The 72089-nt window shown below is 38.0% G+C and overlaps 1 protein-coding gene and 1 long non-coding RNA gene across 2 annotated transcripts; both read right to left on the reverse strand.

Annotated features, from left to right (window-relative positions):
• Positions 1-19733: 19733 nt before the first annotated feature.
• On the reverse strand, positions 19734-20075 carry LOC140887207 (uncharacterized). The gene is made up of 3 exons (XR_012151764.1): positions 20046-20075; positions 19861-19968; positions 19734-19765 (listed from the first exon to the last, which is right to left on the reverse strand). It is a non-coding gene; the product is annotated as an uncharacterized lncRNA (long non-coding RNA).
• Positions 20076-34738: 14663 nt separating this feature from the next.
• On the reverse strand, positions 34739-36660 carry LOC140889422 (uncharacterized). Its single transcript, XM_073297135.1, has 2 exons — positions 36521-36660; positions 34739-35273 (listed from the first exon to the last, which is right to left on the reverse strand). The coding sequence occupies exons 1-2, from the start codon at positions 36658-36660 to the stop codon at positions 34739-34741; spliced, it is 675 nt and encodes a 224-aa protein (XP_073153236.1).
• Positions 36661-72089: the final 35429 nt, after the last annotated feature.

The following is a 72089-nucleotide window of genomic DNA, read 5'->3' on the forward strand; positions in this document are numbered from 1 at the left end:
ATGTGTCGATCCAATGTACAGCTTTCCGACGGACGGGCCCCCCCAATAATATGAGCCGGACCGTATCCGCGGGTAGCATCTCATACATTGACCGTTGATGGAAGGTAGGAATATTTAAACGATATTTAAATTACCTTTTAATCTTGATATGAATTTTAAATCATATTTAAAATGAGGAATTTTAATTTTGAAAATTTTTGTCTCATCATGCAAATTTTTGTAGGTTTGCGGGATTCATACAATTTAGTCTAAACATGTATACAACAATAATATCATATATTATTTTAGGATGATCGATTCCATTACGAATCGACCCGTGGTTGCCAATCTCGAGTCTAAGTCCAATCCTAGGTAATATGCAAGTATGCAATGCAATCCTATTACATTGAGCTTCCAATTTATATTTTTTCGGTCTTTATTGTCTGCTGGGCCCACCTTTGTCTTCAAATCTCTATCTCCCACTAAGTCTAATGAATTTACAATAAATTACGATGACAAGCAGGAGATACATATTTAAGGGGTGGGAACGGGCCATAAACCAGGCCCACTTTTATTACATATGACAATTCATATTGGGCCATAAACCAGGCCCATTAATAAACCCAACAACAATAAAAACAAATGTAAATATCCTAACATACACCTACAAAATTGGTCATGACAATCGATCATCATTATCCAATATTTAATTCAAAATTAAATTCATTGGATAACATGCAATGGCAATAAATTTAAACAGATAAAATCATATTTCACATATAAAATCTTATTTTATATATAAAATCATATTTTATCTAGTTTATCCATAAAATCATATTTTACATATAAAATCCAATTTTATACATAAAATCATATTTTATTATCAATTGTACCAAAATTATTAATTTTATAAAATTTAATTTAATGGATAAAATTTATAAATTTTTCAAAAATTCAAATTTATCCAAAATTCAAATTTTAAAATTTCGGACTCAAACAATTTGATCCGATGCCTCGTGGACCAATCAAAAATAATTTTCAATCGGACCAAAAACTAAAATTTCAAAAAATCAAAAAATCAAAATTTTCAAATTTTCCAGACTTCCCGGGACAATCCCGGGCGGCCCCCGGCCTCCACGTGGGACAGGGCTGCCACGTGGAGGTGGGCAGTCTCTCGCTTCCCGTGGGCAGCGAAATTGCTGCCCGTGGGGAGAGACGGCGCTGCCCCTAGGCAGCGATCACATCGTTGCCCTGGGCAGCGCCGTGCGCTGCCCATCGCTGCCCCGGGCAGCGGCGCACCGATTGCCCTGAAATTTTATTTTAAAATTTTCATTTTATTTTTCTGAAAAATCGAGGCTGGTACAATCGAATAAATTTTAATCGTAAAATCCGAGAACGACCTGGCTCTGATATCACTATTGGAACGCGGTGTTCTCCGGATCGAAAAATAAAGTGATACCCGGCGCAACGGAAGTTTTAAAATTTTATATGGAATGATTCCATATGGGTATCAAATTCATACGATTAAAATTGATAATATAAAATTTAAACAATGTAAATTTTACCTTGGAATCTCGAAGCGAGATTATGGACACCAACAGAATAATCTGCTCTTGTTATATATCCCAGGAACTGATGACCGAACAATTCTTCAATCAGGTCCACGAACAGAAAACTAAAACCTCTGATTGATTGCACTAGAAATCAATCAGATGTTTATCGAAGAGAATAAACAGATATGATCTGTTAATTCGGAATGTAATTTGTCGGAAAAATCACAGACCGAATTTTCTCAAAAATGGACAAAGGATTTTCGAATATTCCTCTTCAAATAATATGTAGTGTTCGAATTTTTGCTAGAGAGAAAACTCAAGATTTTCGAACCCTACTACGCATATATATATATTTTTTAGACTATGTTAAGTTATAATTATGTTAGGACTCTAACTCCTTAGAGCCCATAATCCATAACTTAAGTCCAACAAGCCAAGCCTGTTATTTTAGAAATTAATATAAAATTCATCATGACTTCGATTGTTAAACCGATTTCACCAATGTGCACAGAAACCATTTCTGCACCTTTTAAAGTCAAGATAATTTTTTTGAATCCGAATTCAGTGATTTTCAAAAATGCCCATCCCTATGTCATTATAGGAAATTCCACTCCCTTTAGTTAAGAAGTCCAACTTCTCTTTCGTTAAATTTAACTCTTTAAATTTAATTATCTCAACGGGATTTAGTAATCCATTATTTGTGTGACCCTCAATGGTTCAGGGATACAGCTAGCCGTGGGCTCACAACTCCTTGTGACTCGGAACAACAATTTCCGACTTGCCCATCGAATCATGGTAAGAGCGTCTAGCAACATCGCCCCATGATTCCCTAGGTATCACTGATAGTTCCTGCAAGAACCAGTAGATTTTGGTTAGCGTACAGTACGGTCCCTTTAACCAAATATCCCAATCGAATCAACAACCATTGGTACATCGAGAGTCGTTCAAGATTCGATAACTATGCAAAGCATCTTGAAGATCAAATAGTGACATCGCATGAGATACTAAGAAACCATTTCTTATAGCACATCATGTACTCTGGCCAGAGATTTGTCACACTAATATCTCCTCAGATCGCATAGGATATCCACGCTCGCAAGCATGTGGTGAATCCTTGACAACAAAGTATCGACTCATATATGTGTCGTAACTACACCCAATCCCGATACCTGATGACCCCAAGAGAGTCGGTAAACGAGTCAAAGTACAGTACTAGCATATAGAGTTTCAATGATGTTTCAAGTAATAAGGACTAATGGTGTACAATCAAAACCGCGGACTTTATCCACCCGATAAGTGATAACCACTTGGAAAGTCCGGATAGGGTAGTTCGATCATTCATCATATGAATATCCATTTGCATGCTTTGAACATCTCTATGTTCCATACCAATGAAACGTGGTACTCGGCATCGCAAATGCTATTCTCAATCTCGAGCGATCCTTATCCTTATTTGCGGACGGCTCAATTGACTAGGAACAGTTTAGAATATACAGTGATTATAAGATGTGTTTCATGATAGTCATCTCAATGTACTACCACATTTTACATGTACTATAGTATATTCAAGGTCTTCATCTAAACAACAATAGTATATCACAATATAACAATATGAAGAAAGATAAAGTAAATGCCATGATATAAGTGTAAATTATATTAAACAAAGATTGTTTTACATAGAGTCATAAAAGCCCTTAGCCACAAGTTGGCTAATCGGGAACCCACTCTTTCAAAATCGACCGGATATAGAGGAAGTACCACTAGGGATCTTTTGCAACCGAGTGGAAAACCATTCAAGAAGTCTCGGCGCAGTTCCTCTAGCTCCAGCGGATCAAAATAGTTTGGTTCAGAACAGAGCTCTGGATCTTCAGGGATGTTTTGCAACAATTGTGGAGGTAGACAGAGCATTGTCTGGGAATTTATGGTAGTTGCAATATCTACCATCAGACAAGTAACTACGCGAGGAGATGTACTCAGCGTGATATCGTTGGATCTCAATCGGGAAGTTCTTTTAGAACGATGGTTCAGCAGGGACGACAAGCTTCTGTGGTTCATTCCTTCCAACCGTACCGCAGAAAAATCATCCAGGAGGTTATCCGAGTGTGAATCAACCTCCGATGCAACAGACGTTAGTCTTTTCTCTTAACAAGGATCCGCAGACTAGGACTGTACCTAAGGATAACTTAGCAGGTAGCCGTTCGAATTTTGGTTTTTTGATTTTATGACTGATAGAATTGGGTGAGTCCCCTTATTTTCTTATTCAGGAATTTTGTTTTATGTATTCCCTTTTTGTTGATCTTTTGGGTTACTGTAGTCGCAACCCTTGATTTGAATGGGAATAAGATTGAACTAGGGAGTTGGTACTTAGGTTATCGGATTTTGATTTTATTATCCGTTGAGCTGTTTAACCAAGTACAGGGAAACTGAGGAAAGTTTTTGAAAAGTTTCCAGATTCAGATCTGATTCGTTAGATGAGTGGAAAACCTCCGGTAAGAATTCTTGATTCGAAGATTCTATTGATATCGTTCTGTTGTATGACCGTTGGTTACAGAATCGTGTGGAATAATTCTAGATATTGCAGATGATGTCCTGGATTTTAACCCGATCGAGTTGATACACTAGTTATTGTAGAGATTGCAGATGATAATATTGCAGGATGAGCTTCCATCTTTAATTTTGATTCATCATATTGAATTCAGCTTGGAATTGAGATCAGAATATCATCTTCCTAAGACCGGACTCAGAACAAGAGTCGTACTGATCCTTCAGATTCTTGGAGGGTTGATTGCAGATTTTCAAGCCAAGCAGTGATATACTACTTTATCCACATCTGAATTCTGATTGGATCGAGTTTTCCTTCCTCGATCATGTTATCTGGAGGTGGAAATTTTTATGATCGCCTCAAGATCGGAGCTGATATGAATTGATCTAGATCGACGTCCTTATCTGATATTTGAAGATTTATGAGTTCTATCCCTGATTTGTCGAGGAATTCTTATCGGTTGTGAAGCCGATTACTCAGCAGAATATGTTCTTCTGTCTGGACTTAATCTTATGAGACTAGTTCTTATTGATTTGAATAAAAGATTGATCAGCTCTTCGGTATTCTTTATTCCTTCTGTACTGATGATCTTGCAGTACATTGAAATTCTTCTTATTGAGATTTGAGGTATTTTATTGTTCAGAAGAGTCACTTGTTTGCTTGAGCATCGAGACAGCTGAAGACCCACGAGACTCAACGTCTTATTCTGGATATTGAGCTCATAGTGATCTTACTGATTAGAAGATCTGGTATCTTTTTTCTTATGAGGAGATTTCCGTAACCTTTCCTGATCTTGGAAGTTGTAGTACTGGTTTTTCCATACAGACTGAATTTGAGAAAGAAAGATGATTAGATATACTGAGGAATTTTTGATTGCAAATCCTTTCTATTCGGAGAAAATGATGCAGCAACTGATGCTCTGAGCCGAGAGATCTGTTCTTATTTTATCTACTATATATCGGTATTCTCCTTGATTGAGGATTGCTGCACTTCCGATTTAGAATTTGAAGAAGATGGGAGGTCTATCAAAATTTTGCTTCCGTGCCGAATCAGAATTGTTTGAGAAGATCAAGAACATATAGAGATTTGATTCGATTTGTTCAGATTTCGATGAAGAAAGGTCAGAACTGAACCAGTCCGAGATTCAGGTTGGTGTTGATGCTTTATTTGAGATTAAGCACTTGTTGTGCTAGATGTTCTGATGGAGACAACGTATCTTGAGATTGGCACATTGCAGTCTATTCCGTGTTCTTTCAGATGACCCAAAGATGTTGGATGAGTTGAGGAATCAGATGGGATAGAAACAGATGAAGAACGATGTTCGAGGTATGTTTTCCAATGTTCTGAACTGTCTGCAGTTGATAGCACAGGGAGAACGACCCGATGGTCTGTAGTGTCGTTTATTCTTGTTCTGAAGATATAGAGGTCATGTTTTGATGGATTCGTCATGAAACTTCAATGATCAGTCTCAGTTGACTTACTATCTTGTTATGATTGGCCAATTTATTGAATCTGATACTGTATTCCGTACAGAATGATTCTCAGACATGAGCAGATGATAGATATTTTGTAAGAATTTTTTTCAGATTGTTTGTTTGCCGAATTTAGGTCATTTCGGACAGAGATATTTGATATACCCTTTATTTTGGTATATTATTCGTAGAGGATTTTGTTATGCGCTTACATCTGAGTACAATTGATGTCCTCAGAACGACGAACAATCAGAACAAAAGATATGGATTTAGAGGCTTTGCCGAGCTGTAGTGCTGGGCCGGTCCAATATCTGAATAGCCTGATTGGGCTAGGTAAGGGTGAGCGGTCCATTCCATATCTTAAGCTCAAATTTACCAGACTTGGTAAATCATGGTACCGATCCTGAAGGTCCATGGTTCAAATGAGAGGAAGATATGAAACTCCCTGATCTCGGGAGGAGAATATCTGGAGTATGGTGCTTGATTCTTGCACTAGATGACGAGTGTCGCTAACTCCTATGAAGTTCTTGTACAACAATAGCTATCAGATGATTATCTTGATGTGATAAGTTGTACGAGAAGAATTGAAAATCTCTTTTGAATTGAGATGATTTTTCTGAGTCGCCTGATTTGGGACCAGATTTGATTCGAGGATGGATGGACAGATGAAGTTTTTTTTGTCAAAAATGAAGACGAATTGGATTAGACAGTCGAAGTATACGAATTTCCAGATGCAGACTTCCGTATTTTGATCGGAAAGATCGAATATTTCTGAAGATTTTGACTTTCAGAGGATTTGTTCTTGATGAGAAGAGAGAGAAATTGTCTATGAGATTGATTTAATCTCACTAGAGTCTGGAGATGTTAGGCGATCTTGTCTACAGAATTGTTTTGGTTCCATATCTTTCTGGTTTTTCGAGGTGTTTTTTTCGTCTTTTGTTGCAGATTATCACCAGATCCTTCTTGCTGAATTACCAGACCAGATTCTCTTATGTTCTCTAGCTGATGAGACCGGATTTGTTGAGATTAAAAATTGCTTGAGATGACTGATTTGGAGTTTGAACCTGAATTAGAAGCAGTTCTGAAACAAATCAATTCAGTTTGTATTAATGCGGTGAAGCCGTTACGGTTTTGAAGAAGAGAATTGGGAGACAGAGTCCGTTTTGAGACAACGTGTTCTGGACTCATTTCTGAGAGGTGAATTCTTTCTGCAGTATTGGATATTATCCCTTATCTTTTGAGATTGAACCGTATTCTATTTCGAGGACGAAATCAGTTCTTGGAGGGAGAGAATTGTAACGCCCCAAAATTAGTCTAATCAAGATTTTAGGAGATTTAGATTGATAATCAGAGATTAAGAAACTCGAGGATTTAATTGATATTCGTTAATGGACCGAATTTCTATTTTTGGAAAATTCAGGGACCAACAATTTCCGACTTGCCCATCGAATCATGGTAAGAGCGCCTAGCAACATCGCCCCATAATTCCCTAGGTATCACTGATAGTGCCTGCAAGAACCAATAGATTTTGGTTAGCGTACAGTACGGTCCCTTCATCCATATATCCCGATCGAATCAACAACCATTGGTAAATCGAGAGTCGTTTGAGATTCGATAACTATGCAATACATCTTGAAGATCAAATAGTGACATCGCATGTGCTACTAAGAAACCATTTCTTAAAACACATCATGTACTCTGGCCAGAGATTCGTCACACTAATATCTCCTCAGATTGCATAGGATATCCACACTCGCAAGTATGTGGTGAATCCTTGACAACAAATCATCGACTCCTATATGTGTCATAACTGTACCCAATCCCGACACCTGATGACCCCAATAGAGTCGGTAAACGAGTCAAAGCACAGTACTAGCATATAGAGTCTCAATGATGTTTCAAGTAGTAAGGACTAATGGTGTACAACCAAAACCGCGGACTTTATCCACTCGATAAGTGATAACCACTTGGAAAGTCCGGATAGGGTAGTTCGATCATTCATCGTATGAATATCCATTTGCATGCTTTGAACATCTCTATGTTCCATACCAATGAAACGTGGTACTCGGCATCGCAAATGCTAGTCTCAATCTCGAGCGATCCTTATTCTTATTAACGGACGGCTCAATAGACTAGGAACCATTTAGAATATACAGTGACTATAAGATGTGTTTCATGATAGACATCCCCATGTACTACCACATCTTACATACACTATAGTATATTCAAGGTCTTTATCAAAACAACAATAGTATATCACAATATAACAATATGAAGAAAGATAAAGTCATTGCCATTATAAAAGTATAAATTATATTAAACAAAAGATTGTTTATACAAAGAGTCATCAAAGCCCTTAGCCACAAGTTGGCTCACCGGGCACCCACTCTTTCACATTGGTTGTGGATTCACTCCAATTGTCGAGAATACTCATTATAGTGCTCCAAAGTCTAGAGGAGCGAGATATGACACATTTACCTCGACCGGGAAATTCGGTGAGATCGCGGTGAACATATCTCGGCCTCGAGATCCCAATTATAGAAGAAAACCCATTGTTTATCTGATTAAATAATCTTGAACCCCCAGAAGACATGCATTGCATTGTATTGCATTTTGAATTTGGGTTGTTGATATTTCAGGTTGTTGATACACTACTTGAACTGCATGTCTTGTTGATATATATATATATATATATGTTGGAAAACTGGCGAGTTCCCAGACCAATTACGATTGATACCCGGTGCAGCGGAAGTTTAAAAATTTTTCATGGAACGTTTCCATGGTATGGGTATCAACCGTTCATCGATTGAATTACGTGTGTGTAAAATTTAAATAACAATTAAATAAATTTTACCTCAAATCTCGCAACGAGATTAATGGACACCAACAGAACAATTCTGCTCTTGTTGTCTCTCCCTGGAACCGATGAACGCCTTCAATCAGGTCCACGAACAGAGCACTGTTGGAAAACTGGCGAGTTCCCAGACCAATTACGATTGATACCCGGTGCAGCGGAAGTTTAAAAATTTTTCATGGAACGTTTCCATGGTATGGGTATCAACCGTTCATCGATTGAATTACGTGTGTGTAAAATTTAAATAACAATTAAATAAATTTTACCTCAAATCTCGCAACGAGATTAATGGACACCAACAGAACAATTCTGCTCTTGTTGTCTCTCCCTGGAACCGACCCTCTGATAGATTGCACTAGAAAATCTATCAGAAGTTTTCTGCGAAGAGATTACACGAATCTGATTCGTTATTCCTGACCGCGATTCAAAATCACAGACCGGAATTTTCTCGGGCAGAGTGAAGGGGGGGCGGCCGAAATATGTTTGAGAGAGAGGGTAGGGTTTTCGAAAATTGCTCTCAAAATTATGACCTGTTGTGTGTAATTTCTGTACTGAAATAACTTATTTATAATGCAGGCCACTAACACCTTAGGGCCCATTAGTCATAAGCTGGGGCCCGACAAGCAAAGCCCGCTCGTTCAGAAATTAATATAAAATTCATCGTGACTCCGATTTATGAAACGATTTCACCAATGTGCACAGAAACCATTTCTGCACGTTTTAAAGTCAAAATAAATTTTCCTGAATCCGAATTCAGTGGTTTCCAAAAATGTCCATCCCTATGTCATTTTAGGAAATCCTACTCCCTTACTCTTATTTAAGAAGTCCAACTCCTTAGTTCATTAAATTTAACTCTTTAAATTTAACTATCTCAACGGGGATTAAACTCCATTACACTGTGTGACCCTCAATGGTTCAGGGATACAGCTAGCCGTGGGCTCACAACTCCTTGTGACTCGGAACAACACTTTCCGACTTGCCCAACGAATCATGGTAAAGCGCCTAGCAACATCGCCCCATGATTCCCTAGGTATCACTGATAGTGCCTACAAGAACCAGTAGATTTTGGTTAACGTACAGTACGGTCCCTTCATCCATATATCCCGATCGAATCAACAACCATTGGTATATCGAGAGTCGCTCAAGATTCGATAACTATGCAATACATCTTGAAGATCAAATTAGTGACATCGCATGTGCTACTAAGAAACCATTTCTTAAATCACATCAAGTACTCTGGCCAGAGATTTGTCACACTAATATCTCCTCAGATCGCATAGGATATCCACACTCGCAAGTATGTGGTGAATCCTTGACAACAATGCATTGACTCCTATATGTGTCGTAACTGTACCCAATCTCGACACCTGATGACCCCTCAGAGTCGGTAAACGAGTCAAAGCACAGTACTAGCATATAGAGTCTCCATGATGTTTCAAGTCGTAAGGACTAATGGTGTACAACCAAAACCGCGGACTTTATCCACTCGATAAGTGATAACCACTTGGAAAGTCCGGATAGGGTAGTTCGACTATTCATCCTATGAATATCCATTTGCATGCTTCGAACATCTCCATGTTCCCTACCAATGAAACGTGGTACTCCGCATCGCAAATGCTAGTCTCAAACTCGAGCGATCCTTATCCTTATTATCGGACGGCTCAATCGACTAGGAACGGTTTTAGAATATACAGTGACTATAAGATGTATTTCATGATAGACATCTCCATGTTCTACCACATCTTACATACACTATAGTATATTCAAGGTCTTTATCAAAACAACAATAGTATATCACAATATAACAATATGAAGTAATATAAAGTCATTGCCATAAAAGTGTAAATAATATTAAACAAAAGATTGTTTATACAAAGAGTCAACAAAGCCCATAGCCACACAGTTGGCTCACTGGGCACCCACTCTTACAATCTCCCACTTGCCCTATAGCCAACTAGTCATACTACGTAGACCCATTGCTTCGCGATGTTTGTCAAACAATGGTCCTGGCAAAGGCTTAGTAAGTGGATCAGCGATATTGTCTGCAGAGGCCACTCGTTCGACACTGATGTCTCCTCTTTCCACAATCTCCCGGATTATGTGGTATTTCCTCAGTACGTGTTTGGATCTTTGATGAGACCTTGGTTCCTTTGCTTGAGCAACGGCACCCGTGTTGTCGCAGTACACCGGGACTGGACCAACAAATTCAGGAATGACGCCCAACTCTTGGACGAAATTCCTCATCCAAACGGCCTCTTTAGCAGCAGCTGATGCTGCAATGTATTCAGCCTCAGTGGTGGAATCCGCTGTGGTGTCCTGCTTGGAACTCTTCCAAGAGACAGCACCGCCATTGAGCATGAACACAAATCCAGAGGTTGACTTCGAGTCATCCACATCACTTTGGAAGCTAGAGTCGGTATAGCCTTCCAGTTTGAGTTCTCGTCCTCCATAAACCATGAACATATTCTTAGTCCTTCGCAAGTACTTAAGAATGTCCTTCACGGCTTTCCAATGCATCTGACCAGGATTAGACTGATATCTGCTCGTGACACTCAGAGCAAATGCTACATCCGGTCTGGTAGATATCATCCCATACATGATACTACCTATAGCTGACGCATATGGTACATGTGTCATATTCTCTATCTCTGCATCAGTCTTGGGACACATAGACTTGGATAGAGAAACTCCATGACACATGGGTAGATGTCCTCTCTTGGACCCATCCATTGAAAACCGTTTCAATATGGTATCGATGTAGGTTGATTGAGTGAGTCCTATCATTCTCTTAGATCTATCCCTATAGATCTGTATCCCAAGAATGTAGGATGCCTCACCCAAATCCTTCATCGAAAATCTACCTGATAACCATATCTTTGTTGACTGCAACATCCCTACATCATTCCCAATGAGTAGGATGTCATCAACATAAAGTATTAAGAATGTCACCGCATCCTTAACTACTTTCTTGTACACGCAAGGTTCCTCCGGGTTCTTGATGAAACCAAAGTCTTTAATTGTTTCATCAAATTTCTGGTTCCAACTTCTTGATGCTTGTTTTAGACCATAAATTGATCTCTGAAGCTTGCATACCTTATGCTCGCTTCCCATGGATGTGAACCCCTCAGGCTGCTTCATATAGATTTCTTCCTTAATGTCTCCATTAAGAAAAGCAGTCTTCACATCCATTTGCCATATCTCATAGTCATACCATGCAGCTATGGCAATAAGGATTCTTATGGACTTGAACATAGCAACTGGTGAAAAGGTTTCATCATAGTCAACTCCTTGCCTTTGAGTATAACCTTTCGCCACCAATCGCGCCTTGTAGGTCAATACCTTACCATCAGGCCCAAGCTTTCTTTTGTAGATCCATTTACACCCTATTGGAACAATTCCATCGGGAGGATCCACTAAAGTCCAGACTTGGTTAGTATGCATCGAATCCAATTCTGATTGCATAGCTTCAAGCCATAAATTCGAATCCGCATCAGAAATTGCTTCCTTGAAGCTTCTTGGATCACATCCAATGTCGGGTTCATCTTGACCCTCTTCAAGAAGAAGACCATATCGAACTGGAGGTCTAGAAGTCCTCTCGGATCTTCTAGGTGCAGGCGTGTCCAGCAATGGTTCCTGAGGTGTGGGATCGTTATTTTGTATTTCGGGTTCTTCTCGAACTTCTTCGAGTTCCATCATTTCGCCTTTCTTATCCAATAAGAACTCCTTCTCCAAGAAGGTGGCATTCCGCGAAACAAACACCTTTGTTTCAGCAGGATAATAGAAATAATATCCGATTGAATTCTTCGGATACCCCACAAAATAACACAGGCTGGATCGACTATCCAACTTATCTCCCACTGTCCGCTTCACGTAAGCAGGACATCCCCAAATCCTCAAGTATGAATACTTAGGAGCTTTGCCATTCCATAACTCGTATGGTGTTTTGTCCACTGCTTTAGTGTGGACGTTATTCAACAACAATACCGCCGTTTCAAGCGCATAGCCCCAAAACGAAGGTGGAAGCTCAGTGAAGCTCATCATGGATCGAACCATGTCCAACAAAGTTCGATTACGGCGCTCCGATACACCATTAAGCTGTGGTGTCATAGGAGGAGTCCACTGAGAGAGAATCCCATTCTCTTTCAGATAGTCCAAAAACTCGGTACTCAAGTATTCTCCACCTCGATCCGATCGAAGTGCTTTAATACTTTTACCTAGCTTGTTTTCTACTTCAGCCCTGAATTCTTTGAACTTTTCAAATGCTTCAGACTTATATTTCATTAAATATAAATACCCATACCTAGAATAATCATCAGTAAAGGTAATGAAGTAGGTGTGGCCATGTTGAGTCCCTACTCTAAATGGACCACAAACATCTGTATGGATCAAATCCAACAGATTTTGACTACGTTCAGGCTTCCCCTTAAAAGGAGATTTAGTCATTTTCCCTTTTAGGCAGGATTCACAAGTAGGTAGAGAGTTAATATCAGACATATCAAACATGCCCTCTCCCACTAGCTTGTTCATCCTCCTTGAGGAAATATGACCTAGTCTAGCGTGCCAAAGGTTTGCCGGGTTTTGACTATCGATTTTCCTTTTGTTTGTTGTTGCCGGTTTGTCAATACAATTCACTGGAACGTCTTTTAGTTTTAAGTTGTATAGATCGTTTTCAAATTGTCCATTTCCAATTAAACATTCATTCTTGTAAATATTGCAAATCTCATTTACAAATTTCCAAGAATAACCATCTCTATCTAGCATAGAAACAGAAATAATGTTTTAATTAAATCTGGAACAAATAAAACATCTATCAAAAGTAACTTAAAACCGTTCTGCAAAAATAAATATTTCCCATAGCTTTGGATTTAACTCTGGAACCATTCCCGAGCCTTGACTGGGTCTCACCCATCCTTATCCTATTACTTCTTGTTATCATTTGCAACTCATTGCAAATATGAGATCTACATCTGGTATCCAATACCCAAGAAGTAGTATTAAGAAAAACATTTATTTCAATGTAAAACATACCCTTTGCAGTTCGCAACTGCTTGGGGTATTCCTTGCAGTTACGTTTCCAATTACCGGGTTTCTTGCAGTGATGGCAAACTTGTTTAGACTTGTCCAATTTTTCATGTAACATTTGGCCTTGAGATCATGGTCCAACCATTTCTCTAATTCGGCCAACCTTTCGGCAGTTACATTAGCCGGGGCTGTTTTCGGAGAAGCCTTTTCTAACACTTAGAAAATCTTTTTCCGAACTTAGGACAATCTTAACTTATGGAATCATTCTGTATTGTTTGCGTCAATAAGTTTGTTTTGTTGGAGAACAGAAACATGTGGATTACTGAGATAAAACAGACAATTATCGATGATTGTTTAAATAATTTACTAAGACATAAAATTGGCGAATTTTATTTTATGAATCTCACTCCCACTATTTTAACGATTTCACTACCCTCTAGTGAAAACGGGAAACTCTTTCCTTAGTGAGAACATGGAGTCCAATTGACAAACTTATGGTCCGAATAATATCAGTCAACCATAATTCTCAAAAGGTAGAGCCCAATTGCTTCCAAAGCAACCCCCATGTGTTTACCTCATGTCCAATAAGGGCCCAATAATATGACGCCGTTTAAAGTGACATGTCAAGATGACCCATCAATATTAAGTTGTGATGGACGGTCGCCATGTGGATCCCCCAATAATATGAGCCGATCCCATGGGAGTTCCACCCAACTTACAACATTTGTCGATCCAATGTACAGCTTTCCGACGGACGGGCCCCCCCAATAATATGAGCCGGACCGTATCCGCGGGTTAGCATCACATACATTGACCGTTGATGGAAGGTAGGAACATTTAAACAATATTTAAATTTCCTTTATTTATCTTGATATAAATTTTAAATCATATTTAAAATGAGGGATTTTATTTATAAAATATTTGTCTCATCATATTTAATTTATTGCATGCATTGCCGGATTCACGCAATTTATGTCTAAACATGCATACAATCATAATATCACATATTATTTAGGATGATCGATTCCATTTCTAATTGACCCGTGGTTGCCAATCACGGGTCTTAGTCCAATCCTAGGTAATATGCAGTATGCAAATGCAATCCTATTACATATGCTTCCAATTTACATTTCTTCAGTCTTCATTGTCTGCTGGACCACCATCTTCAAATCTTGATCTCCCACTAAATCTAATGTATTTACAATTAAATAACAATGACAAGTAGGGGATACATTTTTAGGGGTGGGAACGGGCTATAAACCAAGCCCACTTTTATTACATATGACATTCATATCGGGCCATAAACCAGGCCCATTAATAAAACCAACAACAATAAAGACAAAATGTAAATTCCTAACATACACCTACAAAATTGGTCATGGCAATCGATCATCCTTATCCAATAACATTTAATTCAAAATTAATTTATTGGATAACATGCTGTGGCAATTCAAATTTAAACAAGATAAAATCATATTTTATATATAAAATCACATTTCACATATAAAATCATATTTTATCTCCATATCAAATAAAATCATATTTTATCTATAAAATCCAATTTTACAAATAAAATCATATTTTATCTAATATATCATAAGATCATATCTTATCATCAATTGTACCAAAATAATTGATTTCAAAATTCAATTTACGGATAAAATATTAAAATTTTCCAAAAATTCAAATTTATCAAAAATCAATTTTAAAATTTACGGACTCGAACAATTCGATCCGAAATCTCGTGAACCAATCAAAACAAATTTTTGACCGGACCAAAAATAAAATTTTAAATATTAAAATTAATAAAAATTAAAAATTAATTTTCCCGCGGGCCACCCGGGACATTCCGGGTCGGCCCGCACCCGGGGCGCGGGCCGGGGGCAGCCCGGCTGCCCCCTTAGGGCAGCGCCTGGCGCCGCCCCTGGGCGGCGCCGTGCGCTGCCCTGGGCGGCGCCGAGCGCCGCCCTGCGCAGCGCCCAGCGCTGCGGTGGGCAGCGCCGAGCGCCGCCCCTGGGCAGCGCCGAGCGCTGCCCTGCGCAGCGCACAACGCTGCCCTGGGCGGCGCCGTGCGCCGCCCTGGGCGGCGACGGTCGCCGCCTTGGGCGGCGCTGTGCGCCCCCTTTGGGCGGCACCGTGCGCCGCCCGGGGCAGCAACAATTGCTGCCCCACCGGGCAGCGATCCAATCGCTGCCCGGGTTTTGCCCGAAAAAATTTTTTTTTTATTAAAAATATTTATTTTGTTTCATAAACCGAGACTCAAAAATTTTGTACAATTGATTATTCAATCGATTGATCTGAGCAACCTGGCTCTGATACCACTGTTGGAAAACTGGCGAGTTCCCAGACCAATTAGGATTGATACCCGGTGCAGCGGAAGTTTAAAAATTTTTCATGGAACGTTTCCATGGTATGGGTATCAACCGTTCATCGATTGAATTACGTGTGTGTAAAATTTAAATAACAATTAAATAAATTTTACCTCAAATCTCGCAACGAGATTAATGGACACCAACAGAACAATTCTGCTCTTGTTGTCTCTCCCTGGAACCGATGAACGCCTTCAATCAGGTCCACGAACAGAGGTTTAATCCCTCTGATAGATTGCACTAGAAAATCTATCAGAAGTTTTCTGCGAAGAGATTACACGAATCTGATTCGTTATTCCTGACCGCGATTCAAAATCACAGACCGGAATTTTCTCGGGCAGAGTGAAGGGGGGGCGGCCGAAATATGTTTGAGAGAGAGGGTAGGGTTTTCGAAAATTGCTCTCAAAATTATGACCTGTTGTGTGTAATTTCTGTACTGAAATAACTTATTTATAATGCAGGCCACTAACACCTTAGGGCCCATTAGTCATAAGCTGGGGCCCGACAAGCAAAGCCCGCTCGTTCAGAAATTAATATAAAATTCATCGTGACTCCGATTTATGAAACGATTTCACCAATGTGCACAGAAACCATTTCTGCACGTTTTAAAGTCAAAATATTTCCTGAATCCGAATTCAGTGGTTTCCAAAAATGTCCATCCCTATGTCATTTTAGGAAATCCTACTCCCTTACTCTTATTTAAGAAGTCCAACTCCTTAGTTCATTAAATTTAACTCTTTAAATTTAACTATCTCAACGGGGATTAAAACTCCATTACACTGTGTGACCCTCAATGGTTCAGGGATACAGCTAGCCGTGGGCTCACAACTCCTTGTGACTCGGAACAACACTTTCCGACTTGCCCAACGAATCATGGTAAAGCGCCTAGCAACATCGCCCCATGATTCCCTAGGTATCACTGATAGTGCCTACAAGAACCAGTAGATTTTGGTTAACGTACAGTACGGTCCCTTCATCCATATATCCCGATCGAATCAACAACCATTGGTATATCGAGAGTCGCTCAAGATTCGATAACTATGCAATACATCTTGAAGATCAAATTAGTGACATCGCATGTGCTACTAAGAAACCATTTCTTAAATCACATCAAGTACTCTGGCCAGAGATTTGTCACACTAATATCTCCTCAGATCGCATAGGATATCCACACTCGCAAGTATGTGGTGAATCCTTGACAACAATGCATTGACTCCTATATGTGTCGTAACTGTACCCAATCTCGACACCTGATGACCCCCTCAGAGTCGGTAAACGAGTCAAAGCACAGTACTAGCATATAGAGTCTCCATGATGTTTCAAGTCGTAAGGACTAATGGTGTACAACCAAAACCGCGGACTTTATCCACTCGATAAGTGATAACCACTTGGAAAGTCCGGATAGGGTAGTTCGACTATTCATCCTATGAATATCCATTTGCATGCTTCGAACATCTCCATGTTCCCTACCAATGAAACGTGGTACTCCGCATCGCAAATGCTAGTCTCAAACTCGAGCGATCCTTATCCTTATTATCGGACGGCTCAATCGACTAGGAACGGTTTTAGAATATACAGTGACTATAAGATGTATTTCATGATAGACATCTCCATGTTCTACCACATCTTACATACACTATAGTATATTCAAGGTCTTTATCAAAACAACAATAGTATATCACAATATAACAATATGAAGTAATATAAAGTCATTGCCATAAAAGTGTAAATAATATTAAACAAAAGATTGTTTATACAAAGAGTCAACAAAGCCCATAGCCACACAGTTGGCTCACTGGGCACCCACTCTTACAATATATATATATATATATATATATATATATATATATATATATATATATATATCAGGATTTGATATACACTACAAGAAAAATGGCCTACGACAACGCTTTTTCCGCGTTGTTAATGACCCCAAAAAAGCGTTGTCGTAGCCAGTGTTGTAAAAGACCACGCTCAAAGACAACGCGGAAAAAGCGTTGTTGTTTTCGGAAAACACAACGCTTAAAAAGCGTTGTGGTATTTGGATACGACAACGCTTAAAAAGCGTTGTCGTATCTATTAAAAGCGTTGTGTTATTTTGATATTACAACGCTTTAGTACACTGAGGAAGCGTTGTAGTAGCTTCAATCCACAACACTTTATATGCGTTGTGATTTCTACAAACAACAACTCTTTTAAAGCGTTGTCTTTTATAAAATCTACAACGCTTAAAAAGCGTTGTAGATTGTATAAAAGACAACGCTGCAAAAGCGTTGTTGTTTGTAGAAATCACAACGCAGATAAAACGTTGTGGTTTGAAGCTACGACAACGCTTTCTCCGTGTAAAAAAGTGTTGTGCTTGGCAGATGTTGCTTAAAAAATCATTGTGCGCGCTACCAATAAAAAACGTTTTTTAAATTTAAATTTCTATATAAATAACAATATTAAAATACATGAAATTACAAATCTGTGGCAAAATATTCTCATAAAAAAGTATAGAGTCATTGTGCTGCAACATATTGAAATTGCAAGGTATCAACAAGCATTTAACGCTAGCTATCTCCACAAAGATGGTGCTGCAACATTGAAAGAAAATTGTTCCTAACAATGCAATTTTTCTGAATGCGATCACAGTTAGCGACGATCTCCGCCACCAGTAAGAACCAGACGATCTCCGCCACCAGTAAAAACCAGACTTCTGAAATACAACATTAGATAACACATGTTAAATATAACATCATATCAAACCATATAAATCTAACCATAAATTTATAAATGACAACATAGTGGAAGCATATCAAACATCATGAAACAGAAAATAGACTAACCACCATTTGACGTTAGATTTCACACCCAATGAGATAACATCGACACAATCGTAAAGTAACCACCGTTTGGCATTAGATTTCATTCGATCTTCTGTGTTTGTATAAAGATTAAACTACTGTCGATTGATATTTTTTTTCTTCTACCATGGTAAAAGCTTAATGCATTTTGATGATCTTCACCATATATCCTACAAGCAAGAAAGCTCAAAAGGAATTGGCAACAAGAATTGCCTGTCTGCAGCGTGCCTTAGCCTGTTGAATCCTCTCATTCAACATTATTGGACCCTTTAGTCAATCATGAAACAGAAAATAGACTAACAAATGTAAACCTCATAACATGGGCTGCTTTCATTTTTATTATTGGGAATATTATTGGACCCTTTAGTCAATCATGACCAAGAACAAGAAGAAAATCAATGATGATTCAAAAGATAAGATAAGCCTGCTGCAGGCCTCGCCTACTGTCTGGAACATTAATTATATCATGCATGCGCAGCAACTAATTATATGAATTTTTACTTAATCGATCAAATGGATAGCAGGGATTCTTGCTAATAGAACTGTTATGGCAGTCAAGCAGTTGGAGGGGATCGAGCAAGGCGAGAAACAGTTCAGAATGGAGGTGGCGACGATCAGTAGCACCCACCAGTTGAATCTGATGAGATTGATAGGATTCTGATCAGAAGGGAGGCATAGGCTATTAGTATATGAGTTTATGAGAAACAGTTCTTTAGAAAAGTTTCTATTCACCTCTGAGGAGCAATCTGGGAAGCATTTGAATTGGGAGTATAGGTATAATATCGCACTAGGAACCGCTAAGGGAATCACAGACGCAAAGGAAAAAGAAGCATGAAAATATGTAAACAACACACATTCGAACCAGTTTCAGAAGGCCTTGCCTACTGTCTGCTTGAAAAAAAAATATGGACAGTAGTTGCATGTTCCCAAACCACCAAATTCACGCATGTACTCCATGCACTCGAGGCTTTAATTAATTCAATGCATCCATGCATTATGATAGCTGTTGCATTATTCAAGACACAAAATACATGTGCATACCTATTCATAAACGTGCTCTTGTATACATTCTGTCAACTCTGAAAGCACCTCTTTAATTTCTTCTAACGAGTACTCACCTTTTGAGAACTGTCACATATATTATGTTAATAAAAAATCATATAACAATAACTTTGCAAATTTAAAACAATTTAGTTGTAATTATTTGAGTTAAGAAAGATTACTATTGATCGTAGTGAAACGTTCTCGATATTCTCAACTTCTTGAATAATTTGTCTCATATATCTCATCACATAAAGACCACATTGTTTTGCATCTGGCTGCCGAGGACCCTATGGTAGTAGAGAAAAATTTTTGGTGACAAATTTAGATATTTAAACATAATATATTAAACATAAATTATGCATACCTGTACTACTACCCACATAGCATTCTTTCTACCCTTCCTTCCTTTATTTGAGTTAAACAATCGCAAGGCCCTTCAATATACTTGATATATGAGTTTTTGTATGAGTGAAATAAATATTTGATAAAAATAAATAAATATAAACTCACATATCCACTACATATTTCCAATCATCATCACGAATGCGGTGACTTAAGGAATCCAACACATAAATAACATCCTTGTATGGTTGAATAACAGTGAAAATCCAATGATAGCTACGCAAAAAAAACATAATTAGTGCTTCTAATTCAATAAATAATCGAAATAAAGCAACCAAATTGATATTTAAATTTTTACTTACCCGATATTACATGGCGCCAAAACTAGTTGATCAACCGATGCACCACTCAGTCTATCTGCTAAAGCACTCGCCCTTTGGTTCAACCTTTCAAGCTTACTCTTTTTGTCGTGTGTAGTTTCTCCCATATCCGAGATTCTGTGTGGATTCACAAATCTGAATTTTCCTTCCTTGTTATCTTCCAACATTTTTTTTGTAAAGATACCTTTCATTGTAAATATAATAAAATAAAAATGAATGTAAGCAAAAATATGAAGTTGATGTATTACTTAGCTTAAAACCCAAAAAACTTACCATATATAGGCAATTACACAATTTCCTGATATTGGCCCAACATGATACAAACCATCAATGTCCTCACAGTGCAAAAGAATTACACAATCATCATCGAACACCTCACGATCTAAACGCAGTGATATAAATCTTCCTTCACCCAAAGCATGCTTGTTATAACAATACATCATATGTAGTGACAGTGGGACAGAAGGTGACACAACATGTTTCTCTTTGGGTGGTGCCAAATCCTTCTTTCGAGGCTTCTATTAATTGTAAATACATACAAGTTAGATAGGTTGAATAATGAATAAAGTTGCAATATCACATATACCTTATCTTGCTCCACTATCAAGTGTTGTGGCCAAGCCACATGGGTTCCAAGAGCATCGCCCACAACTTCACATTCATTTGCAATAGGAAATGGCAAAGGCGCTGATTTATCAACTACTACATCAATAGAGACTCGGTAGCAATTCTTTGGTAATGGAACCCCATGAAGCAACTTTTGAGGATCAACACAAATAATTGTACCATAAGCAACAATATTTGTGCTAGATTCCAAAGTTAATGCAGCTGATTTACCCTAAAAAAGACAAATAGACATGTCAATAAGTTTTATTACATCTATTTAATATGACTCAAACTATTATCATACCTGTAAAGCATCGGCTTTGCTCAAAATCAGCACGTCTTCATAATCATTGTCTTCCATCTTGGCTTGGTTAACTTGATTTTTCACTGAGCAACTGCCTTTGTCATCCATTAAAAGGTTGCGTGCACCCATGTTATGCATCATTTCCTCAAGTCTTTGTAAGCGTGCACCTTGTTCTGAAATTATTCTATTTGCTTCCATCAACTTCCTTTCATGCTCCACGAGTACATCTGTGGGAACTCCACTGCTCTTCAATGTTCTGCCAGCATTGAAATATAAGGTTGGAGTGACATGACCTCCAATCCCCCTCACACGCCCATCATATTCTTTGGTCTCAAGTGCTTTTGTAAGGATATCCTCTTTTGTCCCTTCAATTCTCAGCACACCATCTCTTTTTTGTTGGATATAATCATCCTGTCATGCAAATTAAAAGAATAATTACTAAAACAATTGTCATTTCAAAAAACATGCTGATTTTCTAAAATGTGAATTCACTTACAATCTTTTGTACTTTTTGCGTCAAATCCTCCCCTTCAAAGTCTCCTGCTTTGTTGGCTCGTCCTTTCTTCCACATAATAGCCCTGTTAATGTCATCATCGTCACCTAATTCAGCCGCCTACAAGGAAGAAAAATACAATAACACATGTGAATAAATTGTATGTGAATAATTTGGATGGTTTGTAAAGAAATACTTACTATTTCAGACGCAAATCGTGCATATCCCTTGCGTGAAAGCCGATGAGGATATATGTTTTGTTTTCTTCTATCTTTTTGTTGCTCACTTAGTTTCTAGTCATTTCAAATATGCGACAAGTCAAATTTGAATAATAGTTAAAGAATGACTTTTGGTTGATTATGTACAAATTATAAAATAATAAAGAATCTTACAATGAAGTCTCCAGACATACGACTGATGACAAACGCACTCCAATCATCTTTTGGTATATCATGACCAGCAGGTGGCTCATACAACTCCTCAGGTTTATCAAGCTTGCCTAAAATAAACGTCTGCGTAAGATGGGCTTTGTATTGACGCCACTTACTGCTTGCTGATCTCAAACAACCCTTCTTCCACTTTGCGTCAACATTATATGACAACTACAAATAACAAAAGCGAGAATACATTAGAAATTAATAACATAATAATATTAAATATATCCTATATTTTAATACATGATAAATTACTTACATTAACCGAATCCCATATCAATTCTTTAACATCTATTGGAACTTGCTTCCATGTCTTGTAAGAAATCTTGACCTTTTCCCGTGCAACCATGCCAATGTAACTCTGCATTCCAATAGCAGCTTCTCCAACTGGCTGTCCCAGTTTGTTGAATGCAACATCCTTTTTAATTCCTTTAACTCTTTGTATTGCAAGACTATCCATTTTTGTGCGACCTCTAGGAGTTCTAGTGGTGTCGGTGTCAGCAGAATCCAACCCAGTGTTACCACACCAACTCTCTCTAGTGGTAGCATATTCTACTTTTTCTTTACCCTTGCCCAACTTTGCGTCTGAAATAGTGGCAGCATATTCTAATTTCTCTTTACCCTTTCACATTTTTGCTTCTTTCACTAATATTTATTGTTTGCAATTGTAGAGGGCAGAACCAACTTCACTAATCTGATTCTGCAAAAAATTTAATCTGCCATTAGCAAAGTGAGTGATTCTAACAAAATGTTTTAACAAGACTAAAGTTAATAGAATCTATGAGACGAATGGCACATAACAGATAGATTTAACATCAATATAAGATGAAAAAGTTCAGCACAAAACTACAGAGATAAGCCATTCACAAAAATATACACTAAATGTATAGCAGTAATATAAATGAAAGCATGCATGCACGCAGCTGAACAAAATTTAATCTTGTTTTTTAGTTTGAATTGTACCCGTCGGTTTGCTATACTATATTTTGTTATTTATTATTGGCATACCTAGATATCAATCAATACAAGCATATTTAAATTTAATTTGTTAAACTTTATTCAATATTTCACAGACACGCAAAATGTGTGAGTTTGAAGGTAGTGTTATACAAATGTTAAATCTCTTATATTAAAACTACAGAGATAAGCTGGGACATTTCCCTGCTCAACTTATCTCCACTCAACTGTCATCGATCCATGCAATATACAAAGTATTACTGTGGGGCCTTGCCAATCATCTAAGGGCTTGTCCCGAAGGATATATGGATATCCACATTAAAAGAAAAAAACCAAAATTACATTAATTTAGGGAAAACCAACGAGTATGCAACATTACTGATATAAACTACAGAGATAAGCCATTCACAAAAATAAAGATACTCACAGATGAATACACTATCCCTATGAGCTCAAGAAAACCTGGGAGTAAAGGAACTTTGTCGATGGCCTGTTTTCAAATCAAAGACAGTGGACATAAATTAAAGATGAATTAAACCGTTAAATCAATTAAAATATATAGAAATACAAGCACTGATAAGTATTCGCTAGTTCAAACCAGATTTAGCCCCAAAAAAGCAAAAAAAACTTTGAAACAGCAGACGCTAATCAAGAACTGCTTTGCTTTGTTGGGCAGCTTTATATTTGTTCTCCAACAGCTTTTCAGAAGCCAAAACCTACAGCAAATACAAGCACTGATAAGTATTCGCTAGTTGTCGAACTCTTTCCTGTAAACTTTTAGTTGCATTATGTAATCACAAATAAATGCATTGTCTAGAAATAAGAAAGAAATATAGGCAACAACAAAAAATAAGAACAATTCATGTAAGATAGAAGTACTCTCAATATCCAAGAACTACTAATTTGCCATTGTTCGATTACTGAATGTCAAAAAATATCTGATCATTACTAACAATGTCAAACAAGCATCTTCAAAGCGTAAATAACATCTCAATGTAAATTTTTTACAAACTCATCTCAAATGTGAAACTTAAGTACTTAATTATTTTCAACCCAAATCCCATCACAGTCTTCACGAATGCATGGTTCATTGTCATCTGCAACATCAACATCCATTGGTGCTAACCCTCTGCTAGAAGACTGATAATGCATTGCAGTTTCTTCCAACTCTTCACCCTTTGTGTATTCAAAGTACTCCCTACTTGGAGTCGCAAGTACAACACTCCATAAAGGATCTTCAGGAGCTTCAATGTAAAAAACTTGCTTCACTTGGCTCGCTAAAATAAATGAATCAGATTTGTATCCAATTCTATGGAGGTTGACCAACGTGAATCCAAGATCATCTATCTTGATACCATTACTATTCTCCACCCAATTACATTTAAACATCGTAATTTGAAATTTGTGGTAATCAACCACCCATATTTCTTGTATTACTCCATAAAAAACCATATCTGACACGATAGGATGTTTATCCTTTGCACTAGAAACTTGCATTGTCTTTGCAACTAAGCTGACTCCGGAGTTTTGAACAACTCGCATATCATCACGCTCTCTTGTAGCATAAGTAACCCCATCAATCAAATAACTAGAGTACTTTAAGACTTGCTTGGAAGGTCCACGCGCCATCCACTTTAATCTTTCGGATACTTGATAAGTGGAATGATCATCAATACGTGCAACCTATATTATTTATGTGATAACTTATTATTTATGCACAGTCATGATAATAAATGTACGCCAATTGTGATAATAAATGAACTCACACGATCAAGCAACCAGGTACTAAACGTTCGGTTATGCTCATCCTGTAACCACCTCTTGGACTTAGCCCTTTGTGGAAATCTTGCATTCAAATATGCCATGTGTTCCCTATTCAAATTATTATTACGAGTAATCAAACATGTAGATTTAAGAAAACTTAATGAACATATTAGTAAGTGGAAGAAATTACTCAATATAGCGATCAGTGTCAACATCATTTTCCAATACATAACGATGTGCTTGTTGCAACTCATCCTCAACAATGGATTGCACAATTGCAGCCGACAAAGGTTTAGTAAGTTCTATTTGTCGATGACTTGTAGGGATCCAAATTGTGTGCAAACTACCAAGATAGTCTGAGAAAAATTCAACCGCCTCTTCAGCAATATAACATTCAGCCATGCAACCTTCCGGTCTATTGCGATTTCGCACATAACCTTTCAAAATCTTCATGTATATTTCAAAGGGATACATGTACCTATACCAAACTGGGCCACATAATTTCACCTCTCGCACAAGATGAACTGTTAAATGAATCATTATGTCAAAAAACAAAGGTGGAAAATACTTTTCAAGTAAACACAATATGATCACAATCTCTCTCTGCAGCTCATCCAACTTTGAGGGATCCATCACTTTATTACATAGCTCATTGAAGAAGAAGCACAAACGAGTGATAGAGTCTCTGACATGTTTGGGCAAGACACCACGTATGGCCACTGGAAGTAATTGCTGCATTAAAGTGTGGTAGTCGTGTGACTTAAGGCCAACAAGTTTCAAGTCCTTCATTGAAACAAAGTTTTTAACGTTGGATGAGTAACATGTAGGTAATTGCATTCCACACAAAGAATTCAAAATCTTTCTTTTCTCATCTTTTGTAAGTGTATAACATGCTGCTGGCAGAAAAGATTTCTTCTCCCCCATCACTGGAGCCAAATCTGTCCTCAAATTCATTTCAGCAAGGTCTAATCTAGCTGCAATTCCATCCTTTGTTTTTCCCGGAATGTCAAGCAACGTACCGAGAAGACTTTCACAGACGTTCTTTTCTATATGCATCACATCAAGAACATGTCTAACATATAGATGTTTCCAATACTCAAGTTCAAAGAAAATTGATTTCTTTTTGAAGGATGGTTTTACATCATCTTTCGTGGACTGAATCTTCTTTCTCATTTTTCCCCAATGACAATGAATTCCATCGACTTTTTTTAACACTTCATCGCCACTCAATGGTTTGGGTGCAGGGTTGAACTCTTGGTACCCATTAAATGCCTTTCTTTGCCTTCGATAAGGATGATTTGCAGGTAGAAACCTTCTATGGCCTGTGTACGACATTTTCCTGCTATGTTTCAACCTTGTTGAATATGTTTCTTCACCACAAATCGGACATGCGTGATATCATTTCACAATACATCCTGACATGTTTCCATATGCAGGAAAGTCATTGATGGTCCACAGCAAGACAGCTCTGAGCGAGAAGGTTTCTTGTCTATATGCATCATATGCTTCAACACCTGTATCCCATAGGAATTTCAAGTCATCGATTAGAGGTGCTAAGTAAACATCGATATCATTTCCTGGTTGTTTGGGACCAGAAATCAACATTGTGAGCATCATAAATTTTCTCTTCATACACAACCACGGGGGAAGATTGTAAGTGATCATTAAAACTGGCCAACAACTATATGTAGAACTCATCATACCATGGGGATTGATCCCGTCAGCTGAAATGGACAATCTAAGATTTCTTGAATCAGCAGCAAAATTTGGCCACTTGTGATCTACTAATTTCCAAGAAGGTGCATCAGCTGGATGGCGTAAGTATCCGTCATTAAGTCTTTTATCAGCATGCCAAGTCAGCTCCTTGGAAAACTCCTTATTCCGAAACATTCGTACAAATCTCGGAATTGGAGGGAAGTACCATAGAACCTTCGCAGGAACTCCTTCCTTTATCGTATCTTTTTGGCCCATCTTCCACCTTGACATCCCACAAGTAGGACAACTGTTCATATCCTCATACTCCTTCCGGTATAAGATGCAATCATTAGGGCAAGCATGGATTTTCTCATAAGTAATCCCTAATGCACACAAGCTTTTCTTTGCATCGTAGAAAGATAAAGGCAATTCGTTGTCATCTGGAAGCATTTCTCCTAACAAATTGAGTAGGTCGGTGCAACTTTTGTCACTCCAACTATATTTGGCTTTCAAGTTGAATAATTTTACAACTGCAGATAACCTTGTAAATTTACTGCATCCAGGATATAAAGGTTTCTCAGCATCTTCAAGTAGATTTTTGAATGTGGTTGGATTCTCAGCATAACTATCAAATGCAGCATGTACCATATCTATTGGTTCCTCGGCGTCAAACTTTGGTACATCTTACCTTTCTTGATCACGATCATTATTTGAGTTCTTCATCGCAGACCTTTAACCATGCCATATCCAAGTATGATATGTCAAATCTATACCATTAGAATACATGTGTGCCCTTATAGTCTCTACCTTTTTCTTCTTCAGATTACCACATTTTGTACATGGACAAGATATTGCTTCCCGATCCTCGACATTTTTTATTGCAAATTTCAAGAAATACTCTACTCCATGCTCATATTCCCTTGATAACCGAGACTTTGACATCCATTCTTTGTCCATTCTTTTAGTAAGTAACACTATAGAGAATAAAAGATATAATGTTAATATGTATATTTTCAAGCTGATGATAACCAAGACTTTGGCATCCATTCTTTGTCAATTTCAGGGGACGCAAAGCACATCATTGGCAATTTCAGGGAACTTCTTAAAGAGCTTTAGTATTTTTTGATTCTGATTTTTATACATATCATTGGCAATTTCAGGGAACGCAAAACAAATAATCCATCTTCTGTTTCACCAATTGAGCAGCATATTCATTTAAATAGAAAACAAATAATTACATAGGTTAGCCAAACATTAACTAGAATATCCATCAGCTGGAGTTGGTAGTAATTTGGTGAGAAAAATGAGGTATAACTCAAAGATCATCACCAAAAAAAAAACAAAAAGGCTGTTATGCCAATTTAAAACAGTTGCCTTGCATGTTCAGGCATAATATATTCTACGGTTTTTATCATGTCAGCATGAACCAGAAAATAAATAAGCATCCACATTTAAACTACAAAATAAAGAATTAAAAAATAATTTTAATAGTCAGCTTAATGGTCAGCAACAAGATAAAGCAGTTCATAGAGTTGGCTACAGAATCGCCAAATATTGGAAGAAATAAAATGTCTAAACAGAATTTCTAATTGATTTCTAATGATGCTCCTTAAAATTTTAATCTCCATATGGAAATAAGAAACAGGACAATGGGAAATTAAGCGTGCTTCCTCAAAAGCAAAAACTCATATATCAAGTATATTGAAGGGCCTTGCGATTGTTTAATCAAACCCACGACATTAATTTAATCATCAAATTGATTTCTAATGATGCACCTTTAAATTTTAATCTCCATATGGAAATAAGAAACAGGACAATGGGAAATTAAGCGTGCTTCCTCAAAAGCAAAACAAGCATACCTGCTGGCCTCTATCAATGGAAGATGATCATTGTGTGGTTTTTCTATCACATTTTGTACCTGGAAATCCATAAATCATTGCATCATTATCATCTGTTGTACAAGTTTTCCTAGACCATCTTTCTAGGCACATAAACTCATGAAAGGGTGAAGAATCTGAGACATATGAAGGCATCTTAGAGCAGTAGATTGATATTTTGCATAGTGGGAACATATATTTTAAACAAAAATGTATATGAAACTTTAGCTACAGCAAACCTTGTGGTTTTGATAATTCCAATGACAATCAATCCTCAATTCTTACCAAAGAAAATGCAGATTCAGTAACTCTTGACTTTCTGGGGGTTGCTTTTTCAAATTCTGCGGCAATATGACAGTGAGCAGCTCTGGTTTTTTAGCACGAAGAGCTCCTCTGATTACGGCAATATTAGTACATGAAGCTCCTGATGTATAAATATGATTTTTCTGCAGAAAAAGAATATGGTTTTGAGACAAGAATTCATACAGAAAATCATGGATATAAATGAGTGGACATCATAAAGAAAAAGAATCAACAGTTAAAGTGATAAGTCAGATTGAAAAATTCCAAAAAGAAGTCACATTTATGTTTTCAATTTAAATAATTTATTTAAGGTGACTTATTTGAGGAAACTAAGGTATGTCGTTGAAATGAGATAGGATCAGGTGAAGGAGGATTTCAAGAGAGATCGGTAGGAGTTGATGTTCTTGTGAAGATTATTGTGCAGATTTTAGTCGATAATTTGGATTTCGTGTCGTTTAGAGATTGTGAAGAGGCTTTTGGCGTTCTTCATCAGTTCTGTTGTCGGAAGAAGATGAAAGAATTCCCCAGCTTCTAACGAAACCCAAATGCATGAAATCTATGGCGATCATGCTTCAAATGGGCAGCGAGGAAGCAAGATTCTGCGTGATTTTGACGTTTCAGAAGCTGGGAAGAGCTGAATATGAATGAAATTACGTAGTACAGGATCAGGGGTTGACTTTTTCAAGTCACTGTTAAGAGATTTTATCGGACGAGAACTGTACAACAACAAATCCTTGTGCTCTGAAAGTGCTGCTTCAAGTGTTGGAAACTTCGAAAAAATCTTAGTTGAAAGCCATAAAATCTGGAGCAGTATGCACACTGATCGAGCTTCTCCCAGATTCAAGCCGATCAAAGTGCGATAAAATCATTAGGACCTCTCATATAACATCAAGTAAAAAGTGATTTTTATTGACAATGAAAATCAAAGTTTTATCAATTTCAACACCTATATCTTAGGACAACCACTTTTCTATCGGATTTATGAGTTCTAAACATAAATTATACAAGACATAGACATGTTTTAACAAGTTCAACAGCTTGTGATACATAGGGTAGCATAGACTAATCCCCAAAATAACTTAGCATCGTAAAATGCAAGTTCAATCATATCTGATCATAAATTGGGATATGCCAATATGTAATACACTCATACCAAAGATGAAGTATATTAACCAATCTGAAAGGTTATACGATCATATTATTATTCATAATATCATCCCAATTGGTGAAGATTAAAACTGAAAGAAAACAAGTTATTTCACAGCTCATAAATCACAAGATATTCATGCATCATTCAGATGAAGAACTCCAGTAATTACATTTACTACACAACATCACAAGTACAAATCCTTATGTAAATCACCAACCTAACCAAGAAGTGGAGTACTTTCCAAACTCTGTCGCTACTCTGCTATGGCATGGCTTTCTAATCCATTCACATTTACCACGAAATTGGCAGGAAGGGAATCAAAAAAATCTAGAGAATACTGCGAGGCCTCAAATCTATGTCGTTGGAATCATTTTCCTCTGCCCAGCTTGAGTTTCCCCTTCCTATTGGCAATTAAAGATCGACCTGAAAAAATAATGCCAGAGATCCTTAAAAGATTCCATAAAAGAACAGAAAAGTGGAAATGAAAAAAATTAAAAACACAAGCTTCCGCATACTTTGAGGAAACCATGAAAATGCGACAAGAGTAAAATTCTCAAACAGATAGAAGGCATTCTACTCACCAAATTCTTGCCAGCACTTGCGTAGGATTCGCGACTCTTGGAGGTGAGTCCATTGTGGGTATACGCATATAAACCCAAGTTGGAAGGAAATTAGCTAGGTTGTTCCCTCAAGAAATAAAAGAAGCCGATGAAATCGATTGCAAATTTAGAGCTCCTGGAGAAGGCTTGTCGGAGATCACTTCAAAATTCGTCTAAGAATCGAGCAAAAATTGACATGGGATTTTCAATTGAAAGAGAGAAAAGGAGAAAGGCTAGGGATCAGACGTGAGAAGAGAAGGAATCGGGAAGCTTTTGATTTGGGGATCGGATCTGGTTAATATGATTTATTTAATGATTTATTTTAAATAAAAATAATACATTTTCTACAACACTATTTAAAAAGGGTTGTTATACATGAAAAAAAAACGCTAATAGACAACGCTTTTAAAAGCGTTGTCTTTGACCCCAAAAAAATGCTATTCCACAATGCTTTGTAAATAAAGCGTTGTCTTTCTTAAATAAAAAACATATAACGACAACGCTTTTAGTAAAAAGCGTTGTCTTTCAAAAAATTACAACACTTTTCACTAAAAGCGTTGTCTTTTAGGGGTTGTGTTTGTGCATTTTTCTTGTAGTGATATTACATGAATTATATGTTATGTCTATTTTACTGGGAATTGTATTCTCACCGGAGTTATCGGATTGTTGTCTTGTTTTTATGTGTACTTGGCAACATGTGGGGCAGGTTCGAGTTAGAGACAACATGACTAGACTGAGATTGTGATGATTGAAGTGAGGGCTTGGTTTAGAAGTCAAACCTTGTATTCGAACTCATTTAGGTTGTATTTTTAATTGTAGAATTTAGAATTGATGCATGTTCTACTAGATTGATTATTGTACAACCTTAGAACTATCATGTATTGGATTTATGCATGTTGTATGTTGAGATTTGAGTATTGGAGTTGATGTTGGATTGCATGAACTGCTATCTGTTTTTTTATTTTTCAGAAAAATAGAAGGGCATGGACCCCATGTCTTGGTCCAGGTGAGGGTCCGTGTACCTTCGCATTTTTACATGTTCTAGATTTGTTCATGCATGAACCCCATGCCTTGGTCCGTGCATGAGTCCATGTGGTTTCGTTCGAAGACAATAACTTGAAGATTTTGAAATGATGGGCACGGAACCGGGCACAGAGAGTTCACGGAGTCCGTGCATTTTTTATTCAGAAGTTGGGTTTTGTGCAGATTAATGCACGAACCCGGGCACAGAGGGTGCACGGGGTCCATGCATGCCCTTTAAAAAAAAATTTCTTGACCTTTCGGTCCGGACTTTTTGTTGATTATTAAATGATTTATTATGTTTAGATGATTAGAATCCGGGTCCTCACATCTTTGTTGGACTCGATGATCACCGTTCTTTTTGCATCACTCCTTTGGTATTGATCAAAGTTCTCTTCTCCATACTTGCTTGGTTGGATAGTTTTCTCCAAGTTAGGCTAGTTCGTTGATGATTTGAGTAAGCCTCCGGAACTTGGTATCAATATCTCGAAGGTTTCGTATTTGAGTTGTAGAAGATCAATCTTTGTTTCTTTGACTTGATTTGTTCCTTTGTGGAAATCTCCAATTTGTCCCATATTTATTTTTTCGAGGAGAACATTGATATTTGGTTGTACTCGTTCATATCTAAGGCACAATGCAGAATATTCATAGCTTTAGCATTTTGTGAAATTAATTGCATATCCTCTTTGGAAAATTCATCAATTCCTTTTGGAATTTCCTTGTCATCCATTATTTTCATAGGGATGCAAGGACCTTTCATCGTCACTTTCCATAGATCATAGTCTACGGATTGGATATATATAGACATTCTATTTTTCCAATACCCGTAGTTTATGCCATTAAAAATAGAATAATGATTGGTTGATTGTACTTGAGCATAATCATTCGCTAGATTGACCATAGAAACTTTTGAAAAATAAAAAACAAAAGTGGGATCTGATACAACTTGTTAGAACCTAATGGAGGGGGGTGGGGAAGGGATTTAGGTTCTATTGGTCTCTTTAGAAATTTAAAATGATTTTGCAAAAACGCAAGCGGAAGACCTAGGGACAATCAAAGATAAATGCAGTAGTAAATAAAGTAAATGACTGAAAGTAAATAAATCAGTAAATAAGAGAGGATATGTTTATGGAAGTTCGACGATAAATCGTCTAAGTATCTCCTTCTTGTTTAAGGTCGACCAAGGTATCACTATCAATTCGTCTTGGCCTTGATGGCTCCAAGTTAGCCGATACAACAACAAAAACATGATCACCGCATATTCTTGGCCTTAAGGGCTCCAAGGATAGCCACAGATACAACTTGATAAACTTGGCCTTAAGTGATCCAAGGATAGCCTCACAACAACTTGACAAACTTGGCTTCACACTCAGGTATACATGATATTTTTTTTCAAACACCACACAAATAAGCCTGTACACAAATATATTTGAGGGACATGAAATAAATTCTTAGAAGGCTCAAAAGAATGCTCAAGAGATGTTTGATTTCTGAGTTGACGATTCCAAATGCCTCTCGAATGGAATATTTATAGTGTTGAAATCGGCAGGGATCGGAGCGTCCGTTCATGGCTTCGGAGCGTCAGAACTGTGCGCACCAAAATAAATTCAAATTCAAATATGACGGCCTTCGGAGCATTCAAACTCTCTTTAGATCGTCCGAACGCCTGAGTTAAATGTTGTGTCGAGCTAATTTTCTTCGAACAAATCTCTGACAGTCGCTACAAGATCTAATCGTTCAAACTCGACTTTGGAATATCCGAACGACACCATCTTTGCCTCCGAACGCCCTTTTGAAGAATATAATAATGATATAAAATCATCGGATCATCCGAACACCATTGGATCATTCGAACGTCATAGCTTCGCACCTTCCGAACCAACTTCCGAAGAATTAAAATATTCAAGAAAATGATCGGATCGTTCGAACTCTAACTTCGCAGCATCTAAACTAACTTCCGATCAATTAAATAATGGTGAAAATACATTGGACCATCCGAAATCTAAAACGGATCATCCGAAGTCTGTAATTCGAAAATAATAGCTTCAATTTTTTTCTTCTATTTTAATCAATCAACTTCGATCTTCGAGACTTTAATATTTTTCTAACAAGAAAAAATACTATCTGCAATTTTCTTACTTTAAATCATTAGTAACAATTAACCTAGTTTTGTAATCATCAAAACATAACTTTTGAGACTTGTTATAGCATTAAAAACATTAATCTCACAACACGAGATTTGTATGCATTTAAGGATTAACAAAATTAGGGTTATACCTTGGTTGCCTTTTGGAGAGATGAGCCATCACCGGATCAAGATGCACTTGATTTATAATAGAGGAGAAGGAAAGTTGAGATGAAAGTTGGATGCTTGTGAGGGCTAGAGAAGAAGATTTTGGTGGAGTTATGAAGTAGGAGGGCTTGTGATGTGTAGATGGCATGAGTTGTCCTTGTGGGAGAGAAAGCAGACTCCTGGATGTGATTTGAGAGCACGAGGGAGAGAGGGAGATTTATGAGTTCAGGCGAGAGAGGCGCAGATACCGAATTAGAGCCCTAGCATGTATTTTAAGATCACATAGGCGTAGGAGCGCTGATAGAGTAGCGCAGGGGCGCAAGTGTTTTTGCGCAGATGCACGGTGCTCGCTTCTTGCCGACGAGTTTATTAGTGTGAGAGTGGCGCAAGTGCACAAAGAAAACGTCGCAGGAGCGCGACAATTGGAGCAGGGTCACGAGTGTTTCCATGCAGGTGCACCGAGCATGCTGGTTTGTGTAGTTTACGAGTGTGACAGTGGCACAGGGGTGACCTTTTTCTGCGCCGATTCACCTAGCATGCTGACTTTTGATGCCAAAACTCGTACCTGCACAAAAAAAAGTCTTAGGTACAGGATGCATGCTAATTAAATAGAATAAATAATAATAATCATTAATTAATTAAATAAATAAAATAAAGTAAAACATGAAAGTAATTTCTTTGGGTTGCCTCCCAAACAACGCTTAGTTTTAAGTCGTTAGCCGGACTACTGTTGCTGTCTCAACTTGGTGTGCTCAATGGAACGCTCAAAATGTTCCTCTCTTCATTCTCAAAATAGCGCTTCACTTGTTGGCTGTTAACTTGAAAGATTCGGCCATCATTTCATCTCAGTTCAATTGCACCAAATGGATGTACTTTGCCTATAGTGAAAGGTCCAGACCATCTTGATTTCAATTTACCAAGAAATATTCTGAGTCGGGAGTTAAATAAAAGCACTCTTTGTCCCGGTTCGAACTCCCTCCATAGTATCTTTTTATAATTCCATCCTTTTGTTTTCTCTTTGTACATCTTTGCATTTTCATAGACATCACCTCGAAACTCCTCCATCTCACTCAACTGCGATTTTCTCAATTCTCCGAATGCTGCAAGATCAAAAATTAAATTCTTTAATGCCCAAAATGCCTTATGCTCCAGTTCCAGTGGTAGGTCACAAGAATTTCCAAACAAAAATCTGTTGGGAGACATCCCGATGGGAGTCTTGAAAGCAGTCCGATATGCCCAACGCACATCATCTAGCTTGCTGGCCCAATCCTTCCGGTTTGTCTTCACTATTTTTTCTAGATTTTTCTTGATCTCTCGGTTGGATATTTCTGCTTGACCATTGGTCTGAGGGTGATATGCACATGCCACCTTGTGCCTAACACCATATTTGGTCAGTAACGCATTAAAAATCTTATTGCAGAAGTGCGTACCTTCGTCACTGTGTATAGCTCGTGGGGTGCCAAACCTTGTGAAAATATTCTTGTGGACAAATTTAACTACAACCCGAGCATCGTTAGTTTAGGTAGCAATTTCTTCCACCTATTTCTAAACGTAATCCACTGTTATTAGAATATATGAATGACCAAAATAAGTGGGAAAGGAACCCATGAAATCAATGCCCCAAACATCAAAAAGTTCTACTTCCAAAATATTTGTTAGGGGCAACTCATGAAGCCTAGAAATATTACCCGTTTTTTGACAGCGATCGCAAGATTTTACTAAGGTATAGCTATCTTTAAACAAAGTTGGCTAATAAAATCCAGATTAAAGTACCTTAGCTGTAGTTTGTGCCGCTCCGAAATGTCCATCGTATGGTGCAGAATGGTACTGCTCCAAAATTTCTCTCGCTTCTTCATCTCCAATACATCGCCTAATGACCTAATCGGAGCAGTTTTTGTAGACGATTGGATCATCCCAAAAGTAGAATATCACATCACATAGAAATTTTTTCTTTTAATGGCGAGTGAGATCTGGAGGTAACACACCACAAGAGAGATAGTTAGCAAAATCAGCATACCATGGGAATTTAAAATTTACCTCAAAGAGGTGTTCATCTGGGAAAGTCTCTTGGATGAATCCGCCCTCTAATTCTTCTACCAGCTCAAGGCGATATGGATATTCTACTACAAAATTTTCACTCCCTTTCTTGTCTCAGATCTCGAAATCAAACTATTGAAGGAGTAAGATCCATCGGATCAACCAAGGCTTAGAATCTTTTTTAGCAAACAAGTATCGAATTGCTGCATGATCTGTGTAAATTAGCACCTTGGTACCAATGAGGTATGGCCAAAACTTGTCAAACTCAAATACCACCGAAGTGGTTGTATAATTTTGTTGTGCACTGTCAAGTGTTTTACTGGCATATTAAATCGGCCGGAAAATTTTGTCCCTTCGATGGCCTAACATAGCTCCAATTGTGCAATCGCTTGTGTCGCACATTAACTCAAAGGGTTCTTCCCAGTTTCGCACTATCATGATCGGTGTCGAAATCAACACTCCTTTGATCTTGTTAAAAAAGCCTGCAGACATGCATCATCTAATAGAAAAGGTGAGTCCTTTTCTAACAAATTACACAAGAGTTTTGTTATCTTAGAAAAATCTCTAATAAAGCGACTATAAAACCCGACATGTCCAAAAAAACTCCTAATAGCTTTAACGTTCTTTGGTGGTGGAAGTTTCATGATTGCCACCACTTTGGCCCTATCCACTTCAAGATATTTTGCAGACACCTTGTGACCAAGCATGATACCAACTTGTACCATAAAATGACACTTTCCTAGTTTCACACCAAATTCTTGTCAACACATCTCTGCAAAACAAGTGTTAAATTATGCAAGAAATTATCAAAGGAGGAACCAAATACCTGAAAATCATCCATGAATATTTCCATTATGTCCTCCAACATATCTGAAAAGATGGCCATCATACACCGCTGAAAGGTCGCTAGTGCATTGCTAATTCTGAAAGGCATTCTTCTGTAGGCGTATGTACCATATGAGAATATGAATACGGTCTTTTCTTGATCTTCCAGACTAATGACGATTTGATTGTACCCTGAATAATCATCCAAGAAACAATAATAAGGGTAACCGGCTAAACTGTCAAGTATCTGGTCAATGAATGGGAGTGGGAAGTGGTCTTTTCTAGTGGCATTATTAAGTCTCCCGTAGTCGATACAAACTCGTCATCCAGTCACTGTTCTTGTGGAAATAAACTCATTATTTTTATCTTTAACGACCTTCATACCACCTTTCTTCGGCACAACCTGTACTAGAGACAACCATGCACTATCTGAAATAGGATAAATAATTCCAGCATTTAATAGTTTCAAAACCTCCTTCTTTACTACCTCCTTCATTGATGGATTTAATCTCATCTGATGATCAACATATGGTTTATAAGAATATTCCATCAAAATCTCATGCATACAAATCGATGGGCTAATCCCTTTATATCAACAATTGGCCATCCCAATGCAGAATTAAACTAATTTAAAACCCGTAACAATTTATCTTTCTCTACACAAGTAAGGAAAGAAGAAATTATTACCGAATAAGATGATTTCTCACCCAAAAATGAGTAGCTTAGGTGTTCGGGAAGAGCTTTCAGTTCTAGAGTGGGTTCGAGCTCCTCATCTTTTGATGCATGTAACTCGATTTCTTCACGATTTCCTATCTTTTTTTCCTTTGGCAACTCTTCAAGATCTAGTACTTGCTCTCGAAGGTCCCAATCAACTCCATCCATTTCCATGACAGAAGTAGAAATACATCTCTCTAATGTATCCTTGAAATTCATTCCTACATCAAGAGAGTTCACATAAGAATCAAGAATATCAATTCTATGACATGTACTTACTTAATCTTGACATTTGTTGGCCTTGTAGATATTAAACGTGATCGATTCAACACCGACTCTGAGCATTAATTCACCTTATTTTACATCGACCAGTGCACGCCTAGTAGCCAAGAACGTCCTTCCCAAAATCAATAACAAGTTTTTGGCGCCGTTGCCGGGGAGTAAATTTTTATTATTTTTTTTAGTCTTGTTACCAATTAGTCTAGATTTTAATTTAGAGTTTTTTTTCTTTTATTTTAAGTTACTAATTAATTTCTTCTTATTTTTAATTGCAGTCTATGCGACGAAACAATCAAATGCGCCAAATTCCAGCTTGAATGAATTCGAGTTACAACTTCTCAAAATTTAAAATTGATATACCAACTACACACTTGATTAAATATGTTAGAAACATAATAACAAGTTTTGTGATCATCAAAATCAAGATTGCTTGCATTTTCAAACCCAACAATCTCCTCCTTTTTGATGATAACAAAACTTAGATAAAAATATGAACAATGAAACAAAAAATGCAAAGAATGAAAATTATATTTTTATGCAAAGTATTTTTCTTCCTTTTTTGTGAAAATAAAAAAGGTTAAAAAATATGATAAACGATGAGCTCATCCTAAAAGTTTGAAGAAAAAAAGTTTGTAAAAATAGAGGGATAAAACCAATATGCTCTATTGAATTTTTCATCATTGCTCCCCCTTGCTAAAAGCTATTTCATGATTTTAAAAACATGAATGCAATGCACAACAATCAATCTCAACTTGAATTTAGTCAGCAAGCACAACTACTTTGACATATATAACAACCGAACTAATTGATCTGGTCTGATATATGAATTGTAGAGTTTTGAATAGGCTTTCCAACCGTTTTGTATTCTGGTCATTTGGATCACTGAACTATGATATATGTTCGAAACAATTAACTGCGCCAGAATTCCAGTTTGAATAAATTCGAGTTCCAAATTCTGAAAATTCTATCAACTTCACACTTGATTAAATATGTTAGAAACAAATAACAAATTTGTTATCATTAAAATCAAGATTGTTTGTATTTTCAAACCCTACAATGTATGCGCGAGACTAATTGCTAGCTACATAAGATCGTGGAAGAGTGTTTGTTCCACTATAGACTTAATAATCACACAAACCAATTCAAAATCTTGAGTTAATAGAAGATATCGCTAGCTACATGAGAAATTGGATTTAAATATTGTCCAACGAAAATAATATTGGGAGCACTATTATTTCATGCACAAGCCTAATAACCTATAAATTGACACCATCAAATAAGCGCACAAATGCATTATCTTATATATATTACGTATAAAATATATATTTATGTCTAGAAGACGAGAGACAAGTTGCATTATCATATATTTTTTTGGTAAGGTGGATTAGTTTATTTATGTGGTTGAGAGTTAATTAAGATCATAAATATTCATGAATGTTGAATGCAATTCTTCAGTTCGCTAACATATATCCTTGAGATTAAGAAACGATGAAGGCTAATATCTGATTAAAAATTTTGGTTCCGAATCAGATGTGGAGCATCGGTGGGGGAAGATTGTTGACGATCTTTACCTGGTTGTTATTTAATTTAATGAACTAAGATCGTAGATTGACAAAACAAATATATAAATTATACGATCAAAAATATAGTTTTATCATAGATGTTAAAAAAAACATACAAATATAATTTTCTGCTAATAAAAGCAGGGGCGGATCCACCACAGGACTCCGGGGCACTGTCCCCACAAAAATTTTAATATTTTTAGTTTTGTATGTTTAATAGTTTTAGGTCTTAGTATATATAATAATGTCTCCTTTGAAATTAACACAAATTCTGCAGGGGCGAAAGCTTCTTTATGTGGCTTTTCTACCAAGGTTCGATTCTTACTCCTAGCAATTTTAATTTTTTCCCTCTCATTCTCTCTTTTGTTTTCTTTTTTCCTCCTCTCTCACACATACATAATTTTTTCTTATTATTTCTCCCTTCTTCTTTAACTAAATTATAATTATTTTTTAATTAATGATAAATTATTTATTTTCTGAAAATTTTAAATTTTATTCTATAAAATTTTATAAAATAAAATGACATTATAATAACAAATAAAATGGAAGAAGATGTCATATTACTTGAAAAAACAACTCCAAATATTTAAAATATTTTTATATTTAATTATTTATTGATATCTTTAAAATTTATTATCTAAAATTACATAGGGATGGCAAAAATTCCCGAAATCCCGACCATTCCCGAATCTCATCCCATTCCCGTCCCGAAAAAATCCCAACCCAATATTTTTTTGACCCGAACTTTCGGGATTTTTCCCATCCCGATTAATATCGGGAGCGGGATCGGGAATAAAACCTTATCCCGACGGGATTCCCGACCCGTCCCGAAATAATATAATAATATATTTTATTAATAAATTTATTAATATAATAAACAAAATATTATTAGGTTTCAACTCATATAACACTTAATTGTCGACTTAATTGGCATAATTTTTATTGTTGGGACGATCAAATTGTAAAATCACGAAATGTCATTTTATTTTTGTATATTTTAAAAATTAAATTAATAATTAAATTATTAATTCATATTTATAATTATCTAATTAGAACAAATATGTATAACAAGACTCAAGAGATTAATTTGACAATCTATTTAACAAAATTTATTTAGTAATTGTATCCGAACATTTTATTAATAATTATCCGATACATTTTTTCTCTTAAAAAAACTTTGAAACATTATCCGAAATATTTTAATATTATATGTTTTAAGTTGAATATTTATTTTTATTTATAAATATAAGTTTCTAAATATTATATTTAATAAAATTATCACATTTTTTTTTATTTTTTGAACGAAATCTTGAACATGAAAAAAAATCGGGATTTTCTCTCCTTACACGACGGGATCCTGAATAATCGGGTCCCGAAATGTTTCAGGTACGGGATTGGGAGAAAAAAAATATTCCGATTCTTTTCGGGACGGGAGTTGGGTAGGGAGTTTACGGGACGGGTCCCGACCCTATTGCACCCCTAAAATTACACGATCTTTTGATGTTTCATATATAATCACTTTTTCATTTTCCCCCCCTAAAATCTATAGACTAATTGTATGATAATTAATAATATTTTTTCCATTTTTTTTATTAATATGCTCATATTTAATCGAAATTTTCATTAAATATATAGATTAATTTTAATAATTTTTTTAGACCATATAAGTATTCATTAAATAAGGATAATATTGGAAAGTTATTTACCAATTGAAATTTCCTAAAAAGAATTGTTAATATGTGTGAAAAGGAAGTATATATATATAAGACGAATTGAGTATAAAATAAAATAATATATACATATATGTATATATATATACAGTTTTGCTATGCTGCCCACCAACCGTGCCAACCTCTGTGCCCACCATGTATAAAACACTCAACTATTACACATGGTGGGCACAGAGGTTTGCACGGTTAGTGGGCAACATAGCAAAACTATATATATATATATATATATATATATATTTGAAGATATACATATATATATTTAAAATAATAAAATTAAATATATGAAATAAATAAAAGAGAATGAGACACCATAGAGATATAAGAGCTTATTTTTAGAGTGATCGTGTTTGTGGTTACACTTTCAAGCTCTACAACTATTATAGAAAAAAGTCATTCTCAGCCATAGATTTTAACAAAATTAGGTTTCAAAGCAAAATAGAGGACGATTTTCTCTTGGATGCATTGATGATATGTATTGAAATTAATTGCTAAAAATATTTGTATTGATATTATCATAAAAAAACTTTAAAAATTATAATGAACGTCTAATATCTTTAATGTACAAATATTTTGTTCGAAACATATAGTTGATGTTTAATTAGTTGAATATAACTGATACTTTAATTAGTTGAATATATCTGGATCCGCCCCTGCCTAAGAGGGTGTCTTAGTTGGTGTCTGGTGGAGTAGGTAAGCATTAGACCAAAGGTTAAAAGTTCCATTCTCCCTATCAATACTTTTTTGGAATAGCATGTCGCACATGACTTGCTTAGTGCAGTTTATTTGACTAGCGTAGTTTGTAGACTATTGCGTTAGTCTGAGAATTTACCTAGTGCGCGTCGAAAAGTAGCGACTGTGGGTTCTCACATCATAATTTTTTTTTCATAAATGTTCAATTCTCCTTCACTTCTCATCCTCCCAAAATCTAAATACATATAATATTTGAGATGATGAGCCTGGAAATAAAGAGTTTCCGAGGAAATAAACTATTGGAAAAATTTGGTGAATGAATTGAAGGGAGGAAAAGCTTGTCCCACATTGGAAAATTTCCAATGTGTTTCTCTCCTTAATAGTCCAAGTTTGATTTTAGTTATGCTTATTTTCGTTACGGGCAATTTCGTCTTGCGGATAGAGAGAATCTCTCGCCTCGACTAGTCTTAAATTTGTTGTGTTGCTATTGATTCAGTTTGTTCAGAATTCGAAGTTCATCCTTACAACAATCGCAAGACGAAATTTTCGTTGTTAGAAATTGTTTCTCGAATTCTAAAGATTTCTACCGTCTCATTAACTCCGCTCGCTTCTGCCCCCGCGCATGGAGAAATCCACCAAAGTTTTTTGGTGCCGAATTCAAACATTGGCAGCAGAAGATGTTGTTCTACCTTACCACACTGAATCTATCTAGATTTCTCAAAGAGGATCCCCCCCGTCATCATTGAAGGCGATTCTGATACCCAAAGGAGGACTGTGGTTGACGCATGGAATCACAGCGCTTTCCTGTGCAGAACTATATATTGAATGGCCTTGATTACATACTTTACAGTGTCTACTCCTCTGTCAAGACTTCCAAGGAACTCTGGGATTCCTTGGAAAAGAAGTACAAAACTGAAGATAGAGGCATAAAGAAGTTCATGGTTGGAAAATTTATGGACTTCAAGATGATAGATTCAAAAATTGTGATGAGTCAAGTGCAAGAAATACAGATTATCTTGCATGAATTGTTGGCCGAAGGGATGGAGATCAATGAACCATTCCAAGTCATTTCTATAATTAAGAATTTGCCACCTCTGTGGAAGGACTTCAAGAACTACCTTAAGCACAAACGCAAGGAGTTAAAACTTGAAGATCTTGTTGTAAGACTTCGCATTGAGGAGGATAACAGAAACACCGAGGCCAAGTCATACAACAAGATGATGGAAACCGAGGCCAAAGCAAACCTGGCAAAATATAGTACAAGTCATAAGAGAAAGCGCCCCCATGATGGAAAGCAAAAGGGGAAAGCAAAGAAATTCCAAGGAAGTTACTACAACTGTGGAAAACCGAATCACATGGCAAGGGACTGCCGACTACCAAAGAAAAACAACAAAAATAAAAAACCAAAGCAAGCAAACATGGTTGAAGAAAGGTATGTGCCTTTAGAAATTTCTGATATTGATCTAAGTGCTGTTATTTGTGAGACCAACATGGTGGATGATCCAACATGATGGTGGATCTATACTGGCTCTACGAGCCACATTTGTGCAGATAAAGATTTGTATTCCACCTATTCCACTGTTGGTGATCGAAAGTTGTTCATGGAAAACTCCGCAATGTTTGAAGTCAATGGAGTAGGAAATGTGGTGTTGAAAATGACCTCAGGCAAAGAGGTGACGCTCAAGAATGTGCTGCATGTACTAGATATTCGAAAGAATTCAGTTTCTGGTTCACTCTTGAGCAAGACAGGATTTAGAATGGTATTTAAGTCTGATAAATTTGTTTTAACAAAATCGGGTGTATTTGTTGGTAAAGGGTACCAAGATAGTGGGCTCTTTAAGTTGAATGTAATTAATGTTATCCGCGCCCTGAGGCGAAGAATAAAATTGTTGGTTCTGCTTACTTGACTGAAAGTTATGATTTATGGCATGAACGTTTTGGACATGTTAACTTCAACATGTTGCAAAGACTTGAAAATTTAAATGTAATATCTATGTTTAAAAGAAATCCACAAAACAAGTATGAGATTTGTGTTCAAGCAAAAATGTCCACTCCATTTCATTCTATCACGAGAAGTACTACGCCACTCGAATTAATACACACTGATGTATGTGATTTAAAAATGGTACAAACACGAGGTGGAATTAAGTATTTTATAACATTCATTGATGACTGCACCAAATTTTGTTATGTATATTTATTGAAAAGCAAAGATAAAGCAATCGAAGCTTTTAAGAAATATAAGATTGAGATTGAAAATCAACAAAGTTCAAAGATAAAAATGATTCGAAGTGATCGAGGTAGAGATTATGTAGCTCTTTTGGAAGAATTTTGCTCAACTTCGGGCATCATTCATCAAATGACAGCACCTTACTCACCTCAATCTAATGGTGTTGCAGAACACAAGAATTGAACCTTGAAGGAAATGATGAACGCGTTGTTAATAAATTCTGGCTTACCTCAAAATATGTGGGGTGAAGCGATTCTCTCAGAAACTCACATTCTAAATAAGATACCGGTCAAAGGGAAATATGAAACACCGTATGAACAGTGAAAAGGTCGTAAACCTTCTTACAAATACCTCAAAGTGTGGGGGTGTTTGGCTAAAGTAGAAATACCTAAGACAAAACAAATAAAAATAGGGCCTAAAACGGTTGACTGCATATTTATTGGATATGTATACAATAGTAGTGCATATCAATTCTTAGTGCATAAGTCAACAATTTCTGAGCACGATCATGGAATCAAGGAATGTTCTATTCTTTGAAGATATATTTCCTTGTAAATAAAGGAAAGAAATAAGTTCGAACAAGCAAAATTATGATAATACATCTGAAACTCCACAAAACAATGAAGAACCTAGACGAAGCAAGCGTGCAAGAGTTGAAAAGTTTTTTGGTCCTGATTTTCTAACATACATGTTAGATAATGAACCAAGAACTCTTCAAGAAGTTTTATCAAATCCAGAGGCTCCTTTTTGGAAGGAAGCCATACAAAATGAAATAGATTCCATAATGCATATATAATTGACCGCTTAAATCGGTGTGATATGAATCTACTGGAAAGCGTACCAGGTCAAGTTATAGATAGTGAATAAAAATCAGATGTCGAATCCACAGGGACTGTTATTTTGCAAGTACTAGAATATATTTATTCCTACTTAATCTAAACTAGTAAAAAAGAGCAATTTCAGATTTTAAACTAATAAATAAAATTACAAATTAAATTAAATTAACTTAAACAAAGCAAAAAAATTGTATTAAATTAAAATATGAGAAAAGCTCAATCAAGGACACACGTAGGTACCAAAAAAATCATGTAACATGTATTCGATTCGGGATTCAAATTTAATCTTAGATTACGGGAATTTTCCTAAGTTGTTTAAAGGTTTATTTATAGAATAATCAAACATATTCAAATATTTACGAATTAAATTTTCATATTTCTAATAAAATTTGAATGCATTAAATATTCGTGAAAATTCAGTTTTCACCTAAAATCGCACGATGAAATCGAATACTATTTTTAGTCAATTTTACCTGGTGTTGATTGTTAAAGTGATCAAAATCAATTCCTCATCTGTCGACTTAGAACCGATTAACATGCAAACAAATAGTTGATCAGGGTATTCATAATAAAAAATTAAATATAACAATCAATAAACTAAAATCAAGTCTGAAAAATCCCAAATAAACATCCACGTTTCTATATGATTTTGTTCGGCCCAATCACGTGGCCTTGATCGAAAATAAAGAACTACTCAAGGTCTAACATAATTCAAAATCAAGAATTTCAATCCAAAAAATCAACTAAAAATCAAAAATAAAGAAAAGAAGAAGAAGAACAGAATTTTCAGACGAAGTAGTAGCCGCCTCTTGCCTCTTGAAACTCCTCGTAACCCTTAATTTGATGGAAAGAATGCTATTTATACGCCTAAGGATCCCCAAAATATAGTTTCCAACCCGAGCAAGAGTTTCCAAATTTCAAAAGTCTGTGCGCGCATCTCGCTCGAGCGGAAATAATGTGCGCTCGAGCGAGCGTACTTCTATCTCGAGGATTAAAAATCTTGCTTTTACCGCTCGAGCATGAGTCTCTGCCTCGCGGATCTCTCGTTTCTCGCTCGAGCGAGCTCAACGTGCACTCGAGCGAGCATAACTCTGAAATTTTTCCTTTGCCCTCAGCCTCGCTCGAGCGAGCACAACATGCGCTCAAGCGAGTATAAAATTGGCCAAATCTTCACTTTTTCTTGAATTGTCCTATAAAATAAACCAAGAGAGACGTTATGCAGACAAATGCATGAAATATGATGAAACTAAATAAAAACAACAACAATAACTCATGAATGCATGAAAAACAATAATGAAACATCACAAAAATATACATATAAAACACAGTTATCAATAATCATACTTGGGAGTTGGAGCAAAGGGGCGTTCGGCCTAGATGGAGCAGCAGAAACAGAGGAATAATTAGCGCAGAAGAAAAATCAGAGGGTGGAGGCCGCAGATGTTGGACTGGAGATGGTGCAGGGGTGGCGAGCCGGAAGGAGAAAATCTGTGGTGAATTTGTGACGGTGATTATCGACGATGGAGTCCTGCAATTTTGAGTGTGAATTAAAGTGGTGAGAAGAAGATGAGAGAATTGGGGAAATAGGGTTCGAGAGATAGAGAAGAAAAGAAGTGAAGAGAAAGAAAGAAATTCCCAATATAACTCGCAGGTTTGTACTCGCTCGAACGCACCAAGGGCTCGCTCGAGCGAGGCCAAAATTATTCAAAGTCAGACCAGCTCTCGCTCAAGCGCACAAGAGGGCCGCTCGAGTGAAACAAAATTTGAAAATTCCCCATAAAGTTTCTCGCTCGAGCGCACAAGAAGTCCGCTCGAGCGAGATTAAATTTACCCAAGAACCAGAACTATGCTCGCTCGAGCACATGAAAGTGCCGCTCGAGCGAGATTTTTATTTTTGTAAATTTTAGTAAAATGACAAAAAAATTAAAAAAAACTAACTTAAAATTAACTAAAACAACCCAAAATAAAATTTAATAATCTAAAAGAGGGAAAAAAACATTGATTTGCCTCCCAGTCAGCGCTAAATTTATAGTCTATAGCCCGAATGTACTTCCCATTTAAATTTTTCGGATCATGCAAGTCGACAGTGGTCTGTGTTTGATCCACATTACCACCTCGATAAATCTTTATCCTCTGCCCATTAACTTTGAATGCTCCTGTGGCAGGACTGTAAATTTTTACTGTACCATACGACATCACTTGCTTGATAGTGAATGGTCCTGACCATCTTGAACGCAACTTACCAGGCATAAGTTTCAAACGTGAGTTATATAATAAAACAGTTTGGCCTACCTCAAAATCACGTGAAACGATGCGTTGATCATGCCATCTCTTGGTTTTATCTTTGTATATCCTAGAATTCTCGTATGCATTCAACCTTAGCTACTCAAGTTCATTCAATTGCAGCAAACGCTCCTCACCTGTTGCAGAAACAACAAAGTTCAGAAATTTAGTAGCCCATAATGCCTTATGCTCAAGTTAAACAGGGAGATGACACGCTTTACCATATAACAACCTAAAGGGAGAAGTTCCTATAGGCGTTTTAAAAGCAGTACGATAAGCCCATAACGCGTCATCTCGCTTATTGGACCATTCTTTCCAATTTGAGTTTACCATTTTTTCCAATATGCATTTTAATTCCATGTTTGAAATTTCAACTTGGCCACTAGTTTGGGGGATGATAAGGTGTTGCCACCTTGTGAGTGACCCCATATTTATGCAAATGTGTGTCAAATTGATTATTGCGAATGTGGGTTCCTCCATCACTAATTATGGCTTTAGGGGTACCATATCTAGCAAAGATAAATTTTTTCAAAAATTTTACAACCACCCTAGAGTAATTTGTCCTACATGCAAACGCTTCAACCCACTTAGACACATAATCAACTGCTACCAAAATGTATTTATTTCCTTTAGACGCAGGAAAGGGTCCCATGAAATAAATGCCCCACACATCAAAAACTTCGCACACAAGTATATTATTCAAGGGCATCTCATGTCTTCTTGATATATTTCCAATTATTTGACATGCATCACAAGAAATCACATAGGCATAAGCATCCTTAAACAACGAAGGCCAATAAAATCCCGACTGTAGCACTTTAGCAGCAGTACGACCCGTGCCGAAGTGACCTCTAGTCGGACCTGTGTGATAGTGTGATAGTATAGAACTTACCTCTTTGGCTAGGATACATCTACGAATTATACCATCTCCACAGATCTTAAAAAGAAAAGGATCTTCCCAAAGAAAATATTTCAACTCATAGAAAAATTTCTTTTTCTGTTTATAGTTCAAATGTGGGGGAAGAAACTTACTTGAGAGATAGTTCACGATGTCTGCATACCATGATAAATTCGTTACCTCAAAGAGCTGCTCGTCTAGGAATTCATCATAAATAACTTGCGTTTCCGTCCCTTGATTTTCTAGACAAGAAAGATGATCCGCTACTTGATTTTCCGAGCCTTCCTATCAACAATTTCCAAGTCAAATTCTTGTAAAAGTAATACCCAACGAATTAACCTGGGTTTAGCATCCTTCTTGCTCATCAAGTATTTCAATGCTGAATGATCAATGTGGATGATGACTTTGCTTCCCACCATATATGATCTTAATTTGTCCAATGAAAACACGACGGAGAGAAGTTCCTTTTCGGTTGTGCCATAATTCAGTTGGGCGGCTGACAGGGTGATACTGGAGTAGTAAATCACATGAAGTACTTTATCCTTTTTCTGCCCCAGCACGACTCCCAACGCGGTGTCACTGGCATCAGACATCAACTCAAATGGAAGACTCCAGTCAAGTGCTACGATCACAGGTGCAGTTGTCAGTTTCTGCTTCAATATCTGAAAAGCCTGTAAACACTCAGCAGAAAAATTAAATGGCACCTCTTTTATCAACAAATTAGTGAGGGGTTTTGCAATAGAAGAAAAATCTTTAATAAATCTCCTACAGAAACCCGCATGTCCGAGAAAGCTTCTTACTCCTTTCAAGTTCGTGGGAGGTGGAAGTTTTTCGATTACCTCAAGTTTTGATCGATGCACCTCCACACCTTTTTCAGACACCTTGTTCCCTAAAACAATACATTCCCTCACCATGAAGTGGCATTTCTCCAAATTTAATACAAGGTTACTTTCTTCACACCTCTGCAAAAAAAATTTCAAATTACACAAACATACATCAAAAGAAGAACCAACCACAGAAAAATCATCTATAAACACCTCAATATACTTTCAACCATATCGTGGAAAATAGTCATCATGCAACGCTGAAAAGTGGCAGGGGAATTACAAAGACCAAACGACATCCATTTATATGCAAAAGTACCATATGGACAAGTAAAAGTGGTTTTTTGTTGGTCCTCAGGTGCTATGGGAATTTGCATATACCCAGAATAACCTTCTAAGAAACAGTAAAAATCATGCCCTGCAAGTCTCTCAACCATCTGATCAATAAAGGGGAGATGAAAGTGATCTTTACGAGTGTCATCGTTCAGCTTCCTATAATCAATACATACCTGCCATCCAGTAACAGTTCAAGTAGGAATTAATTCATTATTTTCATTCGCAATCACAGTAATTCCCCCTTTTTTAGGCACTACCTGAATTGGACTCACCCATTCACTATCAGAGATAGGATTGATAATACCTCCTTTTTCACTACCTCTTGTAAAGCTGGGTTAAGTCGCCTCTGTGGTTGAGTAGATGTCTTGTGTTCCGCCTCCATCAGTATCTTGTGCATAGAAATGGATGGACTGATGCCCTTTATGTCTGCCAGGCTCCATCCTATTGCTCATATATGCTCTCTGATCACTCGCAACAATTTTTTCTCCTCGCAACTTGTCAAAGAAGACGAACAAATTACTGGCAATTTATCATCATTTAACAGGTATAAATATTTTAAATTAGCAGGGAGTGGTTTGAGTTCAAGTTTAATGGGATCTTCGGTGGATGGCTTCAAGGGTTTTGAAATATGGCCAAGCTCCCCCATTTTGGCATTGATGGATCTTTCAAAGGGTACACTCCATTCAGATATCTGGACACTTCATGCATTTCATCACTAACATGCTCCTCATATTTCTAATGGATCCACAGACAATTGTTCCTGCAAAGAATAATCAACCAACTCATCAGTTACATCAATTCTGAAACAATCAGAATTGTCTGCATGATAACAAAATCCCTGAAAAACATTATAAATAACAATCTCATCATTCATACACAAAATTAGTGTAGTGACCCTATGTGGATCCACTATCTAATCAGAGTTAATTAGCGAATGCAATAAAATATTAAAAGCGTAAAGAGCGGATAGTCAAAGTACAACAAATCCAATCGGCAGAATACAACCGACGATAAAATAAGTGTATAAATACCATTATACAACCAAATCGAAGGTTCAGGGTAAACAAATCCCTACCCTCTAAAACCTCACACTCTCGGATCCTCAATCCTGCTGAGAGCCGCCTGGACCGTCCAGCCTCAAATATGCCCCGACACAAGGTACACCATAATACCCAAACACAGGGGCATGAGCGACAACGCTCAATACATAAGCAATGATATATGTATAAATATGCGCACATATATGATTTAAAATCCCAGGTAAAACACTTTCTCAAGGCGCCAGGAATATATAGTACCGGCTAGAGAGCGACTCCGCGGGGTACTCCTATATTCTTTATTAGGGCTAAGCCAACCCCATCCTGACCAAAATTCAAAACAGGATACATGTCCCATATGGAAACTCTCATACCTGACTCGAGTCCAACATGAGATCACTGTTCCCTATGGAGACTTTCAATGACTCACATCTCTCAGGATGCAGTCATACGTAAAATCGTGCATGTGCTAAGGTGGTAAAACATGCTAAAACAAGATAAAACATATAGCACATACTCATGCAACATACATGCAAATATATCATGCCGGCTATCTCGGTCAGTACTTACGTACCTCAAAAACTGCTGGTCAAAATCTAGCTCTGCTGGTCTAGACTCCAAGCCAACTAGTCAAGTCTACCGCTACTACAATGCAATTACCCATGCATCAATAATTAAGCTCTAAAAGCCGTAACTAAGCTATTGCATACTCCTAACTATGTTTAGGAAACCAAAGTTTTACATGCGTCCGTCATTAGTCCTTTGCTGTCGATAGCCTCAAAACTAGGTCACAGCTCCGCTACAACGTCTAGATCGCTGCGCCACTTTCGGAATCCCGATAGGATGCCTAGAACTCCCTAGATCTGAGTTAGAAGGCCTAGGAATCGAGAGAGAAGATAGGAGAGAGGTGCAAGGAAAATGAATTTTGGATCCCCTATTTATAGCCACAGTTCGGGCCGTCCAAACTCGACTTCGGATCCTTCAAACTAGTTTGGATCTTCCGTTCTTGACTTCGGAGCCTCCGTTCCTGTTCAGAGCCTTCGATCCTGACTTCGGATCCCCCGAAGTCCCATCAATGACATCACCCATGACGCATTATCTTCAAAGCCTCCGATCCGAGTTCGGATCCCCCAAACCCATTCGGATCCTCCGATCTTAGGTTTAGATCCTCCGATCCAATTCGGAGCCTCCGAACCATCCGAACCCTCGGAACCATCCCGACCATTTTTGAGTGTCCTGGATCCATTTTTGAACTCCTTAGATCCTTTTGGAAACTCCTTAATCATGTTTTACTAATTTTAAACATGATCACATGATTAATTACTCATTAATCATTAATTCTGGATACGGGTCACTACATTCTCCCCCACTTAAGAAATTTCATCCTCGAAATTAAAGTCAGAGGAAAAGTACAGAACTCAACACGAATGTTCTTTATTACAACTGAACAAGTACAAACTTGATACAAAGAAGTACAAAATCTCAAAATAACTCGGGGTTCTCGGCTCGGATCCGGCTCTCTAACTCCTAAGTAGCTTCCTCTGTACCTCTCCGCTGCCACTGTACCATCACCAATGGTATACGCTTGTTACGAAGTACCTTGTCCTTTCTGTCTAGAATCCGTAGGGGTCTATTCACAAACGACAGATCCTGATCTAATTGTACCTCGGTCGGATGCAAAATATGCGACTCATCCGTCACGTACTATCTCAACAAGGACACGTGGAACACATCATCGATCCCCGAAAGATCTGGTGGCAATGCTAGAGATAAGCCACATCCCCAACTTTCTCGAGAATCTCGAAAAGGCCAATAAATCTCGGTTTCAGCTTACCCTCGACCAAACCTCATCACCTTCCGGAAAGGTGACACATGCATGAATACATGCTCTCCTACCTCAAAGTGTAACGGCCTCCGATGAGTGTTCGCGTAGCTAGCCTGTCGATCCTAGGACGCCTTAATCCTACGTCGGATCAACTCTACTGCATCAGTCATCTGCTGAATCATCTGAGGACCCTCAACCTGAAGCTCGCCAACCTCATCCCAAAACAGAGGTGTATGGCAACGTCATCCATAAAGAGCCTCAAATGGTGCCATGCCAATGTTGCGATGGTAACTATTGTTGTAAGCAAACTCCACCAATGGTAATTGATCATGACACGCTGGACAAAAATCCATCACCGTTGCACGAAAGCATATCCTCTAAAGTGCGAATAGTACGCTCGGACTATTCGTCGGTCTTTGGATGATAAGCCGTACTCAAGCTCAAAGTAGTACCAAGGGCTCGCTGGAAACTACCCCAAAATCTCAAGGTGAATCTCGGATCCCTATCACTAACAATGCTCAACGGAATACCATGCAATCGAACGATCTCCCGCGCATACAATTGCGCCATCCTATCAAAGGTATAATCTCGATTATAGGGAAGAAAATGTGCTGACTTAGATAATCGATCTACGACAACCCAAATAGCATCACAATTCCTGGAAGACATAGGAAAGTGGGTGACAAAATCCATCGTCACATGATCCCACTTCCACTCAGGAATCTCTAAGATGTGAACGCTTCTGGTCGTCTAAACTCTGCCTTGACCTGCTGAGACACAAGGCATCGGGATACAAACTAATAAATGCTGCGCTTCACCCCTTTCCACCAAAATCGAGTGCAAAGATCCTTATAAATCTTCATGTTGCCTGGATGTACAGAAAATCTACTGCAGTGAGCTTGTGATAAGATCTCTTCCCTCAAAGCAGAATCCTCGGGTACCACTACTCGACCAGAAAGACACAATAGAACGTCTCCTTGCAGATGGAAACCAGAAGTATTATCATCTTCCGCCAAACGGGCAAACTTCTGAGTCCTCAGATCAGAGTTCTGAGCTTCCCGGATTCGTCGATACAAGGCTGGCTCTGCAAGAATAGAAGAAACATGAATCCCTTGATGTTCTTTCTTATGACGGAACGTGAATCCCAAAGAAAAACATTACTCCACTGCCTTCAAACACGAACTTGTACGAAGGGAACTAACATAAACCTTGCGACTAAGCGCATCAGCAACAGAGTTCAATGAACCTGGATGGTACTTGATCTCACAATCATAATCCTTCAACAGATCCATCCAACAACGCTGCCGCATGTTCAACTCAGCCTAAGTGAACAGATACTTCAAACTCTTATGATTAGTGAAGATCTCGAATCTTTCTCTATACAAATAGTGACGCCATATCTTCAGAGCAAAGACAATGGCTGCAAGCTCTAGATCATGTACGGGATAGTTCTCCTCGTGAGTTTTCAACTGTCTGGAAGAATAAGCGATCACGTGGCCATTCTGAGTCAACACGCACCCCAGACCCTGGAGAGAAGCATCAGTGTAGACTACAAACCCACCTGATCCAGACGGCAAAGCAAGAACTGGTGCTGTCATCAAACAACGTCTCAACTCACAAAAACTGTCTTCACAAGCATCAGACCACACGAAAGAAGCATCTTTCTTCGTCAGCTGTGTCAACGGCCTAGCTATCTGAGAGACGTTATCCACAAAACGCCGGTAGTACCTTTCCAAACCAAGGAAACTAAGAATCTCAGAATTTGTAATCGGACGTGACCAATTCAGAATAGCATCTGTCTTGCTAGGGTCAACAGATACGCCCTCCTGAGAAATGACGTGGCCAAGGAATACAACTCGGTCAATCCAGAAGTCACACTTGCTCAACTTCGCATACAACTATCGCTTTGTCAAGATTTGGAGTACAGTGTAGAGATGGTAGACATGTTCATCCATGCTGCGAGAATAAACCAAGATATCATCGATGAACACTACCACGAACTTATCCAGAAAGTCGCGGAATACCCTGTTCATCATATCCATAAAAACAGCTGGAGAATTTTTCAGACCAAACGGCATCACTAGAAACTCATACTGTCCATATCGCGTACGAAATGCTGTCTTAGGAACATCCTCTTGCCGAACTCGCAATTGATGATACCCAGACCGAAGATCAATCTTCGAATAGACAGAAGTACCCTGCAACTGATCAAAGAGATCATCTATCTACGGAAGAAGATACTTATTCTTTACTTTTACTTGATTCAACTGACGGTAATCGATACACAACAGCATCGAACCATCCTTCTTCTTAACAAACAGCACTGGGGCTCCCCATGGCGAAACATTGGGTCGAATGTAGCCCTTATAAAGAAGATCTTGCAATTGCTTCTGCAGCTCTTTCATCTCTTATGGCGCTAAACGATAAGGAGCTTTGGAAATCGGTGCAGTCCCTGACAGTAACTCAATGCCAAACTCGATCTCCCTCACTGGTGGCAAACCTGGAATCTCCTCCGAAAACACATATGGAAAATCACAAACCACTGGTATCTCCCGGATATCTGGTTCTCCTAAGGATGCATCAATGGTGTAGATAAGGTAGCCTTCCCCGCCAGACTCTAAAGCACGTCGGGCCTTCAGAGCAGAAACCACTGGCATCGGGGACCACGCTCCATCACCATAGAAATACCAAGACTCGTCATCCTCCAGACGGAACTTAACAAACCTTTGATAGCAATCCACTATTGCTCTATAGGTAGTCAGGAGATCTATCCCAATGATGCAATCAAAATCCTCCATGGCTTAATCATCAGGTTAGCACTAAGCTGATGCCCCTCAAAGTCTAAAGCACAACCCATCACTAGACGCTTGACTAAAACCTCGCTACCCATAGGAGTAGAAACCACTATCAACACGTCTAAGAGAATAAATGGAAACTTATACTTCTTAGCAAAATGTGCCGAGACAAAAGAATGCGATGCACCAGTATCAATCAAAACATATGCAGGAAAACCACACAAACTACAGGTACCTGCGATCATCCGATCACTGTCAGCCTCTTCCTGTTCCTAGTTAAGCGCAAAGACCTGACCCTAGGCACGTGGCCGCAAAGAAGAATGACCCCGAGAAGGAGTCTGAGTAGGCTGTCGCTGAGAGTGCTGCGGCTGCTGACGCTGCTGCAAATATTACTGCTGAAAAGGTGGCTGCTGGTACTGAGGTGGCAGAACAGATGCCTGAGAACCTCCGGAACCACTCGTTGCCCCAATCAGCATCAGCCAATCTCTTTTCATGTGACCCTCCTATCCACACTGAAAACATGCACTGGTCGATTGACCACACTGTCCTGGAGGATGCCTGCGTCTGCACTGACTACATCAGTTCGGTCTCTATCCACCAAAACAATGCACTCCGCCGGATCCAGATGAAGAAGAATAAGTACCTCCTGACTTCTTGAAAGACTGGCCCTTCGGACCCAAAGGACTAGAACTCGCTGTTCTAGAAGAAGAAGATAATATTCCCCTGTTCCTCCAGATACTGTCCTCTGCCTGGCGACAACGGTCCACCAAGCCCTCGTAGGTCATATCACTGCCCACAACAACCATCCGTGAATCTCAGGGTTCAGACCCTGAAGGAAATTGTCATACTTTGCTATAGAACTATCAGCAATGTGAGGACAATAAGGTAGCAGATCAAAGAACTTCTGCTGGTACTCTTCGATCGTCATCGTACCCTGTCGCAGACTCAGTAACTCACTGGCTTTTGCCTGTCGAAGAGCTGAAGGAAAATATTGTAGTAGCCCGTAACCAAAATCAGTAATTAAGGAATTAATCATAATTACTTGGGAAGAGTTCGAAAGCTCCAAAGGTGAGTTCGGAAGTTCCGAACAGGATCGGAAGCTCCGATGGTATTACGTCAGACATGACGTGTGGCAAGATCGGAAGCTCCGATCACCCCTATCCAAAGTCAACAAGTGATATTTTGACACATGGTAGATCAGGATCTTCGAAAGCTCCGATGGCAGGATCGGACGTTCCGATCAAGGTTCAGACGTTCCGATCGAGGATCGAAAGCTCCGATCATTGTCTATAAATAGAAGGCCGAGAATTCATTTTCAAATTGCCAATTCCAGATTTCCTCTCTACTCTAGTCGTATTCGAGTTTTTCTAGCCTTCCTAGGCTTGACCCAGGAGTCGTCGAGGCGTTCGATAGTCGTAGTAGAGTTGTGCCCAAGTTCTGGAGGCATCGACATCAAAGGGCTAACGACGGACGAAGGTATAGCTTTTGCTTCCTATAAATATTTAGGAGTATGCAATAGCTTAGTTAAGGCTTTTAGAGCACTTTAATGATAGTAGTATCATTTGTAAATGTAGAGCAGACTATAGGCGTGGATCTAGAGTTGGTAGAGCTTGCACTTTTTTGAGGTACAAAAGTATTGTTCGAGATATCCTGACTGAGTATGCATGTATTATGTGACTGCATGGTTTATATGTCATTGATTTATGCTGCATTCATTTGCATACTGAGCTATCTCCTTCGAGATGTCTGTTAGTAGGGTTTTTCCCTATCCTGTTAGTGGTTGGACTTCCATCGATTTGGGTCCGGCATATCCACTTGTATTATGGTATGGGAGCCACCTCCTGAAGCGACGGCACAGCGTGCTACATACCAGGGCCCGGTCTGTCTCTGTTATCTGATCCTTGACCTCGAGTTTATAGGGAGTTCACTTTGCATGCATGTATACTCATAATCTCGTACTGAGCGTCTTATGCTCACGTCTCGTACTCTGTGTTTCTGGACACCCTATTCCATGGGGCAGGTTTGCGATTGGACGAGGCGGGTGGATCCAAGAGGGGCTAGTCAGTGGTTGGCCAGCTGGAGCTTCGTCTAGGATTTTATTTCTGTTGTTTTGGGTTGATACAGCTATTCGATTTGGTTGTATAATATTTGGATTAATTACAGATTCCTTTCCTTGGGATTGTATTTATGGTTTCCGCCAGTTTATTCTGATATCTGTTTTATTAAGTTAATTGCATGCCTAAGTTCTGTTAGTAAGTGATCCGGGTAAGGGTCACTACAAATATAGTCTCTGATAAGCTGTACGGAACTCGACCCACGTAGCTACTCCTCTCGATGCTATGAATGGTGCGGAAGTAGATCTCCACCACTTCCTCGCTCGACCCTCAAGCATAAAGGCAAGAATCTTCATCTTATCCTCGTCTGTGCAACGGAACTCCTGAAAACACTATTCCAATCTCTCGAGCCAATCCTCAGCCTCCTCAGGCTTCTCACCACCTGTCAAGGGCTTTGGGCTAACCTCCTTAAATCTGTGCATGCTCACTCTTCTGCGCTCCTCAGAATGGCCTCGACGACGTCTATGATCATTCGGATCGCCCCATCGACCGTCGCCTTCGCTATCGTGGCTCTCATCGTAATCTGCCATCTGTTGCATAAGAACAGATAATTAATTAATCCGCTTTACTTAATTCCCAACACAATGCGCTCTGATACCAAAAATTTAGTTACCCTACCCGGATTCACTATCTAATCAGAGTTAATTAGCGCATGCAATAAAATATTAAAAATTTAAAGAGCGGATAGTCAAAGTACAACAAATCCAATCGACAGAATACAACCGACGATAACATAAGTGTATAAATACCATTATATAACCAAATCGAAGGTTCAGGGTAAAAAAATCCATACACTCTAAAACCTCACACTCTCGGATCCTCAATCCTGCTCAGAGCCGCCTGGACCGTCCAGCCTCAAATCTGCCCCGCCACAAGGCACACCACAATACCTAAACACAAGGGCGTGAACGACAACACTCAATACATAAGCAATGATATATGTACAAATATGCGCACACAGATGATTTAAAATCCCAGGTAAAACACTTGATCAAGGCGCCAGGAATATACAGTACTAGCTAGAGAGCGACTCCGCGGGGTACTCGTATATTCTATATCAGGACTGAGCCAACCCCATCCTGATCCGAATCCAAAACAGGATACAAGTCCCATATGGAAACTGTCATACCTGACTCGAGTCCAACATGAGATCACTGTTCCCTATGGAGACTGTCAATGACTCACATCTCTCAGGATGCAGTCATACGTAAAATCGTGCATGTGCTAAGGCGGTAAAACATGCTAAAATATGATAAAACATATAGCACATAATCATGCAACATACATGCAAATATATCATGTCGGCTATCTCGGTCAGTACTTACATACCTCAAATACTGCTGGTCAAAACCTAGCTCTATTAGTCTAGACTCCAAGCCTACTAGTTCAGTCTACTGCTACTACAATGCAATTACTCATGCATCAATAATTAAGATCTAAAAGCCTTAACTAAGCTATTGCATACTCTTAACTATTTTTAGGAAGCCAAAGTTATACATGCGTCCATCGTTAGTCCTTTGTTGTCGATAGCCACAAAATTAGGCCAAAGCTCCGCTATGACGTCTAGATCACTGCGCCACTTTCGGAATCCCGATAGGATGCCTAGAACTCCCTAGATCTGAGTTAGAAGGCCTAGGAATCGAGAGAGAATAGAGGAGAGAGGTGAAAGGAAAATGAATTTCGGATCCCGATTTATAGCCACAGTTCGGGCCGTTCGAACTCAACTTTGGATCCTCCGAACTGGTTTGGATCCTCCGTTCTTGACTTCGGAGCCTCCGTTCCTGTTTGGAGCCTCCGATCCTGACTTCGGATCCCCCAAAGTCCCATCAATGACATCACCCATGACGCATTATCTTCGGAGCCTCCGATCCGTGTTCGGATCCCCCGAACCTGTTCGGATCCTCTGATCCAGTTCGGAGCCTCCTAACCCGGTTCGGAGCCTCCGAACCATCCGAACCCTCGGAACATTCCCGACCATTTTTTAGTGTCCTGGATCCATTTTTGAACTCCTTAGAGCCTTTTGGAAACTCCTTAATTATGTTTTACTAATTTTAAACATGATCACATGATTAATTACTCATTAATCATTAATTCTAGATATGAGTCACTACAATTAGTTCTCCCTTATGCACATCGATTAAGGCCTTTTCGGTGGCTAAAAATGGTCTACCTAAAATAAGAGGTATCTCACGATCCTCTTCCATGTCAAGCACAACAAAATCCACTGGAAATATAAACTTATCAACCTTAACCAAAACATATTCCACAATCTCCCTTGGATATTTTATAGATCTGTCAGCAAATTGAAGGGAGATAGTGGTTGGCCTAACTTCACCAATGCCTAGCTTTTCAAAACAAGAATAAGACATAAGACTGATACTGGCAACTAAATCACATAAAGCCTTATTAAAAAATGATTTTCCAATAGTGCATGGGATTGAAAAGCTACCGGGATCCTTAAGTTTCGGAGGAAGTTTATTTTGTAAAATAGCAGAACACTCTTTTGACATCTTCACAGTTTCAAAATCCACTAATTTTATTTTGTTAGACAAAATCTCTTTTAAAAATTTTGCATAGCTGGGCATTTGAGCCAAAGAATCTGCAAATGGAATATTAATGTGAATTTTTTTGAAAATCTCTACAAATTTTGCAAATTGATTTTCCAATTGCAGTTGCTTCGCTCGTTGATGGAAATGAAGTTTACTCAAACCAATATTATCATTAATTGTTGGGTTAGCAGACTTAACTTTCTTGCGCGTAAATGCCAAATCTGCATGCTTTGGTGCTTCCTCTATCCCTTTTTCAACAACTGGCTCTTTTACTTCCTCATCCTCAATTCTTTTCTCCGCAGTCTCCGCTTGCAATATAGTAACCACCAGAATAGCATTGACATCTCTTGGGTTCTTTTCAGTATTGCTAGGCAACGACCGTGCTGGCCTAGTTGACAGTTGTGTCGCTATCTTCCTCACTTGTGTCTCCAACCTTTGCAACATCGCCTCTTGATTCTGCAAGCGAGTCTCAGTACCCGCTACATACTTCATCATAATTTCTTCAAATTATGGCTTCTTCTCCACTGGATGATGCGATCATGGATGGCTCGCATGTTGATCAAGTGGCTAAGGAACCGTTAAAGATTCCAAGAGGACCAGTTACGAGAGGCCGAGCTCAGAAATTCAAGGAAGCACTTCAATCCTTGATGATGAAGTCGCAAGAGGACGTTGGATTTATTGATATTCAATTTGGGGACTGTTATAATATTATTGAGATCAATGGAGGTCAAGAAAGTAAAGAAATTGAAGACCAGGTTCGAAGCTGCAGTGCGCCCGTTCATACGAGGACTGAATTGACGAAGATTTTTGCGAGACTCCAGCGCGCCCGCCCCGTCAAATTCTACACACACCAAAGGTGTTTGTGTGTGAGCGGGATATTGATCTTATTTTTGATGTTTTGAGTTATTTTGAGTCTTTTATTCCTACTAGGAAACTTTTAGGAGATATCTTTGATATTTTTTGATTTATTTTGCATTATCTTTTAATATTATGGGATGTAATATAAATACTTTAACATTCATGACAAGTAATAATTCAGATTCAGTTTATACACAAATGATTGAAATTCTCTCAAGAATTTTATTCAAAGCTTTGCTTTGCTCTTCAAATCAAAATTTTTCAGTTTAATTACTTGGAAGCATTTGTCGATTTATTTCTCACTGAAGATTGTCAGATACAAGTTATCTGAAGATTTTCTTTGGATTCAATTGTCGTGATTTTTTTTGTTTATCGTACAGTCTATTAAAGGTGGAAATACAAAATCCTATCAATTTTACTTGTTTCAAAGATTGGGCAAAACTTTGAATCTTTTGTTTATTGATTAGAGGGTGCGATTCATATTTGTAATCGTGTTTTCTAATCTTATACATCAAGATTCATATCACTGGCTTTGATGTATTTGCGGCGGGATCAATAGATTTCCATGAGAAATTCGGGTGACTTTTCCAACCAGGATTATCAGTGTTGTTGTAAGGATTAAATGTTTGTCTCCCTTGATTTCCCATGAAGTTCACCGCATCAATTTCCAAGACATGTTGCTCCTCTGGTTGCTGAACGTGTACCTGATTAGCTGGAGTTGTCTGCATAATCGTCATCTGATGTGTAAGAGCATCAATTTTAGCATTCAGTGCTGTCAGTGCATCAACTTCTATAACTCAAGCCTTTTTCTGCTTCTTCACATATGGCCATCCTATGTTGCTGTCAGCCATGTTCCCAATAATCTCCCACGCTTTTGCTGGTGATTTCCTGAATAAAATTCCATTGGCAGAAGCATCTAACATAGATCGAATAGACTGATCATCCCCATTGTAGAATGTCTGAGTCTGCTGGCTCTGAATAATATTGTGTGGAGGACACATCCTCAACATCTTTTTAACTTGGTCCATGCCACATGAAGAGATTTTCCCTCCTTTTGTTTGAATGAGATAATGTCCAAGAATAATTTCGCCATCTTTGTAGGAGGGAAATACTTGTTCAAAAAATTTTGAACAAGTTGGGTCCAAGTAGTAATAGAACCCTTCGGTAGATCATCTAGCCACTCCACAGCTTCGCCTTGTAGAGAGAATGGGAATAATCGCAGTCGCACTGCATCAGGTGTGACCTCATTAAACTTAAATGTGTCACAGATCGACAAAAAATGCTCCAGATGAGCGTAGGGGTCTTCCACAGATGTGCCCCCAAACCGAGCTTGTAGCTGAATCATCTGAATAATAGCAGGCTTTAACTAAAAATTGATCGCCTCGATAGCCAGACGAACGATGCTAGATCCATAGCCTTAAACTGGTGGGCGAATGAGGTCAAGAACAGTTCTGTTGTCTGCCATGTCTTCTTCTGATTCAGACTCTGTCTCAAGTTCAAGATTGATAGATCTCTTAGCTCTTCGAATCCTGCTGAGCATGCATTTGATCTCTAAATCAAGTGGTATGAGCTCCCTATATCGAATGTTATGCATGCACAACAGCTAGTACCTGAAAATCACAAAGAAAAGAGAAGATTTCAGAATTTAAAATAAAATAAACTAAAATAAAGTCTAATCTCAAGTGAAATAAAAATTCTGATATCACAAATAGTCTCCGGCAACGGCGCCAAAAACTTGACCGCTTACATCGGTGTGATATGAATCTATTGGCAAGCGTATCAGGTCAAGTTATAGATAGTGAATAAAAATCAAATGTCGAACCCACAGGGACTCTTATTTTGCAAGTATCAAAATATATTTATTCCTACTTAATCTAGACTAGTAAAAAAGAGCAATTTCAGATTTTAAACTAATAAATAAAATTGCAAATAAAATTAAATTAACTCAAACGCAACAAGAAAATTGGATTAAATTCAAAGATGAGAAAAGCTCAATCAAGGACACATGTAGGTACCAAACAAATCATGTAACATGTAGTCGATTCCGGATTCAAATTTAATCTTAAATTACGGGAATTTTCATAAGTTGTTTAAAGGTATATGTCTAGAACAATCAAACCTATTCAAATATTGACAGATTAAATTTTCATAATTCTAATAAAATTTGAATGCATTAAATATTTGTGAAAATTCAGTTTTCACATAAAATCGCACGATAAAATCAAATACTATTTCTACTCGATTTTATCTCGTGTTGATTGTTAAAGTGATCAAAATCAATTCATCTTTTGTCGACGTGGAATCAATTAACATGCAAACAAATAGTTGATCAGGCTATTCATAAGAAAAAATAAATATAACAATCAATATACTAAAATCAAGTCTGAAAAATCCCAAATAAACATCCATGTTTCTACATGAATTTGTTCGGCCCAATAACGTGGCCTTGATCGAAAAAAATAACTACTCAAGGTCTAACATAATTCAAAATCAATAATTTCAATCCAAAACATCAATTAAAAATCAAAAATAAAGAAAAGAAGAAGAACAGAATTTTCAAACGAAGTAGTAGCCGCATCTTGCCTCTTCAAACGCCTCATAACCCTTAATCTGATGGAAAGAATGTTATTTATATGCCTAAGGATCCCCAAAATATAGTGTCCAACACGAGCAAGAGTTTCCAAATTTAAAAGTATGTGCGCGCGTCTCGCTCGTGCAGAAATAATGTGCGCTCGAGTTAGCGTACTTCTGTCCCGAGGATTAAAAATCTATCTTTTCTCGCTCGAGTCTCTTCCTCGTGGATCTCTCGTTTCTCGCTCGAGCGACCTCAACGTGCGCTCGAGCGAGCATAACTCTGAAATTTTTCCTTTGCCCTCAGCCTCGCTCGAGCGAGCACAACATGCGCTCGAACGAGTATAAAACTGGTCAAATCTTTACTTTTTCTTGAATTATCCTATAAAATAAACCAAGAGAGACGTTATGCAGACAAATTCATGAAATAGGCTGAAACTAAATAAAAACAACAACAATAACTCATGAATGCATGAAAAACAAGAAATGAAACATCACAAAAATATACATATAAAACACAGTTATCAATAATCATACTTGGGAATTGGTTGATCTCCGTTCGGGATGTAAACCTTTGAGATCTAAGTGGATCCTTAAAATGAAATACAAAGAAGATATATCTATAGATAAATATAAAGCTCGCCTAGTGGTTCAAGGTTTTAGACAAAAAGGAAGGATATGATTTCTTCGATACCTACTCTCCGATTTCTAGAATAACATCCATTCGTGTGCTCATAGCTATTACTGCATTGCATGATCTTGAGATTCACCTAATGGATATTAAAACCGAATTTTTGAATGGAGATTTGGAAGACGAAATATATATAAAACAGCAATAAGGGTTTATTGTACCTTGAAAAAGAACAAAAGTTGTTTAAACTTGTCAAGTCGTTGTATGGACTCAAACAAGCACCTAAGAATGACATTAAAAGTTTGACACTGCAATGTTTTCAAATGGTTTTAAAATCAATGAATGTGACAAATGTGTCTATATTAAAGGTACTAAAAATTCATATGTAATTGTTTGCCTTTATGTAGATGACATGTTAATTATGGGAAGCAACCATGAATTGATCATGAAAACAAATAAAATGTTGAGACAACATTTTGACATGAAGGATTTGGGATTGCGTGATATTATACTGGGGATTAAAATCTCTAGAACATCTGCTAGAATTATTTTATCACAAACCCATTATGTAGAAAAGGTTCTTGAACGATTTAATGCCACAAATCGTCCTTCGGCTAGAACACCTATGGATTTGGGTACACATTTAGCCAAAAATAGAGGAAAACCTGTTTCACAAGTGGAATATTCAAGGGTAATAGTAAGTTTAATGTATCTAACTAACTATACCCATCCTGATCTTGCATATACAGTAAATATCCTAAGTCGATTCAAAAGTAATCCAAGTGAGGATCATTGGAAAGCATTAATGAGAGTGCTTGGATAATTGAATTACACCTCAAGTTATGGAATAGTGTATACAAAATATCCTGCGGTCCTAGAAGGATATTGTGATGCAAATTGGATTTCTGACACAAAAGACTCCAAGTCTACTAGTGGATATGTGTTCACAATTGGTGGAGGAGCGGTGTCATGGAGATCCTCTAAACAAACATGTACAGTTCGGTCGACTATGGAATCCGAATTTATTGCTTTAGATAAAGTTGGGGAAGAACCCGAATGGCTTCGAAACGTTTTAGAAGATATTCCTTGTTGGAATAAATCGGTGTCTTCCATTATAATTCATTGTGACTGTCAGTCAACAATAGGAAGAGCACAAAGTAATATATACAATGGTAAATCTCGACATATACGTCAAAGACACAATACCATAAGGCAATTGATCTCGAATGGGGTTATTTTGTGTTGACTATGTAAAGTCAAAGGACAACCTAGCGGATTCGCTTACTAAAAGTATAAATAGAGATCAAATGTACAAACTGATTAGAGGAATGGGCTTAAATTCCACAAAATAAAATATTTATAGCGGTAACCCAACCTTTGGAGATCCCAAAACCTTGGTTCAATGGGACAACTAAATTATAAATATTAGTTTGAGTACTTGGAATCTTTACTCACTTATTCCTAGAACGTCGAAGTAAAGATGACCTGCAACATGTAGTGTAGTAGCCCGGTTCCATTTTACAAGATTAAGTGATTTTAAACATGTTAGAAAATGACATATAATTTTAAAAGTGTCAAAACATGTTTAAAGAGTCCTTATTTGATGAAAATAAGTGGAAAATCAGATCCGAAACTTCCGAAAATGATGGGGAAGGTCCCGGGGGTCCAAAAATGGTAAATAAATGGGTGTTCACTTCGGAACCACCGTTGTGCAGATCGGAGCTGCCGGTATGAACGGAAGTTCCGATGCAGCAACGGAACTTCCGATGTACTGTTTGAAGACGTGGCGATGAGAATTGTACACGTAGCTGCATGCAACACATCGAAGCTTCCGATGGCACATCGGAGCTTCCGATCTCAACCAGTTGCAACGTGTATTCCATGCACAAATCGAAGCTTCCGATGGCTCCGATTGTGCTCTATAAATAGTGGCGGAAATGGCTCATTTTGAATGTCCAAAATCCTCTCCTTGGACCATGTTAGTTTGTTTTACGAGCTTTTGGGTACTCTTATTTTAAGAGTTGGAGTAGGTAGTAGTTTTTATTTAGCGGATAGTGTCCGTAGTAGCAGCCAGGCGGCGGAGCTCTGGAGAGGCATCCAGGGGTCATAGCTAGGCTATGCCCAGGATCTGGGGCTTGCGTCATCAGCGGGCTGACGACGGATGAAGGTATGGCTTTGGTTCCCTATAGAAAATAGGGAGTAGACTATAGTTTAATTACGGCTTTTAGAGCCTAGTAGGTGATGTTTGGCATGCTAGGTAATGCATGGGTTATTTATGTTGTAGTGATGCATGGTAGGCTTGAACCTAGAGGGGAAGCTTCTATGATCTGCCTTAGTAAGGTACGGAAGTATTATTCGAGATATCCAGATTGAGTATGCATGTATTATGTGTTTGCATGGATTATGTGATTGCATGTTTTATATGTCTTTATATACTGCATGTCACGACTGTATGTTGCATACATGAGCATATTGAGCAATTACCTTAGAGGTATCCTGTAGTAGGGTGCTCACCCTACGAGTTTGTGGATGGTTGGATACGTAAGTCTTGTGTCAGTTCATCTTTATGGTTGGACACATGTACTAGTATCAGGTCACCATTATCCACTGGATATATGAGCCACCTCCTGAGGCGACGGCACAACGTGCTATATATCCTGGGCCCGGTCTATGAGCTAGTTTCTTGACCTGAGTGTCTTGGTACCCAGTTCATTTGCATTCATGTGCATATAATAGTGTATACTCATACTCTCATGCTGAGAATGTTAGGCTCAGTTCCGGTTATTTTTTATTGGCTGGATGCCCTATTCCATGGGGCAGTTGCAGGTAGTTCTCCCGGAGATAGGGAGGTTAGGTGGTGACCAAGGCTGGATAGAAGGGTTGACCACTAGGTTTTGCTTACCTGATATTTGACTTACTTTAATTTCGCAATTACTTTGATTTAGATTATTTTATTGATTAATTGCATGCTTAAGTTCTGATTAGTAGGTGATCACGATGCGGGTCACTACATTTATGGTGTTAGATCATGCAATAAGATTTTTTGGGACATATTATTGATTTTGGGTTATCCTTTGTAGGATTACAATTTGGTTTCAATGAAGATAGTGGTATCAGGAATTGTAATTGCACGATGTCTAGGCTTTTCCGAGATCGTCATTGCCAAGGTTGGCATCAGAAGTTCGTATTATGTGGATCCCACCAGGATGGAGCTGGAAGAGAAGATTCAGTTTTCAATGCCAGACACTTCTCCAGGATGAAAGGAATGTGTGAGATGTAGTCATCCATTCTGAGTCGACCAAGGAAGCCACTCCGGAAGACTCTCCACTAGTAGTTTGAGAGATTGACAAAAAAATCTTGTCTCATCTACGAGATTAGGAGCCCAACAATATTGGAAGGATCCGGTAGATTAGCAAGATTTTATTCTTTTAGATCTTGCGAGGTAGAAGTTCTGCTGACATGAGTAGCAGACAGGAAACTTCATGTTCAAGATCATTAGACGGAATGAAAGACTTCCGTAGGAATTTAAATACTGTATTTCAGTTGTAATCAGATGTATTAAAAATTTTAGTATTTGATGTACTCAGTTATTGTTGTATTTTACATCTTTCAGTGTAATCTTTTGATTAAGTTATGTATACATGGGATTTTAATAAATATTGTATTAGAACCTGGATTTGTGGTTCAAGTATTGTAATCATTGAATATAAACTTGGTTATATTGAATAAAAGATTGTTCATTGTTTAAATGAGTACTTGGGATTTTGCATGTTTTCAATGAATAGTTCTAGATGTTTTACCTAGAATATTCTAGTAAACCAAGTGTTTTCCGGAGATGATGTGATTCATCGGGATGCATGAATGTTTGTTCTATATGGATTTCTTTAGAACAGTTTGCTGTTTTGACTTGTTCAGGTTATTGCCTTATTATGATGGATTTTCATCAAGGATGTCAAGATAAGTAATACCAAAAGCTGTGGATTGTGACCAGGACTAGACATGAGGAGGCGCGACCCTTAGACGGTATTACTCTGGAAGTTTTCATACTTCAGAGATTGTTTTGGAGGCCTTTGTGCTCCAGGGACTATATAGGGAAGGCTACTCAATCTGGAAATTTGGCAACAGTCACAGCAGGGTATGACTTTGGATAGGACAAATACCAGATGTGGTATCAAGGTTTAGTTATCGTCTGTTTGAGATACAGATGTTCCGTTGTCAGAATAGTCTTGGAATGGATTTTTCCTCAACAAGTAATTGTTCTGAGTAGATAATTTTTGATCTTGATTTGTGACTTCGGGATTTAATCCAAGAGATTAGTTGAATTGATATTCAACAGGATTTAATTATCAAATGCTTGCAGACTCAGGATTTGAGTTGTGCCTCTGCAAAGAGTTTTCCTTGACCAATGATTTTGGTCCAGATAGGAATGTTGCATAGTAATAGAGACTCAGGGATGTGTTATGACCGGATTGATGATGACTGTCGGGTTCCGAGATGGTATAGTAAGTGCAACCTTATGCCGGTGTACTCTGGAAGGATTCTTTTTCTCCAGTTGGGCATTTTAGGAAGACTTATCTCAGTCTCGTTGTATGTACAGTCATAGCAATGGGTATAACTATCAGGAGAATATTCAGGATTTATTTGAGTCTTCTGGGATTATACTTGGTACTGGATTAGTTCCAAGGGATTTGAGTTATCGGCTGACTTCATCAGAGATACAGACTTTGGTTTCCATGGACAGAATAGTCTTCGAAAGGATTCCTTGACAAGTGAATTTTCTGGACGGGTATCTCTCGCACGTGATACTGGGGGAGAACCAGGAGGTTTTACCAGTATTTTCTGATTCTATCAGAGGTATAATTAGTGATCAGGATCTTGATTACGAGATGAATAGGAAATTCTAAGTGATGAGTTTACTTAGGTAAGTTTCCATGTAAGAATTGAAATTTGATTGATGAGTTGTCAAGAAAATAAGAATTTTATCAGGACACTGTGATGATTTATAGTGGAAGACGTGAACTGTGATCAACGATAGACATGGGAGAGTATATTACCATTGATATTCTGGAAGTCTTTTGTACTTCAGAAGGGGATGGAAAATTTACTCAGTCTATAGATCATTGCAATAGTTACGTTAAAGTATAATTTGGTGTCAGTTTGATAACCTTGAAACATACTCGATTCTATTGACAGATGTCATGAGCCTACTAAGTCACAGCATGTATACGACACTATAAGAATTAATTTGGATAGTGGAAAGATGAGTACTTAGGTGTTCATGTGTTTTTTGAAATGGTCAGTTAAACTGGTGAAAGTTTGGTGCCTAGTGACTATTTGCAACTATTTATCTGAGGTAGATACGGAAGTTATAACCCCGAGATGGGGAGCTATATATTCTTTTGCATAAAGAACGATTGGAATTGTTCACTTTTTGGTAGACTGATAAGATGAGTATAGTACTCAGATATTCATTTCTCAAAAACATTTCTGTAGTATTACTAAGATTATATTATCACCAATTGATTTAGCAAGTGTTGGAATTTCAAATGAGTAATATCATAATGGCATCAAGTGTTTAGACATGGAAAAAGGACAGCAGCTGAGATCTAAAGTTACCAGATCTAGCAGGATTGTTGTCACTGATTTTTCGGGATGTCTAATGGATGCGTTAGACCATTGATAAGTCTGATTCAATGAGATCAAATCAGGGGTTAGTTAGATTGTTTTGATTTAAGGACGTTGCCAAAGAAGGATGAAACAGTTTTGTTCATCTAATAGTGTAAGTCAGAATTCAGCAAGGAATTGTTATCCGTGGCAAGATAATCAGTATTCTCATTTTCAGATGTTATCTCAAGTTATGAGATATATGTCATTATATTAGTACTGGATATTGTACTAATCTACTTTTGAGTCAATTAGAATATTTGTATTGATATTTCCAAGAAGAGAACCTGAAGGGTTCAGGAAATCAAGAATTGTGGACAACGACGTTGTCACAGGTGTTATGACAAGTGTTAGTCATAAAAGTATGAGAATATTTTTGGTATACAAAGATTTGCATCCGAGGTTCTTTCTGGTGGATAGGAATGAAGAAAATGTGTATTAGTGTGCTTCTAGATGTTTGGTGTATTAGTAGGTCAAGGCAAAACACCGACAACCTGGAGGATTGCTTCACAGTTTATCCATTCCTGAGTGGAAATGGGAGTTGATCATGATGAACTTCATGACCCATTTACCGGTAATCTCGAGGAATTGTGGTGCTATCTGGGTTGTGGGGGAATGACTCACCAATTCAGCACATTTCATTCCTTATAATCAAGACTTCAGTTTTGACAGGATGGAACGATTTTATATCCAAGATATTTTTTGATTGCACGGAGTGCCTGTGAGCATAGTCAGCGCACTATGGGTACTACTCTCATTTCGAGTACAACTTATCACCCAAAGACTGACGGACAGTCAGAGCGCATGATTCGTACTATTGAAGACATGTTGCGAGCATGTTCTATGGATTTTGGTCCAGCTTGTTAAGATCAGTTGCCATTGATTGAGTTTGCATACAACAAAAGTTACCATCGCAGTATTGGGATGGATTCGTTTGAGGTGTTGTACGGGCAATGGTGTCGTACTCCACTGTTCTGGGAGGAAGTGGGGGAGCGACAGGTTGAGGGACCAGAGTTAGTCCAGCGGGCTTTTGATATTGTTGGACATATCAAGAAGAGAATTAATATTGTGCAAGATTGACAGGCTAGCTATGCGAATTTCAAGCGCAGACCTTTGCAGTTCTAAGTGGGAGAGAAAGTGTTCCTGGAAATCTCCCCATTTCGCAGAATTTTGAGATTTGGTCTCAAGGGAAAGCTATCTCCTAGGTACATTGGTCCATTAAAGATTCTGGAAAGTGTTGGAGATCTGGCTTACAGGTTGGCTTTACTGCCGTATTTGTCTAGTATCCACGACGTGTTCCATGTTTCACTATTGCGACGGTATGTGGCAGATGAGTCTCATATATTACAGCCGTCTGAGGTACAGTTGGACTCGGATTTGACATATGTGGAGAGACCTTTGCGTATCATAGGTCATAAAGATAAGGTGTTACGCAACAAAACCATTCCTCTTGTTCTAGTTCAGTGGCAGCGCCGAGGTACTGAGGAGGCCACATGGGAAATTGACAGTCGTATGCGTACGGATTATCCAGAGTTGTTTTGATGATGTATTTTCAGTCGTATCTTGTAAAATGTTAATTTTGAATAAAAGATTTTTATTCAGTATTTTACTACATTCAGTACATAAGATTTGTTTCGAGGACGAAATATCTTAAGTAAGGGGAGAATGTAGTAGCCCGGTTCTAGTTTACAAGATTAAGTGATTTTAAACATGTTAGAAAATGACATAATTTTAAAAGTGAGGAATCCTTATTTGGTGAAAATAAGTGGAAAATCAGATCCGGAACGTCCGAAAATGGTAGGGTAGGTCCTAGGGGTCGAAAAATGGTAAATAAATGAGTGTTCACTTCGGAACCACTGTTGTGGCTAAGGGCTTTTATGATTCTATGTATAAACAATCTTTTGTTTAATATAATTTACACTTTTATAATGGCATTTTCTTTATCTTTTATCATATTATTATGTTGTGACATATAATATGTTTAGATGAAGACCTTGAATATACTATAGTGTATGTAAGATGTGGTGGCACATGGGGATGGCTATCATGAAACACATCTTATAGTCACTGTATATTCTAAACAGTTCCTAGTCGATTGAGCCGTCCGTTAATAAGGATAAGGATCGCTCAAGATTGAGACTAGCATTTGCGATGCCGAGTACCACGTTTCATTGGTATGGAACATAGAGATGTTCAAAGCATGCAAATGGATATTCATACGATGAATGATCAAACTACCATATCCGGACTTTCCAAGTGGTTATCACTTATCGAGTGGATAAAGTCCGCGATTTTGGTTGTACACCATTAGTCCTTACTACTTGAAACATCATTGAGACTCTATATGCTAGTACTGTACTTTGACTTGTTTACCGACTCTATTGGGGTCATCAGGTGTCGGGATTGGGTACAGTTACGACACATATAGGAGTCGATACTTTGTTGTCAAGGATTCACCACATACTTGCTAGTGTGGATATCCTATGGAATCTGAGGAGATATTAGTGTGACGAATCTCTGGCCAGAGTACATGATGTGTTTTAAGAAATGGTTTCTTAGTAGCACATGCGATGTCACTATTTGATCTTCAAGATGCATTGCATAGTTATCGAATCTCGAACGACTCTCGATTTACCAATGGTTGTTGATTCGATCGGGATATATGGATGAAGGGACCGTACTGTACGCTAACCAAAATCTATTGGTTCTTGCAGGCACTATCAGTGATACCTAGGGAATCATGGGGCGATGTTGCTAGGCGCTCTTACCATGATTCGATGGGCAAGTGGGAAATTGTTGTTCTGAGTCACAAGGAGTTGTGAGCCCACGGCTAGCTGTATCCCTGAACCATTGAGGGTCACACAAGTAATGGATTTTTAATCCCCGTTGAGATAATTAAATTT

The sequence above is a fragment of the Henckelia pumila genome, chromosome 3, assembly GCF_033568475.1.
Source record: "Henckelia pumila isolate YLH828 chromosome 3, ASM3356847v2, whole genome shotgun sequence".
NCBI classification, from domain to species: Eukaryota; Viridiplantae; Streptophyta; class Magnoliopsida; order Lamiales; family Gesneriaceae; genus Henckelia; species Henckelia pumila.

What these genes read in the sequence shown, in the direction of transcription:
- LOC140889422 (XM_073297135.1), bottom strand. Translation starts at nt 36,660, where the DNA reads ATGGTACAAGTTGGTATCATGCTTGGTCACAAGGTGTCTGCAAAATAT. An exon ending in AGTTTTTTTGGACATGTCGG is followed by an intron (nt 35,274 to 36,520) that starts GTTTTATAGTCG and finishes ATATGGTGTTAG; the next exon opens with GCACAAGGTGGCATGTGCAT.